Source organism: Nicotiana tabacum, chromosome 6 (genome assembly GCF_000715075.1).
Source record: "Nicotiana tabacum cultivar K326 chromosome 6, ASM71507v2, whole genome shotgun sequence".
Classification (NCBI taxonomy): Eukaryota; Viridiplantae; Streptophyta; class Magnoliopsida; order Solanales; family Solanaceae; genus Nicotiana; species Nicotiana tabacum.
Window position 1 is genome coordinate 142,907,226 of NC_134085.1, and position 72,089 is coordinate 142,979,314.

At 38.2% G+C, this 72,089-nt stretch overlaps 2 protein-coding genes across 3 annotated transcripts; one reads left to right on the forward strand and one right to left on the reverse strand.

Moving 5' to 3' along the window:
- The first annotated feature begins 14,620 nt into the window (after positions 1-14,620).
- Positions 14,621-26,174, forward strand: LOC107796993 (splicing factor SF3a60 homolog). Of its 2 annotated transcripts, XM_016619823.2 has the most exons (13): positions 14,621-14,958; positions 15,044-15,157; positions 15,255-15,362; positions 16,099-16,241; positions 16,513-16,609; positions 17,232-17,396; positions 20,141-20,212; positions 20,366-20,524; positions 20,754-20,831; positions 21,594-21,722; positions 22,413-22,559; positions 25,618-25,797; positions 25,878-26,174. In XM_016619823.2, the coding sequence occupies exons 1-12, from the start codon at positions 14,785-14,787 to the stop codon at positions 25,762-25,764; spliced, it is 1,533 nt and encodes a 510-aa protein (XP_016475309.2). In that variant the 5' UTR covers positions 14,621-14,784; the 3' UTR covers positions 25,765-25,797; positions 25,878-26,174. The 2 variants fall into 2 exon arrangements, with proteins under 2 accessions (XP_016475309.2, XP_016475308.2); XM_016619822.2 differs by having other exon boundaries at positions 25,618-26,174.
- A 21,013-nt stretch (positions 26,175-47,187) lies between these two features.
- LOC107820134 (putative plastid-lipid-associated protein 14, chloroplastic) lies at positions 47,188-54,914 on the reverse strand. The gene is made up of 14 exons (XM_016646345.2): positions 54,707-54,914; positions 54,172-54,502; positions 54,012-54,055; positions 53,578-53,656; positions 53,365-53,481; positions 52,875-53,057; positions 52,698-52,784; positions 51,817-51,923; positions 51,606-51,693; positions 51,451-51,531; positions 50,640-50,716; positions 49,699-49,834; positions 48,265-48,327; positions 47,188-47,886 (listed from the first exon to the last, which is right to left on the reverse strand). Exons 2-14 carry the CDS (start codon positions 54,487-54,489, stop codon positions 47,245-47,247), a joined length of 2,022 nt encoding a protein of 673 aa, XP_016501831.2. The 5' UTR covers positions 54,490-54,502; positions 54,707-54,914; the 3' UTR covers positions 47,188-47,244.
- Positions 54,915-72,089: the final 17,175 nt, after the last annotated feature.

Here is a 72,089-nt window from a genome sequence, read left to right on the forward strand (position 1 = left end):
GGAAAACTTCATTGTTTTTGTTCTTCAAGTCTAATGCACCAAAAAAAGTCACACCAACAATTTCAAAAGGACCACTCCACTTGGATTTAGCTTCCCGGGAAACATCCGCAACCTTGAGTTGAACAACAGTACAAGATCGCCCATCTTGAACTCTTTGTTCCAAATGTGTTTGTCATGAAGATATTTCATCTTTTCTTTGTACAAGGACGAACTCGCATAAGCATGGTACCGGAACTCATTCAATTCATTCAAATGTGCAACCCTCAAGTTAGCGGTTGCATCCCAATCAAAATTCAACTTCTTTAGAGCCTACATTGCCTTGTGCTCTAGTTCCACCAGAAGATGACAAGTTTTTTTTAACACCAGCCGGTATGGCGATAGGTGTTTTGTAAGCTGTCCGATAAGCCCATAATACATCGTCAAGCTTCTTGGACCAATCCGTCCGATTAGCATTCACTGTTTTGGACAAGATACTCTTTATCTCCCGGTAAGAGACATCCACTTGCCCACTATCTTGTGGGCGATAGGGAGTCGTGACCTTGTGAGTAACACCATACTTGCTAAGTAAAGTGTCAAAAGCCTTGTTGCAAAAATGTGACCCCCTATCACTTATGATTGCACGTGGAGTACCACACCTTGTGAAAATATTCTTCTTCAAGAAAGCCACTATACTTCTCGCCTCATTGTTGGGTAAAGCAACAACCTCAACCCATTTGGAAACATAATCCACCACGACCAAGATGTAGGTGTTTCCATAAGAACTCATAAAAGGGTCCATGAAGTCAATTCCCCACACATTGAAAATATCAATCTCCAAAATGGTTGTGAGAGGCATTTCATTTTTCTATGAGATTCCACCGACCAGTTAACATTTATCACATATTTTCACTAATATACTAGTATATTTGTAATAAGTAGGCCAATAGAAACCACAACTAAGCACTTTGGCTGTCGTTCTCGCTCCACCATGATAACCACCATATGGCGAATAATGATAAGCCCCAAGAATATCACATTGATCTTCTTCCGGTACACACCACCTAATCACCCCATCCGTACAAATTTGAAAAAGGTATGGTTCATCCCAATAATAATCTTGATAATCTCTTTTGAGCTTATTCCTTTGGCTTGAAGAAAACTCATTCGGAATGATTCCACACACAAGAAAATTAGCTAAGTCTGTGAACCATGGCACCCCTTTCATTGAAATTGCCAAGAGCTGCTCATCGGGAAAGGAGTCATTGATTTCAAGTCCATCACGTGGCTTCCCCTCCTCCTCCAAATGAGACAAGTGGTCTGCCACTTGGTTTTCACTTCCTTTTCTATCTTGGGTGTCAATATCAAATTCTTGTAACAAGAGCACCCATCTCATCAACCTAGATTTGGAGTCCTTTTTGCTCATAAGATAAAGAAGCGTCGCATGATCCGTGTGGGCAATAACTTTTGCACCTATCAAGTACGAGCGGAACTTCTCAATTGCAAACATAATAGCAAGGAGCTCTTTCTCCATAACGGTATAGTTGACTTGGGCACTATTCATGGTCTTACTAGCATAGTAGACCGGATGGAAAATCTTGTTGATGTGTTGCCCCAAAATAGCCCCAACCGCTATGTCACTTGCATCACGCATGAGTTCAAAAGGCACATTCCAATTTGGAGCGGTGATGATGGGAGTAGTTGTCAACTTGAGCTTCAATAATTCAAAAGCTCTCATACAATCATCATTGAAATTAAATTTGTCATCCTTCTCAAGAATCTTGCACAATGGGTTCACCACCTTAGATAAATCTTTAATGAAGCGCTGGTAAAAACCCACATGGCCTAGGAAACTCCGCACACCCTTCACCGAAGTTGGGATAGAAGCTTAGAAATCACCTCAATCTTTCCTTGTCGACTTCAACTCCATTCCTTGAGATTTTGTGGCCAAGGACAATATTTTCCTCGACCATGAAATGGCATTTCTTCCAATTGAGCACCAAATTTATTTCTTCACATTTAGCCAACACTTTTTCCAAATTTGCTAGACAATCATCAAAAGAATCTCCAACCACCGAGAAGTCATCCATGAAAACATCAAGGTAGTCCTCCACCATGTCTGTAAAAATGGCCATCATATACCTTTGAAAAGTCGTTGGTGCATTGCACAAATAAAATGACATCCGCTTGAAAGCAAAAGTACCATAGGGACATGTAAAGGTTGTCTTCTCATGATCCTACGAAGCAATGAGAATTTGGTTGTATCCCGAGTACCCATCAAGAAAACAATAGAAAGCATGACCGACCAATCTATCGAGCATTTGATCTAAGAAAGGAAGTGGAAAGTGATCCTTCCTTATGACTTTTTTGAGCTTGTGATAGTCCATACACACCCTCCAACCGATCACCGTTCTTGTAGGAATAAACTCGTTCTTGTCATTGGTGACCACCGTCATGCCCCCTTCTTTGGGACACCTTGAACCGGAGAAGTCCATGAACTATCAGAGATGGGGTAGACAACCCCGACATCCAACCACTTGATAATCTCCTTCTTGAAAACTTCTTGCATAGCCTCATTGATTCTTCTTTGATGTTCAATAGATGGTTTTGTGCCATCCTCTAACTTGATCTTATGCATACAAAAGACGGGGCTTATACCCCGAATATCTGCCAAGATCCACCCAATAACCTTCTTCCTCTTTTGTAGCACTGCCAATATGGAATCTACCTACATGTTAGTCAAACAAGAGGAAAGAATAACCGGTAAAGTAGAACAAGGGACAAGAAATTCATATCGAAGATGTGGAGGCAATGGCTTTAACTCCAAGGTAGGTGGCTCTTCAATAGAAGGTTTTATAGGAGGAGGAGTCCTATTTTCAAGATCCAAGGACAATTATTGGAGTGCATATTTTGTACGACCTCATTCCTTGCAAAAAGTTCTCACATTCCATGAAGCCATCCATCTTGTCATTATCAAAGTTGAGCAAGACGGCTTCCAACATATCACCAACATTAATTATAGCACTTGTTTTATCAACAATAACATCGGTCACCAAATCGACAAAAGAACACACCTCATTGCTATTTGTTTTCCGCATGGATTTATACACATGGAATACCACTTTTTTATCACTAATTCGCAAAGTGAGTTCTCCGGCTTCAACATCACAAAGAGCCTTACCCGTAGCAAGGAAATGTCTCCCAAGAATAATTGGCACTTCATAATCAACCTCACAATCTAGAATGACAAAATCCCCGGAAGAATGAATTTATCAACTCGGACAAAACATCTTCAATCACACCCAACAGTCTTTTCATTGTACGATCGACCATCTACAATCTCATAGAGGTGGGTCTTGTTTGCCCAATTCCCAAAGTCTTGAAAACCAAATAGGGCATCAAATTTATAATTGACCCAAGATCACAAAGAGCTTTAGCAAACTCGACACTTCTAATTGTACAAGGAATCGTGGAAGCAATGGGATCCTCCAACTTATGAGCCATTGAATAAAAAATTGCACTCATTTGATGAGTGACTTTGATGGTCTCAAAATTCATTAACCGCTTCTTTTTCACAAGATCCTTCATAAACTTTGTATAACCGGGCATTTGTTCCAAAGCTTCGACCAACAGCATATTGATTGAAAGACTCTTCATAATTTGAATGAACTTTTTGAGTTGATTCTCACCATTTTGCTTGGCAAGTATTTGAGGGTATGAAGGTGGAGGTTTAAGCAATGGTGCCTTAGACTTTTACACTACCAACCCCGGTATGTCAATAATGTGTTCCCTAGATGGGTTCACCTCCTCTTGTGTCTCTTCCACACTGTCATCAATATCAATCCAAAATTCCTCATTAGGTTGCACAACATTGTTTGGGATCTCTTATTCTTGCATTACTTGATCATCATCAACAAGTTGCCTTCCACTTGAGGTGGGTGCATTCCTGCCTCTTCCAATTCTTGTGATAACTACCATGGCATGCCCCGTATTGTTACCACCCTTTGGGTTTACCACCGTGTCACTTGGTAGTGCCGCCTTAGGAAGAGAATTTAGAGCTTGAGAGATTTGCCCCTTTGAACTTCTAAGTTGCGGATTGATGTGTTGTGTGAGGCAAGTTAGTCATCTGAATCGGCATTCTTTTCCATCATTTGCTTGAACATACTTTCAATACGTCACATCTCATTGTTTGAAGAACTTGAACCATGAGAAGGATAAGGAGGTGGGTTGCTCGATTGTTGGTACATTAGGGGACTTTGAAAACCCGACCCCCGATTGCCTTGATTGTTACTCCATCCACCTTGATTGTTGCCTCCCCAATTTCCTTGGTTTTTTCTACTCCAATTTCCTTGATTGTTGTTGTTATGCAATTCTTTTGATTGTTAGAATTCCAATTGCCATGATTGTTTTGTGGTCGCCATTGTTGTTGGTTTGGGCCTTGGAAGTTGTTTCTTTTTCCTTGAAAATTGTTCACATATTTCACTTCCTCTTCTTGTTCATTACAGGAATCATCTTGCTAAAAACCAACATCATCTTGCACATAGTTCTCCACTCGAGCACTTGTGGACTCTTGGTCCTCCTCTAGTTCACCATCATGTTCATTTCCTCCATAGCATTGACTTCCTTAGGGGCTAACATTTGATTTAGTTATGCCTTTGGTAGTTGAGTCATGATAATGGTCAATTCGGCAATGGCTTGCCCATGGTCTTTCCATTCTTTGGATAGATGGATCATATTCGGATCACCTTGTGGAACATTGGCCCGGAATTGCCAAGTCGGTGATGTTTCCGCCATCCCATCTAAGATTTCACTCCCATATTTCGTGTAGTGGTTCATTAGGCTCTTGCTTGAATGCCAAGATCTCATCTCGAAGTGTAGTCATGTGCCTGGGAGAGAAAAACTTAGCAATGAACTTTTCCGCTAACTCATCCTAAGTGTGAATTGAATGGTTTGGCACTCGTTCCAACCGATCTAAAGTTTTCCCCAGTAGAGAGAAGAGAAAAAGCCTTAGCCTTAATGCATCCTCGAAAATATTAGTTTGTTTGCTCCCCCAACATATATCCACAAAGCCCTTCAAATGTTTGTAAGCATTTTGAGTTGTATCACCGTGAAGAAACCCCGTTTCTCAAGCAGAGTGAGCATCACATTGATTATTTGAAAGTTTCTCGCCCTAATACGGGGAGGGACTAATCCACTAGCATAATCTTCATTGGGCAATATCCGTTGTGGAGCTGGCTGTGGTAGAGGCAGGGGTTGAACGGGCGCATTGTCATGAGGTACTCGTCCTCTCCGGTTGGCTTGAGGCTCAAGAGGTACCTCTTCTACTTTCTCCTCCTCGCCGTCCAATTCCCCCAAGGGAAAATTTCTGAGATCATTGTTCGCCATGTTTGTACCTATAATTTCTCACACAAGTTAGTAACATGGAAGGGAAAGAAGATATTCCAAAAACAAGATCAAATATATAGCTAACATTGTTTTAATTCCCCAGCAACGACGCCAAAAATTGGTCCACGTCTAACTCAATAGTGAGTGAAAACGATTGTTGGAAGAAAAGTGCCCAACAAGAGTCAGGGTCGATTTCCATAGGGAGTTTAATATGGGTGATGGGATATACACTTGATGAAAGCAAAATCAAACAACTAGATTGCACTTCCAAACAAGGGGTTTTGATTTCTACTTCTAATTTTACTCTAACCACTATAAGCTAAAAGAAGAAACTAGAAAGCGAATGATTGTTTTTGTTGTTTTTCCAAATAGTTAAAAAGCTTAGGTATGTGACCTTAACCTAGATGTTCGCCTAATGGGTTAAATGTGTTAACACTTATTTTTGTTGATCGGGGTGTATCATATTTCTCAACTCTAAGTTACCCACTCAATACCTCTCGGTCATAGAGTGATTTTGCCCAATTTGGCTTTCTCAAGCCCAAATGGGTATCAAGCTAAATAATTGATATGAGCTCAAGTCAGATTCTTACTAACTCTAGTTTAAACCCTTTAATTAGGCTAATCAAACTCTTAATTATCCCAATTCCTTGTTAACCAAGTTATCATAGACTAGGTCCTTCTTTCTCAAGTAAAGACCAAGTCAAAAAGGCAAGAATCAATGTTTGCAACCATTAATTCTAAAATTAAGGCATAAACTAGGCTAAATAATCAACACCTAATCATAAACAAGCATTAGATTAAGTACCCATAAGGTTTACACACTAGGGTTGGGTGACAACACTAGTAAGAATTTAGCTACTCATAGTAAAAAAAATAAAGAAAATAAAGAAGAAGTACTAATTAAACTCATAATCTAAGATTAAAATAATAAAATGTGATGTTTAAATCATAAAATATTCACAAATTTCCTAAAATAGCAAAATACAACGGCTACAACAACTCAAACTTCGAAACTTGACCTAAAAATATGATTCTCGTCTATTTATAATGGCCCAAAATTCGGTGACAAAAATGCCCCTCGGGAGGTTCTGCGGCCGCATAATTCCATGTGATGTCTGCAAATTGCTTCAGCTTGCAAGGACTTGGATTCTGCAGCCTCACAATTTTGGTCTGCGGCTACACAATTCTTGTGCGAACCGCTTTCAAGCAAGGCTTCAAGTCTTGGCTATTTGCACACTCTCTGAACTTTGAATCCTTTGTCAGTATAGATTTTGTTCTATGGTTAATCATGTGCAGTCCGCACGTCAGCTAAAACTCTGCTGGGCTTCTTCACTTGTTCTATGGCTGCAGAAGGAATTCTGCAGTCCGCTCTTTCTTCTGCGGACCGCAGAAATCCTTCTGCGTACCACGCTTCTTATGTCCTGCGCCCCTTCTTGCCTTGTGAGTCGAAACACTCCTTTTTTAGTCGGATTTCATCATAGGAGCCCAAACTTCCAACAATCCTGCAATTTGGACACTTTCAATAGTTTTGGGAACATAAATCAATACTTTCGGACTAAAATAAAAGCAAAAGGATGCTAATAAGTGGTCAAAATCCACACTTATCACTCTCCTCCGCTGGAAGTAAATACCTAATCTCTAAACCATGAACCGAGAAATCCTCCTCTTGGGACATTCACTTCTGCGACACATAAATGTATCCTACTATTCACACCAGCACTGTGCGATAACAACGGATGGACATCACAATACACTATGCATAACTTCGAAACTGTAGGTAATGCTAACACTAGGCTGAAATGACAGAACACCCCTCCACAAGATGTCGATAATAGTCCGCCTGAATATGCAGGAAAAAACATCCTACACCATATTTGTAGCACCACTACAGCTCTTTGATGCCTAATTGATAACAAGTGGTCAACATCATATAAGAATGAGTAGGAAGGAAATGAAGATATAAGCTTCAATGAAATCAAATCGCACGATGAGGAAATCAAGAAGGGAAGTTCTCCTAACAACCCTGTAGCCTCTTGAAGATAAGTGCAGATGTCTCTGTACCGAGCCACAAGACTCTACTCGACTTGCTCATGATTCGAGAGACCTAAGTGAACCTAGCGCTCTAATACCAAGCGGTCACGACCCAAAACCCACTATAGGTCGTGATGGCGCCCAACGTCGCCTTTAGGCAAGCTAACGGTGAACTACCAACTTAATTATTCATTTTATTATTTTTGAAATCATAAATATTATTAGATAGGGAAATCAATGCATTAAAAATCGTAGATACGTACAATTTAAATGAAATATAAAGTAAAAGTGTGTCAATGGTAAGCAAAACCATAAACAAATTTTAGAACATCCCAAAACTCGGTGTCACAAGTACATGAGCATCTACTAGGAAGTACAATAACAATACAACACCTGTCTGAAATACAAGATAGATAGGATAAAGTAAATAATTATGATGGAGACTCTGTGTGCTGCAATCGTAGCATGGAATGATGCAGTTTACCATAAAGTCCCCTCAGCACCTGTGCCTATGCCCCCAAATGGCCACCAAATGAACCTATCAGATCCTGCACATTTAGTGTAGAAGTATAATATGAGTGCGTAAATCAACGAGTACCTAATAAGTATCTAGCCTAACCCCGAAGAGGTAGTGACGAGGAGTTCACATTGACATTTACTAGTGGTCCAGTAAATTAAATATAGTAAGGTATACAAGTATGAAACATGCTAAGTAAAAAATGAGAACAAATATAGGCAAATAATACGGTCTACAACTGAAAAGTGAACACAAAGTTCTCAATTATAGGATACCTCCTCAAATGGAATACGTAATGGTCAATACCAAATCAAAGGTCACATCTCAAGTAAGGAAACTCATGAGTACGCGGACTCCGTATCAAGTATTTCGGACGATTCTGCCGAGGCGAGCGGCTCGATCCCATAAGAGTATTTTATAGAACTGTCGAGGCGAACGATCCGATCCCATAAGAGTGTGATACATAATCCTGTTGAGGCAAACGACCCGATCCCATAAAAATATGTTACTCTACCGAGGCGAACGGGCTGATCCCTTAAGAGTGTGTTACATAATATTACCGAGGCGAACGACCCGATCCCATAAGAGTGTATTACATGATACCGCCGAGACGATTGGCCCGATCCCATTAGAATATGACACTTTGACGGGTCATTGACCCCACTCACGAATATATGTGTGAGTAATAAAATTCAAGAAAAAACTATCGGATGAATACGCACAATGCGGAAGAAATCCGTAATAGAAAGTACAATTTCAATGGCTAATTAAGTAGCTCGTCAAGTATCTAGAATAACAAGTCCGATACTCTACGCGAATCTAGTCTCAGGCTAAATGGAAATTAAAGCATTTAAGTATGCAAGATAACTCAAATAGTACAATTAAAGTATGGCGTGAGTCTAAGTCTACCCGGACATAATCAGGAATTCTAACATACGCATGGAAACTCGTCACCTCATACGTGCGTAGCTCCCACAACATGTAGCACATAATAAATATAACACCTACGAGGTAAATTTCCCCTCAAAAGGTTAGATAGGAGACTTACCTCGCTCTGAAATCCGATAACTGGCTCCAACGCCTCTCTAACTCCTCAAACCGATGGCAAACAATCCGAAACTAATCAAATAATGTGCAAACCAATCAAAATATACTCCAATACTCGTAATTTAATAATTTGTAACACTTCCCAACTCCGCTCGAAAAGTCAACAAGGTCAACGCACGGACCCACGTGCCCGGATTCCAAATAATATAAAAATAAGTATTACTCTTAACTTATATAGTATATATCTAGAAAATCATCCAATTTCATCCACGAATTCTCCCTCAAATCAAGGATTTACCATTTTTCAACTTTGGGGCGCAAAACCCCAATTTCTACAATCTAAAGATGGATAAAAATAATAATCAAAGAAAATAATCATGAAAAAATATCAAAATAAAAGGTCATATATTTATCCCCTTGTTTATACGAGAACAACTCCGCAAAAATCGCCTCAAACAGAGCTCTAGAACTCAAGATAAGCTCAAAATACTAAAATTCTCGGTTTAAAACACCGCCCAGGTGATATTTGCTCATCGCCTTCCCGGGAGACCTTCACGTTCGCGAATAGCAATTTTTCGTATTGACCAGTCAACCTGGAATTCCTTCTTCGCATTTGCGAAGAACAAAAGCTCGCACCAGAAACCATCAATCTTTCTCGACATGGGAATGTGCATAACTCTCTCATACGATCTCAGAATTCGACGATTCTTATTGCTATGGTTCCGTAATTATAATATGGATCTAATGATTTAATCTAATTACAAATAAAAGGTCGTTTGATGAATATGATAAGCTTTATTCCCAAAGAAACGATGCTAAAACATCAAATAAGAGCGTGACACAACCCAAACACTTCTGAAACACACTCGAGGCCTGATAACTAGGGATTATGATGCATTTTACACTCCTTCTTACTTAAATTTTGATTAGAAATGTGTATAAAATAGTCCCAAAGGCTCACAAATTATGCTTGATTGCAGGTTTAATCAACAAGTGACAAGGTGTCAAAAAAAACAGCTCAAAAAAGGAGTGAAACTTGCATAAGTACCAAGACAAGACCAAGCTCAGTCAAACAGGGCCAGTGCAGCCGCACACCATTCTGTGCGGTTGCAAAGATGAAGTTCAGAGAGTATGCTTTCAGGCCACCAGGCAATACGGCCGCAAAGGGTTTTGTGCGGTCCGCATTGGGTTCATTGCAGTCGCACTCGATTTCGTGCGGTCCGCAGAGCTCAGGTTCAAAGAGGTGACAATTTGGAGGAACTGGCCAATGCGGTCCGCGGTCCTTTTTGTGCGGACCGCAGTAGAAGCCACCGCGGCCGCGGTGCATTTTGTGCAGTCCGCGGTGGCCAACTTCAGAGAGCAGAATAGTCAAGCCAAGAGACTAAGTGCGGCCACACTCGATTTTGTGCGGTCTGCACTAACCTCGCAGGGGTATTTTTGTCCAAAATTTTTAGCCTAGTATAAATAGTTTTTTTTCATTTTTAGGTCATCACATAGTTTTGGACGTAGAGCTGCGCTCGTGAATTTATTCATTTTACTATTTTGAGTAATTTTAGCTTAGATTCAACATTGACTCTTCAAGTTTTGTTTAGCAATTAATTATTATGGGCTTTTCTTCATCTATTGCTTTGTTTTCTTCTCTAATTATGAGTAGCTAGACCCATTAGCGAGGGTTGTGGATTAAGCCTAGTGTGGGTAATTGATGGGTCTTGTGTTTTGATGCTTGATTGTCTATGGTGTTTGCTATTTGGGCTAATTTAGGGTTTTAATGTGGAATTAGTGGTTGCAAACACTAGTTTATGCCTAGTAGACTTTGGCCCTTCTTGAGAAAGAGAGCCTAAGTCCATGAAATTAGTCCAACAAGGAATTAGGGTGTATTCAAAAGATTGATAGCCCCAATTAAAGGGTTAAACCTAGAGATAGTAATACCCGACTTGAACCTTGATTGCTTGCACAAATTTGCATACCCAATTGGTCTTGAGAAAGTCAATTCGGGCAAAATCACTCGAACCACCGAGAGGTGTAGAGTGAGTAGAATCGTGCAATGGTTATATCATATTCCCCAAATGTGACAATATAGCCTTAGACTCAAGAATCCATCAATTAGCCACCTAGGAGAAAGTCACTACCCTAGTGCCTTTTATCTATTTGAACAACTTACAATAGTTTAATCTTAGTTTTACTTAGCCTAATTTAGAATTGTAGTATTATAAAATTAGGATTATATCAAACCCAAAAATATTTAGAAGTGCAATTAGGAACAAATACACAACTCCCCTTTAGATAGAAACTCAACTCCAATATCTAGCTCCCTAAGGAAATCGATCCCGACCTTCTCGAGTAAAAGCTGCTTCGACCTATCTTGCTACTCAATAGTAGTACAGGGTTGGCCTTGATCACTTTTTGGTGCCGTTGCCGGGGAACTAATGGTTTTGGCTATCTATCTAAATAGTTTTGTGTATTGTTCTTCTTTCCTTCTTTGTTACTAATTTGTGTGTGTCACAACTTCAGGTACTAAATGGCAACAAACTTAAAGAACATACCTCTTGGAGATCATTCGCCGGGGGAGGAAGTAGATGACAATGTTGAAGATGAGGTCACTATTGTACCTCAAGGACAAAGGAGAGGCCGCCAGGCCAGTGATAATATTTCAGACCCTCCCCCACTACCTCCAAGAGTGGCTCCTCGAATGCTTCCAAACCAAGGCTATGCAAGTGCAATTGTCCCGCCCCGGATTCGGGCGGGCAATTTTCAAATTACCAATGTGATGCTGACATTGTTGGAGCAGCGCGGGTATTTCACGGGTGCTGCCAATCAAAATGCTTACAAACATCTCAAGGGGTTCGTGGATACCTATTGGGGGAGCAAGCAAACTAATGTGTCCGAGGATGCACTTCGGTTGAGACTCTTCCCATTCTCACTTAGAAGGAAGGCATTGGATTGGCTTGAGCGACTTCCCAACCATTCCATCACTACTTGGGATGAGTTGGCGGACAAGTTTATTGCAAAAATTTTCTTCACCGGGGCATATGGCAGCATTGAGAGATGAGATCTTGGCTTTCAAGCCGGAACCCACTGAACCTTTGCATGAGATTTGGGAGCGCTATAGAACAATGGTAAAGGAATGCCCCAACAATGATGTGACTGAGGCGATGATCCAACAGACTTTCTACTGGGGCATTAACACAATAAACCAATGCATAGTGAACCAACTTGATGGGGGCAACTTCATGAAGCTGTCTTATAATGAGGCTTGTGACATTCTTGACGAGATGGCTGACACTTCTTCTGCTTGGCAAAGTAGAGCCAATGTGCCTCAGGGTGACCCCACGGTCACTCATTTGCACAAGAAGTTACATGATCATAGGCAGGCTATAGCTGAGCTGACAACTACTATGAACCAACTAGCAAAGGCACAGTTGCAACAAGTTCAAATTCCTCGCCAAGTGAATGTTATGGAGGGTGTCAACGCGCTAGTCAACAAAAGAAGACAAAGAGGTCAACAGAATAAAGAGAATTCAGAGCAATTTGACAATGATTGTAGTGGATTCCAAGATGATAGTTATGATGGGCAAAATAAAGAGGTACAATACGTGAACAATTATCAAGGCCAAAGGGGCAATTCTTCCAACTAACAACAATGGAGGCCCTAAGACAATTGGGGCAATCAACAACAAGACAATGGTAATTGGGGGAACAACAACCAAAACTCCAACTGGGGCAAACAGAATAATAATCAGAACAATCAGGGTAATTGGAATGGGAACAACAACAACTGGGGTAGTAACAACAATCAAGGTGGGTGGAATAATGGAAACTAAGGAAATCGGGGGCAAGGCTTTCAAAGGCCCCCAATGTACCAATAACCGAACAATCTGCCCCAATTTCCATCCCAAGGTCCTAGTTCTTCTAACCCTAATATGGGGAGAATTGAAATGATGTTTGAACAGATAATGAAGAAGAGTGCGGATTCCGATGTTTATCTTCCCACAATACTTCAATTAGAAATTTGGAGGCGCAACTAGGCCAAATCTCACAATCCTTGAATACTCTCCCTAAGAGTGCTCTACCAAGTGATACGGTAGTAAACCCGAAGGGTGGGAACAATCATGTTATGGCGGTAACTACAAGGAGTGGATGAGGCGGTTATGTGAATGCCTCCAAACAAAAGCAAATTTTGAGTGATGAAGTTAAGTTGCAAGAAGATGAAGTTCCTTTGATGGTTGAAAATGTGATTGATGAGAATGTGAATGAAGAAGTGAGGATTGATATTCAAGATGCTGAGGTGGAAACTCAAAATGACGTGAACCCGTCTATGGAACACGTAATAGACATGCCGGAGTCGGTTGTGCCTAAATCCAAGGCTCCTTTGCCAAGGCCACGTCCACCTTATCCTCAAAGGCTTGCAAAGCAGAAAAATGAGAATCAGTTTAAAAAGTTCATTGATATGATGAAGAGCTTATCCATTAATGTGCCCTTGGTGGAGGCTCTTGAACAAATGTCGGGCTATGCTAAATTCATAAAGGACTTGGTGACAAAGAAATGATCCATGAATTGTGAAACTATAAAGATGACCCACCAAGTTAGTGCAATAGTGCATTTAATGGCCCCGAAGCTTGAAGATCCCGGTGCTTTCACCATTCCTTGCACCATTGGGAGTGCGGACTTTGCTAAGGCTCTATGTGATTTGGGGGCAAGTATCAACTTAATGCCCTACTCAGTTTTCAAGACTTTGGGTATTGGGCAACCGAGGCCGACTTCCATGAGATTGCAAATGGCGAATAGAACGATGAAGAGACCATTGGATATTATTGATGATGTTCTTGTCCGGGTGGACAAATTTATCTTGCCAACTGATTTTGTGATCTTGGATTGTGAGGTGGATAATGAAGTTCCAATCATATTGGGGAGACATTTCCTTGCTACTGGGAATGCCTTAGTTGATGTGGAAGCAGGGGAACTCACCTTCCGGGTGGGTGATGAAAAAGTAGTCTTTCATATATGCAAGTCAATGAAGCAGCTTAACAGTTCCGAGGTGTGCTCTTTTGTGGACCTTGTCATGGCAGTGATAGTTGATGATACCAGTGCAATAATCAATGTGGAGGACCCTATGGAGGCCGTATTGTTTGGTTGTAAAGATGGTATTAACACTGGAGTCGTTTGGTAGGAGGTATTAGAAAAAATAATGCAAGCATTAGCTCTATGCATTACTAATACCTTGCTTGGTACATTTTTTCAACATGTGTATAACTAATCATAATTGGTATTATCCTACGCATTAGTAATGCATAGAAAACCATGACATTAGTAATACCAAGGTTATTAATGCATGCATTAGTATGTTTAAAGACAAAATTGTCCTTAAAGTCCTTTAAAGCTAGAGAATATGGAGGGCATTTTTGTAAACAACTATTTTTCTTAAAAATTATGCAATGCATTATAATTTTAATATACCACACCAAACAATAGATAAGAAATAATATATGCACAATTAATGCTTGCATTACTAACATATGCATTACTAATACACCTTATTCCGCATTATTATTATACGTCATACCAAACCACCCCTAATATATTAAACTTTATGGCGTAAATTGTTCTTTTTAATTATCTTACTAGTTTGTTTTATGAATATACGGATGTTTTAGGTTTTAAAAATACAGAGGATAGATGATTATTCTCCACATCGCAAATCAATCAACTCCAACCCGGCAAAACCGACCTCCCTGAACCGGCAACTTCTCTTGGTGAAAACTGAAAAAGAAAGAAACAGAACCCTAATCCTTTGCAGAACGTAACTTGCCAAAAGTGGAAGTCGAAGAACAATGTCGTCGACTCTACTGGAGGTGACTCGTGCATCGCACGAGGAAGTTGAGCGGCTCGAGCGTCTCGTCGTCAAGGATCTCCAGACCGAGCCGGCTACTAACAAGGACCGGCTCCACCAGAGCCACCGCGTTCGTAACATGATCGAGCAAATCATTGACACTACACATAAACTGGTAATTTCTCGTTCCTTTCTGCAATTGAATTTAATTTAGCAATTTGTCAAGTTATCATTAGTGTGTTTGCGTGTGTGTGTTATAGGTAGATATCTATGAAGACAAAGACGGTGCGAGGAAGGATGAAATTGCAGCTCTTGGAGGCCAGACAGCAACTGGAACAAACATATTTAGTGCGTTTTATGACAGATTAAAAGAGGTCAAAACAATCACGTTTTTTAAAAATGTCGTATACTATTCTATTGTTGCTTAGTTTGAAAAACTTGCTCTGTTTATTTGTGCTTGGTGATATTTAGATTCGGGAATACCATAGAAGGCATCCTGCTGCGCGTGTTGTTATTGATGCCAGCGATGATTACGAGCAGCTCCTCATAGAAGAACCACAAATCGAGTTTAGTGGCGAGGTTAGTGTCGCTCTTCATCTATTCCTTGTTGCTTTTTGGCAGGAAATTAGCTGCTTGTATTTAATTTTTTGATTATTGCTTCATTCAATGTGAGCTTTCTTGAGATATTCACAGATACTGCGGCTTTATATAGTACTCCTTTATGACATTGTTGACTACATATTTACAAGTCTTTATTTTTTGGGCATTAGCTACGTTATAAACATCCTTTATCGCTGCTGAATATATGCAGCTGCCAGCTGGCTAGACAGAATTTGTTTTTTATCAGTTAGTTCTTCCTTGACAGTGAGGATTTCTGTTATTTGATACAGCAGTTGTGTGTCAAAGACTAATGGCAATCTAACGTTCACCAATCTTATAAATTTGCGATGAGGCAATTCCATTGTATACAAACATATGCTCAGTCATTTGGTTTATTAACAGCTTGTCAGGGAAACTAGGTATGGTTTTGAAATTTGAATTAGGATTCCTTTGTCTACTCACTGCAAAAGAGACAATTAGACGTTCATATAATGTATAGGATGGCATTTGATGTGAATTTTTCATTCATAGTTGAATGATTTTGCAGTGGGTTTATGCTTCGCTGTAACTTTGTATAACTTTTGAAGCAGGAACTGTTTGGTTGATGTGCGCCCCCCTCCCAAGTGTTTATTGCATTCTTCATGTATGGTTCTTGGTAATTGCGTGATACTAGTTTGTCTTATATTCCATTCTGCTATTGTGACATATTTGACAGGAAGGTTCAGGGCGATACCTTGACTTGCATGAATTGTTTAACGAGTATTACAACTCCAAATTTGGTGCGCGAATTGAATACACAGCTTATCTTGATGTATTTTCCCAACCGCAGAAGATTCCCCGTAAAGCAAAGTCGACAAGGTAAAAATTGCTGTAGTTGGTGTAGAATGTTCAATCTTTCAAATCAGATAATATCATTTAGAGTCTGTTTCTTAGTACAGTTACATGAAGTATAGACTTTCAGGAAGCAATCTTTGAAATCACAGCTACTTCAGTAATTGCATGTTTGCTTGGGTGAAATCTTGTTGTTCCTATATAGTTCAAATCTAGATGTAGAAAACCCTTTACCCCTCCTCTTCATGATTCCTTTAATTTTATGATATTGCATTATTGTCTTTTTTCTCTTTTACAGGCCATACCGAGAATATTTGCAGAAACTATTGGAGTATCTAATCTATTTTTTCGAGCGGACAGAGCCCTTGCAGGATCTTGATAGGATATTCTCAAAGGTGCTATTTTCTTTTATCAACATTCTGTTTCTCAATCCGACTTTATTATTGAGTGATCATTGCTTCCTTGCTGCATGCTCCTCTCTTACATTGTCGGGAAGTGTAATACAGTCCTTTCTCCATTTAATATAATGTGAGAGTTTAGTGAACACATGATCAGAGAAGGTTTTGTATATCTGGTTGTAAAAATTAATGCAATTTGTGGGTTTTGTGACTTGTATATTGGCGTAAGTGGGACGCTCTTTCTCTGTGGAAGTCATTGCTGACCCATGTCTTCTCATAAGAGACATGATATAAACTTCTCTGAATTGTATTGTTTGCTGCTGAAAGAGTATAGTTTAAGGATTATAGCTTCTCGCTTAGAGGAGGTTATGCTGGCATACTTTGAATATGATTTTCACTCTGGCATTTAATGATTGATTTGGGAATATTTTCAAAGTAAGATGCAGTATTATTGAGTTCTATCTTTGAATTTGATTGATTTTTGTGCTGTTTATGATTAACTTTTATATGCGCTTTTGAAATGATACTTGGCTTATCCCCCACCCACCAATCCCCCTCTCCAAAAGAAAGAAAAAACACTTCTATATACGCTTTTATTCTAATAACTAATTTCTGACAGGTAACAAGTGAATTCGAAGAAGAGTGGACTATTGGCAAGGTAGAAGGATGGGAAAATAGCAGTCAGGAAAATGGTAGTGCTCCACAGAATCATACTGCGATTGATCTTAATTCTTATAGTACAGTTGAGGAGCTGATGATAGAGGGACCTGATAAGTTAAAGGAGGTATTGCTTTTTGAAAAAAATCGTTTCTCATCTATGTTTTCTTTGGTGGAACTTGAATGCCTGCCTTAAAATCGTTTCAGATCTATGGCTTTTTAATTGGAACTTGAATGCCGTCAAGTTTTGGAAGATGTTAACCTGAGGATACACTAGTGGTTCATAGGAAATAATGTTCTTCATGCACTTAATCTGAGCAGAGTAATGGGCTGATAATGGCCTGCTTATCTGATTTACTGGAAATAGAAGAAAATGGCTGTACTAAATTCCAAGCTTTTAGGTTCCATCAAAATGAACTGATGGGTCAACTTGAGTAGATAGTCTTATTGGCACTCAGCCTTCATTAGATTTCTTTTAACAGTTTGAAGTGAATCTTGAATTTTAATTACCTGCACCCTCATTTTTTAATAATTACCACACAGATTTTAGCCTTTAAATGGATGAGAGACAACTTAGTTTATCATATTAACTGGAAGAGGCAATTGGAAGTTTAAAATCATGGAATGGATCATCGAAATGAGGTAGGGATAGCAGTTGAAAATAATCAAAATTTTCCCTTTTTTGTTAATTCCATGGTTTCTCTGAATTTTAAAGTAATCACTTAGTAAGTTTCCATAGCGTCTGCAAATTCGCTCGTTGTGGTGTCATTCCTTTTTCTGTTTATGTCATTTATACTGGAACCATAGAATTTGTTAGATACTGATTCCCATCTCGAAAGCATGTTTTCTCCTATTTGATTTTGTTAAGTGTTAACTATCCTCTTTAGGAGACCTTTTCTTTTTGATTGTTAAAGGTAATTTATTGAGCATACAGTGGCAAGAAGATGCTGAAAAATAACTTACAAAGGTTTTTACAGCTGTAATTGTAAAGAGCTCAAAAAATCTGTCATGGAATCTATGTCAGTTGCAATAGCCATGTTACACCAAAAATAGAAGAGAGATGCATCTGTACTCAATACTAATTACAGAATCAGTTTTGCCTTAAAAAATTCTTGCATTCTTTCCAGATTGTCCACCAGATAGCTCAGGGGATTGAGTTTCAAGTTTTCACTTTTGTCGTTCCCATCCCTTTAATGCACCAGCCTGTAGCAATTCCATAGTTGTCTTTGGCGTTATCCAGTTAACTCCAATAATGCTGGAAAAGAGATCCCAGATTTGCTTGGTGAATGAGCAGTGAACGAAAAGACGGTTAATGTCCTCATTTTGCCTCTCACAAAGTGGACATTTGCTACACATAGTGACCCCCCATTTTTGAAGATTTTCATGAGTCAAACGTGCTCCATGAGCAACCAACCAAGTAAAGCATTCTGCCTTCAGAGGTGCCATATTCCTCCAAATGCACTTCCATGGCCAAAGTGGTATGCTGGCTGAGGGGTCTCTTTGAAGTTTATAGCACCTTTTAACAGTGAACTTCCCTTTTGCATCACCCTTCCAAATAAGAGAATCAGATATAGATGGTACAAGCACCATACTGTGAAACTGAATCAGTAGCATAGAAAAAAAAATGCTTTTTTGCTTCTATTTGTGGACTAATATCATTGACACAGCTCTTGGATACCCTACAAAAATTTGTACGCAAGGCATCTAAACATCAATATTCCTGGATGGCTTGATGTTTATAGCCTTCTGTTGGAATGTTTACCCTTTTTTTCTTTTTGCATTTAGTTTCTTCTTCTGACTATTTTAGGTCAAAATGTTTCAAAGTCAGTTGCTCTTGGACTGACTTGTGGCAGATGCTTAGGAGGTCAAGTAAAATTATGCTATTGAAATTGAACTCCCAGATTCAAGACCAGAACCCTAGTGTTTATTCAGTCTTCTCTATCTTGAGAATGATCCGGTCTCAAAAACCATTCTATGACGGGAAAATTCCCTCAAGTATGTGGTCTAATCATTCAAGATGCTTTTAGTTAATCATATCTCATGGTTTATAGATCTAAAGAACCTGGTGGTAGAACCACATAATTTTCCTAATCTTTTATCTTTTATCTTTTATTTTAAACTCTTAGTGTTTCTCTTTGTGATGACAATATTACTGCAAATTAGCTCTTTGGTTGTCCAATCTCCCACGGGGTGTAGCCTCCATCCTCATCAGCAGCATGGGTACTAGTGCTCTTTAAGTCTTAAAGATTTTGTTTTTGTCAACTGATTTGGTTAGCAAAATTACAAGCCCCTCCCCTCCCCACCCACCCACCTCCCCAAAGAAGAAAAAGAAAAAGAAGCCTTTCCTCTTCTTTTTCTATGGTTCATTTATCATTGGAGCTTTCTCTTCGTACTCATGCACATGTTTTTTGTATTAGCTTTATGATAAATGCACATTTAAAAGAGATTTGTGGATAGAGCTTTGACTATTACTTTGTACTGCATGGACTGTTTGATAGTTGGGGATACCCTTGGCCCCATCTATTTTGCAATTTGTGGATATGTGGGTTTCTGAACTTTGATTTTACCATTTTAAACTACTCATTGGGGTTTGTTTAAGACTTGCTTCTGTCAAGCTCAACTTGTATGCCAAAACAAAAGATCATTTTGCTGATTGATGTTAGAAAATTGCACCAGTTTCTCATTTTTCCTATTCCCACAGATATTTCTTTAATCCTCGTTCCCTGCCAACTATCATGTTCTATTTGTGTGTACTTCTCATATATGTCATTCCCATGACGTAGACTATATGCTGTGGTTTCTAAATATTATTGCACGACTTTAGGGTGCTTAATGTGGATATGTACTTCAATATTGTGGCATTTATTCTAGGCATTGGGTGCTCTAGGATTGAAGACTGGAGGTACTATTCAGCAACGTGCTGAGAGACTTTTCCTTACGAAGGTTAGTTGCTAGCATCTTTACCCAAGAATTAGCATTTTTACCCAAGAATAAAGTGTTCTCTCGTATGTGCTTGTGGATTTGATTGCTTCCTGTTTCAAATTATTTGCGAATTGGTTTCGACATGCATAAATTTGTTGTTTGAGGTTTTGACAGCATACACCGCTAGAAAAACTGGACAAAAAGCATTTTGCAAAAGGTTCCCGGAAACCAGAACAAAATGGTGTTATGCCAGCTCCTCAAGTGGGTGATGATGTAAAAGAGATTGCCCTGATGGAAGCAAAGATAAGAAAGCTATGTGATCTGTTGGATGAGGTGGGTGACAAAACACTTCTCTTATCTCCCAAAGGAAAAGATATCTAATGCAACATGCTCACATACAAATGAATGTGGAGTAAATTCATAAACAAATCTTTATGTGCTACTGTATTTTCAGTTTTTGAAGTCTTGTTTGAGTGGACAGCAATCATGGTGCTCATTTATATGATGTTAAACCTTTAGTTGGTGCGCTAATACTTTCTTCTTAATATTTATTTCCCTGCAGACAATTGTGCGGACAAAAGAGAATGTTGAGAAAAAACAGGCTTTGACATATGAAGAAATGGAGGCAGAACGTGAAGAGGTAAATTATAAGCAATCTGCAACCTCATATGGGAAAGAAAACACCAGCCATCATAAAAGAGATCAAGCTCTTAATTAAAATACAGGTTTAGTTAAACTAAACACACACGTACTCTCTTTTTGGCTCTAAAAATATGAACAAGAAAACATAAAGTACTTGAGGAGAAGATCATCCTCAATTAAGTTTCAAGTAGAAAGAACAAGTACCTCTTCTCTTTGCTCTGTGAAAGGCAGTAATTCTGTCTTACACAAGTATCTGCGGAGCAAGCCACTTCCCCTAATACACAAACTCATGGTAAAAAATTCTATACGAATGTTTGGTACATCTGCTATAGTCAAATGCCCTTAGAAGTTACAGAGATAACCCCCTGCTGACAGTTCTAAAATGTGATAAAAAGGACTTAGTACAATGTTCCATAAGTGTGGGCAGTCTTCTGGGCTGTTCCATGAGTGTAATAGTATTCAATTTTGGATCTACCGTGTAACATTTGGATCATAGCCTGTTGAAATGGTAGATATTGAGGAAAAGCCCCATGGAATTTAGTGCATTGACTAATAAGAAAGATTTACAACTGAACTTGCTTGAGCTTTCTAAAATCTGCGGCTGTCGGGAGTAGATGAATTTAACAGAACCATAAAACGTGCTCTTCAGAGACCTTTCGTCACACTAATTAATTGGTTTTAGTTTTTCTTTTAGCGTATCTTGACTTATGCATAAGCTGCTATCCTTTCTAATGATGCTGCTTTTTGATGTTTTCTACAGGATGATGTACAGGCTGAGTCTGAGAGTGATGAAGAAGATCAACAAATTTATAATCCTCTGAAGTTGCCTATGGGTTGGGATGGGAAGCCTATTCCTTACTGGCTGTATAAGCTTCACGGCCTTGGTCAGGTAATTTTTTTTGGGTGTGTATGGTAGGCTGCCTGCCCTTTTTTTTGATGTCTGTTATGGGTCGGTGATCACATTGTTAACTGCTATTTTTTTCCTGAGTGAATTTTTGTTGTACTTGCGATTTCCATTTGTGTTTTTGATGCTGACATGTGTTATCTCCTTGCATAGTTCCAAGGCATGACTTAATGATTGGAGTCTCAGTTTTTAGCTCTTGAATAGGTGTTTGACTTGTGTAATCTTTGCTTGGGCGCCTGAAATGGTCTTCTTTTTGTTCCAGAAGACCTATAGATTGTGCTGGTTTAAGCCTAACTCATCACAGATGTGTTGCTTTGGTACAGTTTGTACTGCTAATAACTTAAATTTGGAGACGAGACACCCATTCTCCCCCAAATCAAGGCCCCATAAAAATTTAGTCTTCAGAACTCCATTACCTGTCTCAGAAAGAATACTGAAAGAAAAAATAAAAAAAATAAAAATAAAGGGACGACAAAGGGGCCTGGAAGAGAATTAGAGGATGCATGCATGTAATAATACCCTTTCTTTACTGTAATATCTGAATGATTACAGCTAATTGCTTGTTGGATCAATAGGTGTTATCTGCTGCTGATGGTTGATCAGCTTTGTCATTCATCTCTATGACACTTTCTTAGACATATGAGCTCTTATGCACTTTTGTATGAATGCTTTCAGGAGTTCAAGTGTGAGATATGTGGGAACCATAGTTATTGGGGCCGTAGGGCTTATGAGCGGCATTTCAAGGAATGGAGACATCAACATGGGATGCGTTGCCTTGGTATCCCAAATACTAAGAACTTCAATGAGATCACATCAATCGAAGTATGTTTCTCTAAGCTGGAATCTCTGTTCATCATTGTTACGTATTTAATGCTATTTGTTTAGTTATCTAGATGTTAAACTAATTAAAACATCTGCTGCTCATTGAAATGAAATATTGATAGAGTTGCAGTTTAGTCACATTGACTTCTTGTATGCTATTCATCTGAAAGGCGTCTATATTTGTATACACATGATCATTAGACATAACTGTTACTTACCTTGGTTTGATGAGTGATCTTTCTTATGTAAATGGATGTTCTGGGAAGAAAAGGAGAGGGGTGGAATTTCACTTCTGCTCTTGCCTTAATTTCTAGGGAGAGAAAGACTTGTAAAAAGGCTTCTAGTTTTGTTCGGAGAGAAGCAGAGGAAAAGACATCTTTCAAATGGAACATTTTGAATTTATAAATGCCAAAAAGACCATAGATTTGTGAAAAATAAAATCTACGTCGGGTATGCTATGTTGTATGTGATATTCCTTTCTCTTCTTTTACTCATTCTGAAACAAAAAATTAACAATCCCTCTCATATCTTTTTGTCCTGGTCTCTATTCTTTGTCCTTACCCTCTGAGACATCCCTTCCAATGTCTTTATTTTGACTTCTAACTATTTTAGATGCCAAGTGTTTGATTAATAGCTGAAGCATAAGTTCTTGCATGAAGTTTGTGATGGTTGCAATAGAGGCTGCAAAAAATTGTACAGCTGATAAGTGCGTAGGTATAAGCCCATTCATAGTATGCGCCTGGATTATAGTATAACCATTTTCCCATATTGTATTACGTTTGGAGAAACTTCCTTCTCTCTTCGCATTGTGTACTACCTTTATGTTAGCAGTGTTTTCAAAGGTGCCCTTAAAGCGCGCTCAAGCCCTGAAGTGAGGCTCAAAACATGTTGAGCGCTTCGCCTTGCTTAGCGGGCGCTTCTGTCGTCATCAAGGCTATAATGCATACTTTTCCTTGCCAATGAGCGTAATTCTTTAACCTTTACCGTATCCAAAAAAAAAAATCCTGAAGAGGCGACACTAAACAATTGATATTTCACTTTGTCGTAATTCTTTTTCATTTTATTTGTCCATATATTTGTTATTCACACTTATAATTGTTAGTCTTGGACTACACATAACTATTTGTATTTCTTCTCCATTTGCCCCTTTCTTCGTTAAAGTGCATGCTTTATTTGCACTTTACGCTTAAAGCCCCAATGGACCTTAGAGTTTTTTTTGCGCTTTTCGCCTTTGATAACACTGTATGTTAGTTGCCGTCTCAAGTGCGGTATTTTTTGTGAACCGTGCTATTGAGACACCATGTGCAGTGTCACAGGGGTAAACTTCTTCAACCTGAGGTTGCCTCCGTGCAGCAATCTCCAACTTGACTCAGCCTTTCAACACTTAGCCAAATTTTCGTGTCTTTGGCCTTGGTTTAATTTTGGGCAGCGAAAGTAAAGAACAACATATACGGGAAAATTCCCAACCTTAGTATTAATCACAAAACACAGAGAGGACACCTCATTTGCTACGAACACAAGTCGTCACAGCCCACTTAACTTGACAAAGAACACAAGTCGTTTGATGCCAAACTAAAACCTGCCCATGCCCAGCCTTAGGCCCTTAGGAACACTCCTTACCAATCCTCACGTTTCTTTCTAGCTTCCATTCTTATGAAACTGCACACGAATTTCGCACTTCCAATTTGACTAAGTCCAAAGGCACATATTTATAACACATGTGACAACCTTTGGTACTTGACAGCACAAGGACACTTGTCGTCGCCTTCGACACTTGTCAGACTCAAGGCAAATTAGTTCCTAACATGTAGTTGACATCCCCAACTACTTAGGCCATCATCATTTTGTGTAGAAATGCTACAAAAATAATGCAACATGGTTACAACCAAAAGAAACCGCCCAACTGCTCCCATGTGCACTGCATGGGCGTGTTTGGCCTTGCATGCTCCGCCCCCAAGGCTTGCTTTTGGTGTCTTGACACTGCCTCCCGCCAATGCCAATCGGGCATGCCTGCCGTCCATGACTTAGCTACAGACGCCCATCGCTAATGCCTCTCGCACATGCGTTGGCCGAGTTTCAGTCTTGTCCGTGACAACTCTTGTTTCACCTGCGCCATTGCTTATCTTTTGCCTTAGCTAGCCCTGCCTTAGTTTACCTTAGCCTTTGTCATCAACCCGCCTTGATTTGCCATAGCTTAGCCCGACCTTGGCACCTCCCATACGCTTAAGTGCCCATGTCGATGCTGCCCGGTGCCCATGCCATGCTATGACTCCTTCACTGGCTCACACAGCTTTGTCAAGACCTTGCCAACCTTGTCTTGCCTCCCTCAAGCCCTTTGCCTTTATTTTGCACGTAACCAACCTCATGCCTTGGTGTCATCCGGCATGCTTTGGCCTTGCAACAATTTGTTGCCACTAACAATGCCGCACCCACTGTCCCACATGTTGTTTTCCATCTGCACATAGGCAAATGACAATGCCATCATGCCAAATCCTTGCCATGACCATGCCACGCCTGATTTCAAAGATCCAGACCCCTAACAGGTAGCTCTTGAGTAGTAATTATGGTAACTTTTAACATTCGTTTGTTGATCCGTCGTGATTTAATGATTAAAATTGTGATTTCAGTAGCTTAATAACCATATGAACCTCTTTACATGTCTGGACAGACGATAATCCGTTTCTTCGGGGCGTCATTCTTGCTTCCGTTCTTCCTATAAATATAGTTAGGATACAAAGAGCAGGCGTAGTTTGGTAATTAAGTGGATGAAATTTTCTGCTTCTGCCAACTAAGCTTCAAAGAGCCCTGCTCTCTTCCTCTCTTCCCTCTGAAATCACCTCTTAGCTTATTTTTACCGTCTTGGTTATATTAGTACCTAGATCCACAGATGCAAATCAAATTAGTATGACAGCTTCTAGCTTTTGTTTTGGCATTATTTTAATCCTGAAACACAGCAATGTCGAATATAGATGTTGCAACTGGTAAGTTGCATGCAGCTAGCTGTTCCTTTTTCCTTTGTTACTGCAGCTTCTGATGCACATTTTTTGTTGTGTCACAGGAAGCCAAGCAACTTTGGGAAAGAATCCAAGAAAAACAAGGGCTGAATAAGTGGCGCCCAGATCTTGAAGAGGAATATGAAGATCAAGAGGGCAACATCTACAACAAAAAGACATACACGGATCTACAACGCCAGGGATTGATCTAGATTTGTTTCTGTAGCGCTTTTCAATCTTTGGTGGTATGTTGTTTTTGTTGGTTTTAGTTAATCTGGGTGGAAATGTTTCTGCTCCTTTTGCTTATGCATTTTCTTTATCCTAGATATTGGACAGACCAGACGTCTTGATTTTGGTTGAGCAAGCACTTGTTATTCAGTAAGCGATTGTTGGTGTATTCACCTGCCCCTAAAGTGCAATTTGAATGTCAGAATTCACTAAGCGGGAGAGGGACAAGAGACAGAAGCCTCTATTTGAAATGTATTTGTATTAGCGAGGTTGTCTTTAGATAAGCTATTGCTGATAAAGCCGATGTCTTTGGCTAATAGAAGCTCATCACCAAAGTAACGGTTATCTAGTAATTACTAATCCGTATAATCTATATACATATTAAAGCAAGAAAGCTACCATATATAATTGATATTATGGTTAAGCCAAGTGGCAAGCTAATAAATATCAATAGTATATGGTAATTTTATTCTATATTTGAATATTTTAGTTAAATACAAATTATATATATATATATATATATATATATACACACACACACACACGAAATTTGAATTTAAATTAAAAATAAAATTTATCTTTTTTATCATGTTATCATACTTAATTCGGTTAATGATCATATGCAATCATGTTAGAAATTTTTGTTATTTTTTCTAATTATTTAAATACTATTTCGTCTCTACCAACAAAAAAAACTAATCCATATAACTATAAAACTCTTTCACATTTAAAATCTTATAAGTATAGTTCTTTGAAACACTGTAGCTAGAGTTGAGTAAAACGAAATTCTTAAAATAAATGTAATATATAGGGTACACGTTTATGTTTATCCAAATAACAAAAAAGAGTTTACAAAACCAAATAAAAGTTTACTTACATATATAATAAAGTAAATATACATGCTGCTGGAGAAAGAAATATCACAAAATCAGTCAATATTAAAAAAAATTGTTTCTTTTTTCTTCTTGAAGAATATTTGTTTGAAGAGTCAATTTGCATAAATGGACATCAAACAAATAACAAAACTTTGGCTATACAATTGTTTATCATTAATTTCAATTTAGCACATTCAAGGAATTGAAGGGTATAAGCTGAAACCCCTTCATTTAGCTATAGTCAAGCCAATATTGCAAGGGTATAATATTTTTTTCGTTGAAGAATATTAGTTTTGAATCATTAGATTATATGAAAGGTTTTTTTTTTTCAAACTCAACAAGAGAGAAATTCGTGTCTAATTGATAGTTTCTATAGCGACTTTTAAGTGTAACAAAGAGTATATATAAAGAAAAAATTGGTATGACGTGATATTTTTTTAAAAAAAATGTAAACAAATTATGTCGAAAAAACTCTTTACTTTTTTTAATTCAAAGATAATAAAAAGATAAGATATTTTTGAACATTTGTAGAGAGTTTTAAAATTATTACTATAATAGAAGTTATATCATGGATAAACTCAAAAAATCAAAATCTTATGGAATATTTACATATCGGCCATATTTATTGTTTACTTTTTATAACTGATATAAATAGATGATTTACCGATAACACACGATTATACACATATTATATATAAATTATATATAAATTACACATCATTTAATTTTTAAATTTAAGTGGTCGGGTGAGCACATATTTAGGCTGATTAGATAAAACCAAAAGAAAATATGAAATAATTTCAACCAAAGACTAAAAATATAATTAAAGTTCATATGTAGGCAATTTTTATTAAAACTCATTCTTTTATAGTGAAATAAATTAATTTTTTGTAACAAAAGAAATAATGACATAAAAATTAAGATAAAAGAAAATAAATATTGAAAAAAATGTTAGAAAGATCTAAAAACGAGAAATAAAATAGGACAACAAATTTCTTCTTATGTTTCATCTTTGCTGGGTATAAAAAATTTGAAAGTTAATCTCATCGATTTCAAATATTTTTTCAACTCAAATACATTGATTATAAGATAAGGATATCTTAGAATGTTTTTTTTATTTACATTATGTATCGTTTTTAAAAAAATCACTATTACTAACAAACTGATATGATTTTCAAATTTGAATTGGAATACAATTTGAGTAGTTTGTATTAAGGTTAAGCCAAGTATGATGTCGAAAAATAAACTACTTGATAATTTTAAGATAATATATGTAATATTTTATAATAATAATCAACCAATATAACATTTAATGATTCAAAGAACAAATTTTTTGTATATATAGGGTATTAAAAATTCAAATTCTGGGGCTAGAGATATCGATAAACTTAAAGTGGAGTCATACTGAAATAAATCCGGCCAAAGAATCATTTAAATTTTTAGATAGCCGATTAAAGTGAATTTTAAATTAAGGATAATATCTTCACTTGTATCATTATAAAGATAATCATTATTATAATATATATAAAGTTTTAGAAATTGAAATTTCAAAATAGAAATATTTTTTGAAAGATAAAATCATACCAAATAAGAGTTCAAGTCGTAGTATAAGAGTCACGTCGTAATCAAAGAATCGTTTATATCGTGTCAACCTTTGTGCTTTGCCATAAATATGAGTTATTATTTCACTTTGTGGCTATTTTTAGGTTCCAATGACACCTATGAGAATAGTGCAAAAATAAATTATCACTACGAGAATTGAAAAAATATTAGTCTTTTTTCATGTAGTGTTTCTTAATTAATATCTGACGACTATCTATAATTATTTAGAAGGTTTAAATGTTAAAGTTATTTACATATAATTCAAATAACTCAGATATTTAACATGGTTAATGTCAAATATCAAAATGGAGTAAAAAAAATTCACTAGCTAAAGAATTTTTTATATTTTTAGATAACCAACTAAAATGAGTTTTGAATTGAGAATAATATATTCAATTACGTTATTATAAAATAATTATTATTGAAAAATAATGTTTTAGAAACTGAAATTTTATGAAAGAAATATTTTTTAAGATATCAACACACCAAATAAGAGTTCAAGTAGTAGTAAAACAGTTGTTATCCAAAGAGTCATTCATTGTCTCAACATTGATTGTTTTGCCATAAATATGAGTTAGATCCAATAACACCGGCAAGAATGGTATCGAAAAAGAAAAATAGAAGAAATGGTTAATTTTTTCATGTAATTAATATCCAATGATTATCTATATTTACTGAGAAAGTGTAAATTTTAAGATTATTTACATACAATCCAAATAACTTAAATATTTGACATGATTAGTGTTCGCGCATCCGCTCGGGTACTAATACTAGTAAACAATTATAGGCATGAACTTTTCAGCTTTCACCTTTCAAGCTGTTATCTTTTGTGCATTAAACAATACTAATCAAATTTCTATCACCAACAATCTTTTCATCCTTATAAATTCACAACCCCTAACCTTAATCATTCTCATCTAAATTTTCTTCATTTCTATAGTTATATGTAGGTGGTAGACTCATCGCCGGTCATTATTATTCTGGCAAATTAGTGATGGTTCAAAAGCAATCTAACATTCTCAAGGCAATCTTGATTAATACCGGTGTTGTCGTTATACTTCGGCTCAGAAAAAGGCGTCTCATTTGTTTGTTTGGAATTCTAGGAGCTCCTTTGCTATGATTGAATATGTAATTAAAATTTATTATTCCTTTTGCAATATATATTTTTATGGTACTGTAAAAAGTTATCAATATTGAAAGTAATCAGATCCTCCTCTTCTATTTGTCTAATGCACTTTCATCATCCTATATGTAAATATAGCTGTGACGTTATATTTTTCATTCTTTTCTTTCTTTGTGCCTTTTATCTTATAGTTTTATTATAATTTTTATTCGAGAAAAGTTCAAAAATTGACAACCTTATGAAACAAAAGTGTGAACCATCTCATGTTTACATCCCTCATAGTTTTACATTATTATTTACTTTCTCTTTTTCATTATTTTTTTTATTTTCTCTTTTCTTATTCAAGTTTATGTATACTAATTCAAATGATTGATCATATTTAGTTTGGAATGTTGAAAATATTTTATCAAGGAATTTCACGTAGGAAGCATGTTCAAGATTGATTTTTCTTTATAAAGAACTTTGACATTATTATATAAATCTATTCTGATATTTTTTTTAATCGCGCGAAGCGCGAACAGTAGTTAAATAATAAATCATTTGACGAGCTATTATCTTATTCCTAAAAGGTTCCAAGGTTGATTCTCAAACAGACCCTTGACCTTCTTCTGTATTTTCTCAGGCTTAACAAAAATTGTAAGAAAAAAATTCTAAAAAAGGTGTTTGCTGCTTTTAAAGAAAAACAAATATCATATAAGACACTTATTTTAAGGGAAAACCCAGAAAAATAAAAGAATTTTTTATACAAATAGAAGGAATCTTTATATAATAGCCGACCGAATTTACTGATTACCTTTTCTAATCGATATACATAAATTTTATATTAATTATATACGATTTTATATATATACATCTACCGAATAATTATAATTTAAGCATTGGTGGGCGGCTATTAATTCTTAAAAAAAGAGAGGATAAAGTTATTGTGAAACACGTTGCGCCTCATCTTTTGTATTGGGCCACTATATATCAGTCTAGTTTTTGGTACGGCCCAGTTTGATCCAAATCAAATCCTTGTTTGGTAAATATTGTACGGGCTAGCCAGTTTTCGGACTGGTCATTCAAAAATAGTCTGCTTTTGCAAAGTCATTAAAAAATAGTCACTATTTTGCTGCAACACGGAAAATTACAGTATAGTATACTAGAGATGGTGCACCTGTCCAACATATTATGCTGAAACTCCAACATGCAGAAAGTTCTAGTATAATATACTGCTCCAATCTACAGTATATTATGTTGGACCAGTATATTTATGCTGGAATATTTTTGTAGATTTTGAACAGTATTTTTGTTTATTTTACTAAAAAGTGGTTAAATTTCAATTACTCTTTTAAATTGCGGTTATTTTTGTATTACCACTGTTAATCTGACTATTTTTTAATTTCTCCCCCTTGTTTTGTTCGGGTATAATCTGCTGGCGGTAGAATTTATTATAATCCGTTTCTTCTTTTCGAAAATATCATTCTCTGTTAGAATTCGTGGGATTGCTGAATCAGTCTGAAGCTTTGATTCTCCTGTAATTGAGCGAATTCCTACGACCCCTAAGGATTTGTGGCTAAAGATCAATTTTTTTTCATGGATCCCAAATATGCAGGAGAAACCTTTAAGTAATTTATATTTTTGAGTTACTTTCCTCTTTCTTCATAATGTTCTGCTTGTATGAAAGATGTTTTCTTTTCTTGGTTTTATGTGGGTGACTGGGTGTTTATTTTGGTCTCTGAATAATGTTTTTGGTACAGGCATCTGGAGAAAGAAAGTGAACTACTCTTGAATGCCTATAAATCAATGTCAGATGAATTGCACAGACTTCAGGTATTCACTTTAACCTAAAGGTGTTAAACGGGTGGGCCGGGCCACTATTTTTTGGACCCGTACGGGTTACGGTCCGGTCTGGTTCCAGGTTGGTTCTTAACGGGTTTAACGGGTTCGGGTTCATCCGGGTAAAAATTGAACCGTAAGGGTTACATGTTGAGGGGGCCGGGCCGGGCCGGGTTTAGTGTATTTTTTTTTTTTTTTGGTATTTTGTATAACTATTGTAGGTTATATTAGTACAAAGTATTAACATAAAGAATACAAGGAAGATGGGAAAAAAATGCACTTGTTGCAAGTGCTACATTTATTTCATAATTCAAACTTACAAATTGAAAGATTTACATTTTTAACAACAAGTAAATTCAAAGGTTTTGCATTGCCTTAGTAAGTTCTTCATAATCAATATGAACTGATTGACCTTCTTCTAGAGTGTTAAATTCGGATGGGTTACCATGTGTTAATATATCTCCAAGTTCCTCGTCTTCTGGGCTATCAACATCTTCACGTCCTTGATTTCTTCGTTCCGATCTAATCCAATCTCTGAAACATACTAAAACTTCCAAAGCATTGCTTCCCAATAAGTGACGGGTGTCTCTAAGTTGTTGTCTTGCTTGGCTAAATGCACTCTCCGATGCAACAGTAGAAATTGGCACATTCAGCACGTCCCAAGCCATAGCGAAAAGAACAGGAAATTGTTTTCCATTCTCATGCCACCATCCCAATGGTGAAAATTCCTTTGTGCGAGGCTCTTTTTGCTTCTGCAAGTAGAATTGAAGTTCATCAATGTTCATGCTACTGGTTTGAGTGTTAGAAAATATAGAAAAAATATTAAAACTATCAAGGCCTTATTCATCATCCACAGTAGCAGAAGTGGTACAGTGCATAGTGGGATTAACATTGCCTACAACACGAGCAACATCATCAATTACATTTGCATAATAATTATATAATTGTTGTAAATAATCATTTAGCTTGTTCATAGAGACATAAATCTGGGGTTTCAGTTGGTCCAATCTCCATATAAGTATATAAAACATTCATTAATTGGTGACAATCAGACATCTTAATAGAAGGATTTAAAACTGCACCAATTAAGTAAACCGGAGGAATTGGAAAGAAATATTTTTTGAATTTTGCTTGCATTTTTTCAACATCCTTATATTTTTCTTTCTTCTTAAATTCAGAGAGTAGAAAAGAAATTTCAGCTATATGTACTAAAGCCATAGTAACAGTAGGTAATATGCTCCAGAAAACTCAACAGTAGCTGTATAAAATTTATGTAAAAATTTAACAACATCACTAATGACCTCCCAATTACTAGTTGTTAACATACGGTTTGGATCAGTACAATGCGCATTAGCAACTTCAGTTATTGAGAATCTATATTTGTAGCAACATTTTAAAAATATATATGTATAATTCCATCTAGTAACAATTTCGTCTGGCATGAATCTAGGTTTAAGGTTATACTGGACACACTTATTCTTAAATTCCTTTATTCTAGATTGTCTATTATTTCCTTGAATAACACCAACTGCTCTTCTAACATGAGTAATCTCAGTTGAAAATAAATCAAGGCCACTTTTAACAATTAAATTATAAACATGACATGCACACCTAACATGAAAAATTTTATCAAGAGGTGGTTGCAAATGCAGTTTTAATATTTAAATTGCGGCATTATTGTTAGAAGCATTATCAAAAGACATACACAATACTTTTTGCTTTAGATTATAAAATTCAACAACTTCACAAATAGTACTACTTATAAACTCAGCAGTATGACTCTGATCTTCATCATATCTAAAATCGATAATACGTTTTTGCATACAAGTAGTATCATCTATCCAATGACATGTAATTGTCAAATAATCATTTCTATTAACAGCATGACCAATATCAGAAGTTAGAGAAACTCTACAAGGAAGGTGGCTAAACAAATAACGTAGGTATGTTTGATATTGTCCATGAAGTCTAAAGATATCAGCTCTACAAGTACTTCTAGGGATACCTTTAAATAAAGGATTGTAAATCCTTTGAATATACATAATAAGATATGATGAAGAAGCAAAAGAAAAAAGGTAGACAACCCAAATCAATCATTTTTGCTAACTCCTCACGATCCTTCATTTTATCATATTTCACTAGACCTCCAGTAGTAGGGTTAATAGTTGTTTGATTTCCATCACCATCAGCGCCATATTCTATGGAATGCTCAATTCTCATATGTCTACTAAGCGTCCCAGTCCCCCCTAAATTTCCTCCAGTCAAATGTTTAAAATCACATTTACAAATTTTGCATTTAACTCTATCAGTACCTTCTATTATTTCAAAAAAATTCCAAACCCTACTTATTTTTCTACGATTAGTAGTCGGAGTCACAGATGGTCTACTACTAGTGGCACGACCACCACTCCTTGTAGCAACTCCAACACTACCAGCTCCAGCACTAGTAGGTGTAGCTGGTATCTCATCTTCCATTCCTATTTCATTATCTTCTATTCCAAAATCTTCTTGTAATTGTTCATAATCTATATCTATATTATCATTAGGCGATGTTTCGGAACATGTGAAAATGATAATGGGTTATTACTATTACTACCAGATGCTGAAGGACTACCTCTTTTTTTATTTCCCCTACCAGTAACTCTTTTACACGCTCTTTTAGCAGCATTAAACATATTGTAAAAATTAAAGTATAAGCTAAAATTAAATATGCAATTAAAATAGTAAATAAGAGAAAGAGTTGGAGGGAGTGCACCGAATTCGACAATAAATTGAGCACTTGATTACGCAATTCCGATGTTACCACGAACAAACGTCAAGCAAGTATTTCAATTTTGAACTTCAATTGTTCAAACTTCAAATTCCGAATGATAAAACACGATAAATTAAATTCAAGAAAAGAGAGCCAAATAAAATTAGAAGATGAATTGAAGACTTGAAGTCTTGCAAATTGGAGAATGAGAGAATGAGAGAAATTGAGATTGAGAAATGAGTATTGAGTGAAGAAATGAAGAAGAGGGGGTGAGGGAGGTATTTATAGTTTTAGAGAAGGTTAGTTTTGTAAATTGAAAAAGGGTTAAAAATAAAAAAAAAGGCTATTTGTGCAATTTTTCCGTTGGCCAACGGACCAATTCAAGGTCTGACCGTTGCCAACGGTCAGTGGGGCCCACCTATTTCGAAAATTAAAAAAAAAAACAAAAAAAAACAAATTCTAGCCGTTGTACCGGGTCGGTTAACCCGGTAAGGGTAACTGTTCATGGGACCGGGTTCATCCGGTCCGATTACCCGTTTTAAAATTCTAAACGGACCAACCCCCTCTACCCTTCCTACCCAGCTCAGCCCAACCCCCTTTAACCGGTCCGGGCCGGTTCCGGGTTTAACCGGTCTGGGCCGGTCCGGAACCGGGTCAACCCGGCCCGTTTAACACCTATACTTTAACCTCTTACTCCTCTTTTACCAAATTACTAAAAAAAAAAAGAACCTTTCTACTTGAACAGTAATCATATATTGATAGGAAAAATAGATGTACAAACTCTAGCTATTAACTTGCAAGATAAGAGAATCTCTTAATTTTTTTCTTTTGATAACTGACAAATCCTCGCGGTCCAATCAGTGGCATAGCCACATAGAGTGAGTGTATTCGGTTGAACACCCTTCATCCGAAAATTATACTGAGAAATATATACTACTATGTATATAGGTCAAAAGTTACTTTTTATAAATATATATTAAACTTTGAACATCTTTACAAATTTTCTGGCTTCGCTACTAGGGCCATGGTGCACGGTTTGAAACTCGATGGATGATGGGTCCGTCCATCTATCCTCCTCCACTTAAATATATGAGGTTTTTGCCAGGGTCGGATGGAGCTTATAAGTATCGAGTTCATGTAGTATTATTGACATGGAACATAAATTTATGTGTAATTCACTAAAGGTGCAATAAATGGCTGCTGTGAACCCATAATTTTAAATTTAAATGGGTTCAAGACTAAAAAACTTAAAGGTTGGACTTCATAGAGCTTAAATCCTGAATGTGCCTCTGTTATTTTCTGTAGCTTGTGACGTGCGCCTAACAAAAACATCAAACATCACGGGTTGCACTCTAGACCAAAGCCCTGAGGCGAGAATCTCTGAAGTATTTCCAAGTAAAGTTGCTAAGATATTGAGACTCTAGCTAAACATCTTAGACTACTTCGAAATGTATAAATGGATGGACAAAATATTATTTTGTTTATCCTACTTTGATGTCTTGGTTTGGTTTTGCACATGTATTGAGAGCTTAATATATATTGACAAAACATGTGGCGCTGACAATAAAATTGGACCTTTTTTTGGGTACATAAGCAATATTACTACCAACTGAGAAAATTACAGCTCAAGAAAAAAAGAAGATAGCAAACTGGACTACCACAGTTTTGCACTCCAACACTACTCAGTTCATCATGTCAAATAGCCTACAATCCTTACAAAGCAGGATAAAAGTGCATAGTATTTAATGTACTGTTAAGCTTGCTGCACATGCTGCCTCTCACAAAGACATCATGAATGATCATCTTGATAATTTCTGCAGGTTGTCTTCTCTTGCTCTGAACACCACCATATCCCTTTCTTGCCAAATGAAATACACAGTTGCTGCCAAGGTTGTTCTATATATGGTGGCTGCTGCACGCTTCTCTCTGCAACTACTTTCAAGCCATTGCATTTCTTCAGTCCACTCCATAGCATTCCTAGATATACCTTGCCATTCCAGTAGCTGTCCCCAAATAGAAGCAGATACAACACATCTGAAGAATAGATGTTCAGTGCTTTCCAATTCTACCTGACATAAAGGACATGTCTGATCCACCACAATTCCCCAGTGAGCTAGTCGATCCTTTGTATATAACCTTCCATGAGCTACCATATTCCCTATGAACAGCCATTTAGGGGATCCTGGGTCGTTGCATATTAATCTTCTCTAAGTAACCTTTGTCTACTCTCCAAGCATCTTCAGATACATCTGTTTGACCTGTTATTACTTTGTGTATATAGTAATTTGTATTAAAGGACATTACTTTGGGATGGACATAGAATGAAAGAACACAATAAAACACTAGCATTGGATATATGACACTCATAAAGAAAGAAAAAAATGTAATGTACACTTGTAGTTGAATAGTAGTGCCAGATGTTATGTGTTATGAGCTTTCTGCAGTCACGTAAACATTTTTCAAACGATATATTTTTTCAGGTGGTGGAAGTTGGGTTGGGGGAGGAAAGGGAAGGGAGAGACTCAACCCTTAATAGCAGTGGCCTTAGTTAGGGGCACATTCAATCTAGTTATGTGCACCACTGCTTTCAGCTCATTCGTTGTTTTATATGCCACATCAATAATTTCGAAAGGCCTATTGATATTCTGGCTTCTGTGAGAGCAAAGCCCTTCTTATTAGCTGTTTCTTTTCATTTCCGTTCCATTTTTCCATTTCTTGCCATTTGCATTTCCGCTTGTGGGATAGGGGTGTTCATGGTTCGGTTTGGGTCGGTTTTTCCCTAAAAAGAAACCAAACCAAGTAAGTCGGTTTTTCAAATATTAGAACCAAACCAAACCAAACCAATTAAGTCGGTTTTTTATCGATTCGGTTTTTGTCGGTTTTTCGGTTTTTCCGGTTATTTATCGGTTTTTTTCTTAAATATGAGACATACGCTACCAAACGCATATTCCGGCGACTACATTTTCAACGTAACACTATCAAATCAATTGCTTTTTGAGAAATCTATCATTTACCAAGATATATTGATGATAATTGAATCAAATAGTGATGAATAATTTAAGTACTCAATTAAAAATCGATTATTTTTAACATGAAATAAATTCTTGTACTTAGCAAAAGAAAACTTCCAATCAAACTAGAATGTGAAGGCAAATAATTAGATGATTATAATAGCAAAGAACTAGACTAAAAATACAAATGACTAATATGTACCATTAAATTTTAGAAAATATATATATATATATACATATATATATATATATATATATATATATATATATATATATATATATATATATATATATATATAGGTGTTATAATAATTAATTTAAATAGCTACTTTTATAGTCGGCTTGGTTCGGTTTTTTTCGCTTATTTTTTGATTAAAACCAAAACTAAACCAATTTTGATCGGTTTTTAAAATTCAAAACCAAAACCAAACCAAACCTAAAAAGTATCGTTTTTTTTTGGTCGGTTTGGTTCGGTTTTTCGGGTTTTTTATGAACACCCCTATGTGGGATTATATTGGGTGGTGGTTGTTGTTTGTTTAATGTATCAATTTTGCATGTCGACTGCTTGTAGGTTGAGGAAGAAATGCTGATGCGCAAGTTCTATGAACTTATGACTGCTCATGGTCTAAATAAAAAGGTATATTCATCACACTTGTAGAAAAGCTTTGTGGTCTAAGTCTCTTTGTCATCTTAGTTCCTATATCTGCTTTGTAGTTGTTTCAATGTGAAGGACCTTTTCAACCCCTAGTATTGGAGTTTTTGAATCTCTAGTAAAGGGAATACTCTTATTTCTTGTCTTTCCGACTCTCCCCTTCATCTTTACAGCACACAAAGGAATGACTTAACTTGTCCGAGTTCTGAGAATTCACGTTAAGCATGACATTTTTAATCTCGTAACTTTCTGTTTGCTTCCAATGCGTATAGATAACTTGCTAAATTTGATGCCACTGCTAAGGTTGTTTTGTGAGATACTGTGTACTTATTGGGAAGTACAACTTTGACTTAGCAATCTACTCGACTCCTGGTCCCGAGTTGTTGAAAAGTTTTTAGGTGCAGGTGTTAAATATGTAATGCGTGTCAAAATGGATACTTGGTACCATTTAGTTTAGAGCCCAAACAGAAGAGGCATGGTTGAAACTGAGCTCAGTCATTTTGACCAGATAAGTTGAAGATATCTGTGGTCTTTATGCAGTGAGTGTTTTAATTTCAAATCAGTGCTGAAAATTGGAACCCAAAAGCTCCTTGCAAGAATGCTCAACCGATGTGTATAGAGCTCTCTAGCACATATGTCAGAACATGAAAGAACCTCTAATTAAGACAATCTGTGCTAAGAAGTTTATAGATGCGGATACCTTGATAAAAACATAATAGCTTAAAAGAGATAACTATGCAATTGAAACCTTGGAACTGGTGAATTTTTGCGATTCACAGAGTAGCTTTTTCCTTAGTATCCCTCCTGCTATTTTCCCTGCTTCTTTAGTCTTTGGTTCTAATACACTAACCAACCCTCATCTTTTGCAGAAAGGTTTCAATGATAATGCTGATGAAAGGCAGAATGGCCTGCAAGGAGCAGCGGCTGACGTGACTAATGGTGCTGATGAAAGGCAGAATGAACAGGAAGGAGCTATCATCTATATGACGAATGGTGATCACTAATGTATAAGTGAGTTAGATAGATATTCAGTTCCTAAATTATCTGTATAAAAATCCATTGTTAGCATTCTACACTTACAATATGTCATTTGGGTGGTAAAACTGCACCATTCTGGCCCATCTTGATTTTCACCTCTTCACTACTCGGCATATGTTTTCTTTTCTGTTTGGCCTTTTTTTAGGCTCGCATTGTTCCAGAGGCTTTTTGATTACTTCTCACATAGATCTCTCAGCTCCATAGACAGCAATATGCCTTTTAATAACATAGTAGATGACACAAGCCATTTTCCATGTCTCTGTGTACAGTTTTATACTTGCTTAGTACCTTTGTCAGCACAGCTTATTATAACACCCTGTCCCACATTGGACAAAAGGGAGGCTTGGATAGCATATAAGTAGTTCGCGACCCTTTACCTCATGAGCTAGCTTTTGGGGTTGAAGTTAGGCGGTGATCACGCCCAACTATGCATTATAAAAAGGACTAAGCGGTCGTTGCAAATATACTCCGGTTTACAAGTCCGGAGTCGAATCCCACAGAGAACTAAGACTTAGCTACAGCTGTTCAATATCACCAAGAAGACAAGCTTGAACAATTCCTAACTTATAGATATTAAGATTTTTGTGTTTAACTAATTAACTAACAAATTAAAATAGTAAATTAACAACTAAAGATACTAAGGGTTAGAGACAAGATTCAGGAGGTTTTAGAGTTATGATTTCCCCTATTGTCGGAGTCCTTCCCGCTACGTTTTCTATAAATTCGCCTAAGTATTCTCTACCGATCATGAGCGCTCTGACTGTCGTAACTCTCTTCCGAGTAATTACCACAATTTACTAGACATATTCTCCCGAATTACGCTAGTTGGCATTAAGTACGACTCACTCGGATCGCACCCAAGGTTTCGTTATCCCTAATCCCACCTTTAAACCCTCCGTATTGATCCCTCATACACGCTAGGAGTGATGTTGTTCAACAACTACCTAAATATGCACTCTCTCCCGAGTAATACACACTAAATAAGCACAGTCGAGTGAAAGCTCTTCAACCAACTACAAAATAATATAGTTGAACAAATAGAGAAAATACTATGGCAAATCTATATTAACGTAATAAGAAAATCATCCTTCCATTGGTTCTATCAAAACCCTAGATAACAAATTAGCTATTCATAATAGTATGCATAACTACAATACTAGAATTCTTAACCAATAATGAAAATAGGAAGAAGGAAGTGAAAAACTCGTAGAAGAATTCTCCTCCTTGCTCCTAGTGTGTTCTTGCCTCCTTAAGTCGAATCCTTGGTCTCCTTAGCCTCCTTAGGTCTAAATTATGTCAAAAGTCCTCAAAATGCCGTTTTCCATGTATATATACCAAGTAGGGTTGGGCCCAAACAATTACACCTTTTCCTACGCGAAAAAGGACACTTTTTCCGGACAGGACGTGCGCGGCCGCGAATCAACCGCGAATTGGCCGCGGATTTTAACCAGTGTTCCGCCCCATTTGCGCGGCCAATGCGCGGCCACCCACTTGCCGCGCACTTTTCACCCTGTTCTATTAGGAATTTGAAAAAACGTAAGACATAAAAGTTGTATCCCTTTGAGTTAGCTTTCCAACAATATATTGTGGAGCCCAAATGGAGTTCTAAGCAAAAAGTTATGTGCATTTTACTAGACAGCTCGATTCTTCGTTTCGTTGCTCTATCATCCGTTGATCCCCGAACACGATCCCGGCTTGATTCATTGGGCTTTTACTCATACTTCAAAGCTCCAAATCACTTGAATTCATTCCATAACATCTACATAGCTCGGAATCACTCCTACAAAGCATAAAACACACAATTAGTGCAAAACACTAGCGATTAAAGCTCAAACTCAATTAAAGTGCAATACATTAGAGTGTAATAAGCGACTAAAACACGTAATTATAGCCTATTATCAGGCGGGTTCATAACAACGTGAGATTAAAGCAAGCCTCACCTCTCACCCTCCACACAAACGAGAGAGAAAAATGAATGTTGAAGGAGCCATCATCAACATGATGAATGGTGATCACTATGTATAAATGAGTTTGTTAGATATTTAATTTCTAAGCTATCTGGATAGAAGTCCATTATTAACATTCTACTCAAACAATATGTCATTTTGCAGGGTCAACTTCGTCATTTTGGCCCATCTTGATTTTTTCCCCCTTCATCACTAGGCGCATGTTGCCTTTTTTTGTTTGGCTATTTCTTTTAGGCTTGCAATCTTCTAGATGGTTTTTGATTACTCCTCACAGAGTTCTAAGCTTCTTAGGAAGCAATAACTGCACATAGGCAAATGGCAAGGCCATCATGCCAAATCCTTGCCATGACCATGCCACACCTGATTTCAAAGAGCTAGACCCCTAACATGTAGCTCTTGAGTAGTAATTTTGGTATTTTTTAACATGTTGCTGTTGATCCGTCATGAATTAATGATTAAAATTGTGATTTCAGTAGACTTAATAACCATATGAACTGAAAAGTGTTGGTTTATATTTAGTCAACAATGGCATGCCAATTGGAAGAGTTGGTGGAAAGAGTTGGTGTGGATGCTAGGAGGAAGCTTCCTCCTTTGATGTCATGGGAGTTTGACATCAAGAGGAGGTAGTTTGATGTCACCAATGACATCAAGACGAGGTCTTTACCTCTATAAATAGATGCACTCCTTCATTTGTAGAAACCATCCCAAAAATAATACAATACATTGTAGTGAGTAGAGAGTTAAGAGAGAAATTCTCTTAAGTGTAATTGGGAACTCTCCCCTTATTTTGTTAATAATAAAAAGGCAACTATTCTTTGGTGGACGTAGGATTATTTTGATCCGAACCACGTTAAATCTTGTGTTCTTTCTTTTACGTTTCCGCTAACAATTGGTATCAGAGCAACAGGATTCGTTAACGATCCAAGGAGGAAGAACAAGCAAAGATGAGTTCCATGAAGTTTGAAATTGATAGATTCAGTGGACGCAACAACTTCAATATCTGGAAGATCCAGATGATGGCGTTACTGCGTAAGGAAGGTTCAATCCATGCTATTGACAGAAAGTATCATAAGGATATATCAGCTCCCGACAAGGAGAAGATTGAAGGGGATGCATTGAGTGCAATCCAACTATCCCTTGCACCTAACGTGCTTTGTGAAGTGAGTACGGGTACCGAAAAGACGGCCAAACAGTTATGGGAAAAGCTAGAAGGGCTATACCAAGATCGATCAGTGACAACAAGGATGTTGTTACAACGATGTCTTCACACATTTAAGATGGGGTCAGGTACTTTGTTACAAAATCATTTAGATGCGTTCAATAAACTTATCATGAACTTGCAGATTGCAGGAATTAAAAAGGAGGAGGAGACGCTTGCATGTGCTTTGCTATTTTCATTGTCTTCAGGATATCGTGATATTAAGAATTCAATGATGTATAGCAAGGAGCCTATCAAGCTTGAGCAAGTGCGGCAGACACTTAACTCTAGTGATGTGCGGAGGCACATTGAAGGAGATAGAGATGACCAGGCAAGTGGGCTCTTTGTGAGAGGCCGGACTAGCCAACAGGGAAAGAGCAAATCAAAGCACAAATCAAAGTCTCGTGTGAACAAGAAGAATACAGAGTGTTGGGGTTGTGGCAAGAAGGGGCACTTTGAACGAGATTGCCCAATGTCAAAGTCCAAGGAAAGGCGAGTGCATCTACAGTTGAACAGGTACATGATTTTGATAATGATTATGTACTAACAACAACGTGTAATAATAATAGTAATTATGAAAACAAATGGGTGTTAGACTCTGCTTGTACTCTGCATATGACGTTCCGAAAAGACTGGTTTAGCAGCTATGAGAAAAGTGGAGGAACCGTAGTAATGGGCAATAATGCAACTTTTGCAATAGTTGGCATTGGCTCAGTTCGGGTTCGCTGCCATGATGGAGTCGTGAGAACTATTACACAAGTCCGTCATGTTCCTGATCCGAAGAAGAATTTGATCTCCCTGAGTACTCTGGATGAACAAGGCTACAGGTACATGAGCGAAACAGGAACTATAAAGGTGACTAAAGGTTCTTTAGTCATGCTGAAAGGCAAGCTGGAGAATGACCTTTACACATTGGCCAAAAGCACCATTGTTGGCTCTGCAAATGCATCTACAATGCAGTTATCTAATGATGACAAGGCAAGACTATGGCACATGAGACTAGGTCATATGAGCGCACGTGGACTGGAGATGTTGAGCAATCGTAACCTTTTGGAAGGTGAGAAGATCAGCACACTTGACTTCTGTGAGCACTGCGTTCTAGGGAAGCAGAAGAAGGTCAGCTTCAGCACTGGCAAACACAAGACAAGAGGAGTGCTAGACTACATCTATTCAGATTTATGGGGTCCCTCTAAACTTTCATCGAAGGGCAGAAAGAGGTATCTTCTCACTTTTATTGATGATTTCTCACGAAAGGTTTGGGTGCATTTTTTGAAGGCAAAAAGTGATGCTTTTGAAGCATTTAAAGAGTGGAAGATTTTGGTTGAAAATCAAATGGAGCGGAAAATCAAGTATCTTCGCACAGACAATGGCTTGGAGTTTTGCAATGAAGAGTTTAATGAATTCTGCAAGGTTCATGGGATCTCAAAACATAGGACTGTCAGGCATACCCCACAGCAGAATGGAGTTGCCGAGAGAATGAACAGAACTCTTCTTGAAAAGGCTCGGTGTATGCTCCTACAAGCCAAAATGTCCAAAGTATTTTGGGCTGAAGCAGTTCACACTGCTGCTCATATTGTCAATCGATCTCCAGCATCGGCAATTGACTTTAAGACTCCGAATGAGGTATGGTCAGGTGAACCCTCTAACTATTCATACTTACGAGTATTTAGGTGTCCAGCTTATTATCACATTAATGAAGGAAAGCTTGAACCAAGGGCTAAGAAGGCCATATTCGTAGGGTATGTGGATGGAGTAAAAGGGTACAAACTTTGGTGTTTGTCTTTACTCAAATTTATAGTTAGTAGAGATATCACCTTCGATGAATCCTCTATACTTGATCCCCGTAAAATTTCCGTGGAGTTTTCAGAAAACAAGAACAACGAGCAGGTGGAGCTTCCGGTGGAGCTTGCCAAGGAAAAGGATCAAGAGACTCAGGTTAAAGATGAGTCAGAAGATGTAGACCTTGAAGAACTTGCTGTCAATGAACCATACATAATTGCGAAGGGGAGGGAGAAGAGGCAGACACGAGAATCGGAACGCCTTATAGATCAAGCAAACTTGATTGCATATGCGTTCATAGCTGCACAAGAAGAGATTAAGGATCTGGAGCCCTCCTCGTATATTGAAACAACTTCTTGCAAGGATGCTGTACAATGGCAGTTAGCCATGACTGAAGAGATGGAGTCTCTTCACAAGAATCAGACATGGGTCTTAGTGAAAAGACAAAAGGGGAAGAGGACAGTCGGATGCAAGTGGGTCTACCGACAGAAAGAGGGAATTCTTGAAGTGGAAGATGTTAGGTTCAAGGCAAGATTGGTTGCAAAAGGTTTCAGTCAGAAGGAGGGAATTGACTACAGTGGGATTTTCTCTCCAGTCGTGAAGCATAGCTCAATTCGCATGCTACTAGCATTGGTTGCCCAATTTGACTTGGAGCTTCAACAGCTTGATGTCAAAACTGCTTTCTTACACGGTGATCTAGAAGAGACAATCTATATGGATTAACCTGAAGGTTTCCTAGCTGAGGGAAAAGAAGATCACGTAGGCCAACTAAAGAAGTCTTTGTATGGTTTGAAGCAATCCCCTAGACAATGGTACAAAAGGTTTGATGCATTCATGACTACACATGAATTATCAAGGAGTGCATTTGATAGCTGTGTGTATCACAAGAAGATGTTTGGTAACTCAATGATTTATTTACTGTTGTATGTTGATGATATGCTTATTGCTACTAACAACATTACAGAGATAAATGCTTTGAAGAAACTGTTGAGTAAGGAGTTTGACATGAAGGATTTAGGAGCTGCAAAGAAAATCCTTGGTATGGAGATTTCAAGAGAAGACAGTGTTGTACATCTTTCTCAGAAGAGGTATATTGAAAGGGTTCTCGAGAGATTCAATATGCATACGTGCAAGCCTGTAAGTACACCATTAGTTCCTCATTTTAAACTTTCAGAGTTACAAATGCCTCAGTCCGAGGATGAGGTGGAGCATATGTCAAAGATTCCTTATGCCAGTGTAGTTGGTAGCATTATGTATGCTATGGTATGCACACGTCCAGATATTGCTCAATCTGTAAGTGTGGTAGGTAGATACATGTCCAACCCAGGAAAGAGGCATTGAGAAGCTGTCAAGTGGATATTGAGATATCTCAAAGGAGCTTCTGGTGTTGGTCTGACCTTTCAAAAAAGTGGTGGAGGTATTTCAATTCTCGGTTATGTAGATTCTGACTATGCAGGAGATCTTGATAGAAGAAGGTCCACAACTGGATACATTTTTACCCTCGTTGGCAGTGTCGTTAGTTGGAAGTCGACTCTGCAGCCGATTGTCGCTTTGTCTACGACAGAAGCAGAATACATGGCAGCAGCGGATGCGGTGAAGGAAGCTATCTGGTTGAAAGGTTTAGTAGCGGAATTGAGTTTGGTTCAGCTGGAATAAACTCTTAGACGTGATAGTCATGCTATTCATCTAATGAAAAATCAGAGATTTCATGAGCGCATTAAACACATTGATGTCAGATTTCATTTTATTCGATATGTTGTTGAAGAGGGAACTATCAAGGTCGTGAAGGTTATCACAGACGATAATGCTGCAGACATGTTGACCAAGATAGTCCCACTCGCTAAGTTTGCACACTGCAAGGACTTGGCGGGGGTGTGCATCAACTGATGCAACTCCGAAGAGAACAGTTGTTAGGTGGAGGTAGTATGTTCAACAATGGTTTGATTCTTCTTGTTTCTTACTATGGGGTTACCCAGTAAGCTTAGAAGTTTTGGCCAGAGTTGTTCACACGCACGCTCGAAACGCAAACCAAGGTAGAGATTGAAAGTGTTGGTTTATGTTTAGTCAACAATTGCATGCCAATTGGAAGAGTTGGTGGAAAGAGTTGGTGTGGATGCTAGGAGGAAGCTTCCTCCTTTGATGTCACCCATGACATCAAGAGGAGGTAGTTTGATGTCACTAATGACATCAGGAGGAGGTCTTTACCTCTATAAATAGATGCACTCCTTCATCTGTAGAAACCATCCCAAAAATAATACAATACATTGTAGTGAGTAGAGAGTTAAGATAAAAATTCTCTTAAGTGTAATTGGGAACTCTCCCCTTCCTTTGTTAATAATAAAAAGGCAACTGTTCTCTGGTGGACGTAGGATTATTTTGATCCGAACCACGTTAGATCTTGTGTTCTTTCTTTTATGTTTCTGCTAACATGAACCTCTTTACATGTCTGGACAGACGATGATGCGTTTCTTCGGGGCGTCATTCGTGCTGCCGTTCTTCCTATAAATATAGTTAGGATACAAAGTGCAGCTGTAGTATATGAAGATCAAGAGGGCAACATCTACAACAAAAAGACATATACGGATCTACAGCGCCAGGGATTGATCCAGATTTGTTTCTGTGGAGCTTTTCAATCTCTTTGGCGGTATGTTGGTTTATTGGTTTTAGTTCACCTGGGTGGAAATGTTTCTGCTCCTTTTGCTTATGCATTTTCTTTATCCTAGATATTGGACAGACCAGATGTCTTGATTTTGGTTGAGCAAGCACTTGTTATTCAGTAAGCGATTATTGGTGTATTCACCTGCCCCTCTGAAGTGCAATTTGAATGTTTAGAATTCACTAAGCGGGAGAGGGACAAGAGACAGAAGCCTCTATTTGAAATGTATGAAATGTATTTGTATTAGCAAGGATGTCTTTAGATAGGCTATTGTTGTTATTAGGTTAGATTTATTTTCAGAACAGAGTCGTGGTCTTTGGTCGTGATGTTTTCACGGGCCGTCTGGGGTTCTGACGGAGACAGCCAAATATTTCTGACTGCATTGCTTTTATCTTTTGTTTAGTGCCATACAATTGCCGAGTTCTTTCAAGTTCTCGCCAAATTCTATACTTGGTCTCCCATGAATGTTTACTGAAATTTCCATAGCTTGCCTGCAACTTTTTTGGGATTACAAGTGCTTGTAACGAGTATTTGTTGCCTGGTTAAGGACTATTGTAGAGATAAATTTTACATTTCTAAAGAATACTAGAACTTCAATGTGTTTTAAAAAGGTAACTTATTTCCTGTTAAAATGGAATTAATTTAGATGCAGCGGAATAATTATAATTAATGAATTCTATTGGTTTTAACTAGTTTGGGATTAGTTGATGTGTAAATTTTCCTCCGAGTGCCCAGGGGCGCAGGATTTTCCTTCCGCACTGGTAACATGGTAACAAGGGACATGTATCTTTTGCTGGAAAATTGGTAACATGGTAAAAAAGAATCTCTGTGACCTTAAATACACGAATTAAGCTTCTATTCGTTTGTACAGATATTCGAATTAAGAATCTCTGTGATCTCTACCAATCTTTTGCTCCCTCTGACCAAAAATACGGAACGATAAAAATATGATCCTATTTACCAAAAGTAAATCAACAAAGTTTTTTACTACAATCAACTATCATTTGTACATCTTGTTAAAACGAGTGCAGATCCATTTACACTTCGAAGGACAAGCAACCTTGAATCTAAATATGTTCCACAGACAATTTTTGACAGATCAAACATTTCTGGAGGTATTTGAGTGCGTACCTCTTGAAGTGCTTTCTGTGCGACTTCAATGTTACCACTCAGTGGTTTATCCAGACTCATTGTTACCTCAGTTTCAGTGGACGCAAGTTTAGCTACAGAAAGGCTTGAAGGAAATTCATTTACGGGGATGGCTTTCCTCCACGTTTTACTTGATAACCTTTTCACTGCAGAAGCTTGAGCATCTGGTGTAGCAGAGGGAAACTTCGAGGTGTCAGTTTCTTCCTTAAGATATAACCGTCTCCCAGCTCTCAATCTGAAATAGGTATTCACTTGCAACTTTCCATCTACACCAGACTTGTCATGAGGCCAGTCCCCACTAGGCATAACGGTGAAGCTTATATGTGAGGCAGCTGAAAATGTTGTTTTAGGTGTTGATGCTTTAGATATTGTTAGGTACACTTCCCCGATGAGGACTCTAACAGAAGGCTGTCTAAGGGTCAATCCTATATGTCTACCAGTACAGTATAACAGACGCCACTTTCCAGGAAACGCACCCAGCCAATGCTGCAGATCAGTAGATACTCATTCAGTTGCAAATGGTGAGCACATTGCTCAAGGCATAATGTATCATTTGAGGCAATTCCTCCCAATTGAAAAAAATGCAAGCATGCATCACTACTTATCCTAAATAACAACAAACGCAGTGCAACAAATATACAAAGACAGAGTACTGCATTTATAATATAATAAACAAAGCTTGAAACTGTAAAATAAACATTGTAGACAAGCATGAAATGCACAATGTGTGAATATTTAGGGGAGAAACTGTAAAATGAATATTGTCAAAGTGCTATAAATGAGAAGCAGATGATGAGAGATGCTCTTCACCAACCAAAGAGAATTAAAAAAATAACTCATAATAAAAGAAGAGAGATTCTTAACCTTTGGTTTTGGATAAGGATTTAGCATCTCCATTAATTCAATGAAATGAGCAAGCCTACTCCGCTGGAAAAAATAGAAGAGAAATAATATATTAGCAACTCTTTTAGTTTCTGATCCTGCTAACAGATTTCAGCAAGGTGCAGACAATTAATGAAAAAAATACAGTAGCGATGAGCTAAATAGAATTAAACTCACCGGAAAAAGAACTGAGTAGAATTATTATTTGATAATACTTGAAAGAATTTGAGGGAGGACACATCCAAGCAAGTCATGAGTCTTTATTTTTTGTAGAAGAATATGTTGCTTCCATTTTACCCCTTTTTGGGATAAACACCATGCGTTCCTTTTTAAAGTCTCACGTAAGGGTGTCATTTATCCAGATAAAAAAGCAATTGGTGTCTATGAATTGTGACCCATATTTTCATTAAGGACTAATGTGCAGATAGTGAAGCAAAGAGATCTACTTACTCTATCCAAATTGGGTGCTCTCTTAATATATTTTTTAGGAGATGCTTTTCTTTGTTTAGTGGTTTTCGCGATGACAAACACCGAATCTTAGATTAGTACGCATTTAAGTACTCTGCTAGTATTATTTCTGCATTTTTAGAAAATAAGGTAAAACAAAAATGCAAAAGAAAGGGGCCAACTTGACTAGAGAGACAAACAATGACAATATATTGAGATAAAAAGATAATTATAAACTCCCGAGTGAAAACATAAGAAGCATATATAAATATACTCGGCCAAAGAGGAAGGAAAACAAGAAAAGAAAGTCAGATGAACCAACCATTCTGAAAAGGAAAAGTTCGAAATTGAAAATAAATGGGGAGGCAAGCTATTTGTGCCACCGTAGATTTCTGGAGTAATAAGAACTACTACTTAAGAAGCAAGCAAGCTTAACAACAGACAAAAGCAGTGACGCACATTCAAACTTTTTAAATTTAAATTTTTAAGACACTTCAAAACTTATATAAATTTTTAAGATAAAAGTGTTAAGAATGGGGTAGAAGGGACACTTTAAGACCCCAAAAGTTTTCTTATTTACAAAAACGTCCCCTCCTCCTCCACCCCGATGGATGTTTGAAACATCTCCGGGACATTTGAAACATCTCCCGGGAGATGTTTCAAACGTCACGGGATATGTTTCAACATCACATAAGATATTCAAAATTACCCACAACTTTTGTTATTTTTAATTTGACCCTCGAACTTCTTGTGTCCTATATTCTTCCACAAGACTTGAGAAGTCTTTTTTACCTCTTTTTTCCTTCAAACTTCCAACTAAAATAAGGAGGTTTGTTTATCAAATGTACTGTTGGGAAACTAGGAGGGGGAAATAGGAAACATGAAATACTCAAACACTTCGTAGTATCAAATCAACCATAACTACCGAAGAAGAAGAAATACTTTTCATGATCAGCCAACAGTTATTACCTGCTGCTGCCCATAAATGTACTCCTCCGCAATTCGAACAGTAGTTGAGCCAAGACTCCATCTGATTACATCAATAGATGGGCTTACACGCCATTTTGGTCCACACAAGAAGGGATGCCTCAGAGCATTTAAGCAACTGTGAAATATTAGTAGAGATCTTCATTAATTATGATGTAATCATACATTGTCATCTTTGACTTGATTATCTATGAGACCGATTTAATTTACACATGATGTTTGAGTAACAACAATCAGCACTATGAAAGCTCAGTCCGTGAAGTATCTAAAACAATGTGCATGTAATTTATCTGTCTTGCTTTTAATTTTTCTTTTAAATGATGGTGCCCGTGCTATCTTGCTTCGCACCTCGATTATTGTACTAGGTACCTACTATCTCCCACCAGTACATGTATCGGGTAACTCTGCCCACCACCCAAACTTAGGTGGATAGGAGGAAATCACCTAGCATTTTTTTTGTCCTTGCTGGGAATTGAACCATGGTCTCCAAGATTTTTCACCCACTTCATTGAATGCTAGACACATGGGTCTTGCTTTTAACTTAATCTAAAGATTCTTACTAATAACTGCATTAGAGATCAGAAGCTCGCTCCTTTACCTAGAAGCTCATCAACATTAAAATCTGCTTCCCCGTGATCACTTCCCAAAAATAATTTTTGGAAGATCTGATAAAATGATACATGTTTCTCCAAAAGCCTTTTAAATACTTAAGTTGCTAGGGCTCCTACAGAAACGCATCAGAAGAGTTCCAAATTCAGTTAACCAATTAACTCATCTTCTAAAAAATCTCCTCAAGCCTCTAGGCTATAAGCTATCTAATAAGCTGGTTTTCATTAATCCTGCATAGCTTGTAAGAAAAATTAATATCTGATGCATGTAAGCAGTTTCCAAAAGGCATCAACAACCATAATGACTGAGTTTACCTTATCCTGTCCAAAGGTTTAGGTGCAAGGAGTAATGAGAGCAAATGCCAACCTGCACCCCAGTTTCTATCAAGTATCTGAAAGAAGAACATATTACTATATTACCAAAAATGGAAAGTAAACAGTGTGGAGCAATAGGAGAGAGAACTAGTTTTGAATTGAAATTAGAGTAGATTAAACTACATTTAATAAGGAAAGTTATTAAATAAGGAAAATTACCTAAATAACTGAATTACGTCCACCTTTAACAAGTAAATTACCTAAATAAGGCTACACATTGTAAATGTTTTACCATGTGTCACAATCTTCATGCTTCGTCGTAGCACGATGAAATATGTGATAAAAATTAATATTATGTACATCCACCTTCATCTCTAATATCTTTGAATCCACTCTATCAAAACTCAATTTTCAAACTCTATGAATTTTCTTGATTTAGAGCAAACAACAACGTTATATTCCATCTTGTTGGGCTATGACCCCCTTACTAATCCATCTTGACTTAAGAAAGTTTTGCACGAGCCGAGTCATGACTCATTTATGAAAGTTTTGCACGAGCCGAGTCATGAATCATTTATTAACTGAACCACTTTATCTTCATAACTGTCCATTTGCCGCCTTTTTGAGAAATGTGATAAGTGACACTACTTGGTAGTTGACTAGCATAAAAGAACCTTCATAGTTATGTTTATGGAAAGAAATAGATGAAGTTAATAAAAACATAGTCTACAAAAGAATTCATTAGTCATAATTGATTTATCACAACGGAACAACGGAACAGTCAAACATAAACAAGGGATAAGGTACTAACTTGTATACCAAAATTTCCAGCTGAAGATTTTCTTTTTACAGCATGTAGAAGAAACTCGCGCAAACAGGAGGGATCATTTCCCTGAAGATGACATGAATTAAGTTATTGCATGTGAAAGCATGTATTTTGCAGAACATCCAAAAACAGTGTACAACCTTGGTGAGGAATGCTTTGAACTTGGCAAAGATCGTTGGGTCCATGAGTTCCCTCAAAACCATTTTTGCCATGATGAATCCAACACATCTTTGCAACAGGTAAAAGCAGATAGAAAATCATAAATAACTTGCTTCATGCTAAACAAAAAACATAAATATTTTCTCGGTCATCAAAAAAAAACACATAAATATTTAAGCATGCATGTCATACCTCATGTCAAATGCAATCATCATTCTCCTCCTATCCATATTGTCATATGATGTGCCATCCACAGTATCAGCCTCATTAAAGTCAGCAGCATTTCCCAATATACCTACCTGATAAGAAATGATCAATTGAACAATCAAGACGAATCAAAATAAACTCTTCTTCCCAAAGAGGTATCGTTGAGTTGTTAAACTCCGAAAACACATAGATAGGTTCACAGTGATTCCAAACTGGACCATATTAGCAAAAAGTATCACAATTACCAACGTAGTCATCAGCGCCCCTTTTGGAAGAAAAACAAAATGTAGGGAGCTCTTCCTTTTGGAAAACCAGCGACTAGCCTGATCTAAAAAAGCACTCTTGTAATACCACAAAAAGTAGCATTTTGATGAACTCATAAAAGGATTTTGCATAACTAAGCAATATGGATGAAGCATTGTCAAATGTATGCATTATGCATGTATCTATATCTAATGATTAAGACATGTTTCATAGCTCTAGTTTCACCAAAGACATCGTGCTTTTCTGAGGAAGTTTAGCCAGGTTTATCTAATTGATTCTTAGGTGGAACTGCTGATAGTTCAAGAGGCTCCCACACTATCCGGTTTGGGTAGAGTTGGATTCACACAGCCTGAAACCCCAATATTGACATCACGTATCTCTTCCACTGGACAAGTTGGAACCTACAGAGAGTAAAGCCTATCTGTCTTCATGGTAATTGAACGTGTCCTTTACAACAGAAGGTGAAGGTCTTATGTTATATGCCTATCACCAAGGTTAAGCATGTTGAATAGTATTGTAACATTAGCAGCAGGTACTTTGTCCCCTAATGTACCGGTACCGTCCAATTCCTACTACAACAGGTAAGATGAAGGGGCACTCACTTTAATATGTTTATCCACTGGACTGATGTGCAAATTTTCAAGCCTCAACTCTGTATGTGCAAGACCATGACTGTGCACATAGTTCACCTGAGAGAGAGAATCAAGGATCAATCAGCAAACAGAGAACTTGCTATCTGGTACCTGATCAGATAAGAATGAAAGACACATAACACGTACTCCAATCAAGAGATCCCTCATTAAGATCCGGATTAGTCGCAGTTGTCGAGAAATAGCTGGCCCTCCTATTGTATCATCCCCCACCCTTCTAACAGACTCCTGATCTAGAGAAAGAGTAGCTTCTAGAGTTGGAAGCCAATCAGATCGTTGAAGCCAATGTCTCAGTGAAGAACTTCCATGATGCTGAGAGAACAAAACCAAGGTCCTCAAAGATGTCAGCTATTTTAAGGTCTAACATAGGAACACATAGATAGTTTATTTACTACTGCTAACTGTATGCAAAGAAAAAAAGCTTCTGATGTTCACTGAAACAGGTCCATAGTACTTGCATTAAGTTATTCCTCAAGCACCTAAGAGAACAAGCATGCAACTAAAAAGTACTCAAATGAAACTTATGCGCCGAAGCTAGTTATACTTATCATAATAATGTTATCAAGTCAGAATAGTCCCTTGAAAATAAAGGATCAGCTTAACATCAAAATCAGCATACCCCAAGGACTAGGGTGAATGAACTGTTCTCATCTGTCATGGATGAGCAGATATACCCATGAACTTGCATCGAGTATGAATGATACATGAGCTTACGACGTGCCAGTCTCTTCAATACCTAGCACCCAGAAATGCAATCATTAATATTGGACAAATCACGGACATGTCCAGAACTGATGCATGAGTTAAAAAATGATGGCTAGGTGCAACAAACCTCTATCGCACGACGTCCTCTCCGCTTTGCTCGAGCACTAATAAGTTGCCTAAGTACAACTCTGGTCTTATACAATGGACTGCATGTATTGTTGAAATCAGGATAAGTAAGTTTGTGTTAATTTGGTCTTCTGCTGAAAATTATGCTCCATGTACCAGTTATGTGACCCTATTTCCTTTTTAATTTGTTCCAAGAAGGACGCATTCCTAAATTTCGAAACAATTTAACTTAAACTTATCATTTTACCCTTAATGACAAACTTGTATAGCCACACAAATACTATAGCAAGCATGATAAACACAACGAGTTTCAAAAGTATGTTATAATATATTTAAGACCACAAGTTTCAAAAGTTTCATTTCTTTCTAAAAATCAGTTCCCAGTCAAACAGATTGATATAAATTGGAACGGAGGGAATACACGGAAATACTCACCTATGAGGATCATTCACCATAGCTTCAAACACTATCTCATCGCCCTGCCACAATTGCAAAATGCAAGCGAATATTAAACATCAAATAGCTATTACATCTTCATTTCAAGACGAAGACTCCCTTATTATTCCAACAGAATAATCAGAGAAAATTTAATTACCCTGCCACCAAGGTCAATGCTGACACGATTCCGTATCTTAAAATCGGACATTTTGAACTTCGTGACGTGGCTAAACTCATCTTCTAAGAAGTGACTGCTAGGTACAACACTTGCATCCTCCTCCGATCCTAATGGAGACAAAGTATTTGGCGATGAACAACTCACACCTAATTTTCTTTCTCTTCGAATTGGAGAGTTCGTTCTCCGAATCATAGGCCATAATTTTAGACTAGTCGACGAATTAATAAAACTGAAGCACCGTCCTTCAACATATTCCATTTTTGGACTTGAAATTGAATATACTTCCGTACACGCCATTTTACGTCGAATCCTAAACATCAAAGAGATATAGCAATAATTATATCACAAAGTGCAAAATAACAAATAAACAAAAGAATTTGAAGTGAAAATTAGGCAAAAACAGAAGAAAATAGAACAGAACTAAATTAGATTGAGCTGATGCAACAGTGTTGGATCATATTCGTACAGTAATTAAAAAATTCAACAAAAAAGGAAAAAGAAAGTTTTGACTTACCAGATAGAGAGAGGTGGAGAAAACTGTAGAGGAGGGAAGTAGAAATTGTGTGTATAAATAGTAGGAGAGAGTTGCAGGGAAGAAAAGGAAGCTTGTGAGAATGGCGTGTAAGACTAAGTTTGAGGCATTTCGACACGAGTCCACCGTGTGTCTACGTCCGCCTCCCCAAATATCTAGTACTACACTGCTAGTCTATTAACTAACCTTAATAACTATACTAGACTAGTACTACTAATAAACTCGTAAAATGAAAATGAAAATGAAAACAATCCCTTTTTTAGGAGATATCTTTTGTTTGGATTGGATTGAGGGAGGAAATGGGAACAATAATAACGTATCCAGTAAAATCTCACAAGTGGGGTCTGAGGAGGATAGTGTGTACGCAGACCTTACCCGTACCTAGCGAGATAAAGAGGCTGTTTCAATAAACCTTCAGCCCAATAAAAGATGAAAAGAGATAAAGGAAGAAGAGGAAGGAGAAAGAAAAAATAGAGGGACGAAGGACAATAAGGAAAAGGGAAGAAAGACAACTATAGTAACAAAAAAAAAAAAAAAACCAGTAACAGAAAATAGCATCAAATAATAGCAGACTGGAACATACGATATACAGAGCGAACGAAAAAACAAGTGAGATACTAATACTACTAAAAAGAACGAGGAACTCTCGACTACCTACTAGCCAACTACCCTAATCTTCGACCTCCACACCCTTCTATCCTGGATCATGTCCTCGGTGAGCTGAAGTAGCGCCATATTTTGCCTAATTACCTCTCCTCAATACTTCTTCGGCCTTCCTCTATCCCTTCTCAGACCCACCACGGCCAGCCTCTCACACCTCCTAACAGGAGCATCCGTACTCCTCCTCTGCACGTGCCCGAATGGAGTGGAAATGACGGTAGTGGATTTTAAGTATACTGCTTAAAATATATTTACAGTTTATAATATATTTAAAGATTAGTCAATTTCTTTCAAATTTCAGGACACGACATCCTAGAGTTCAAACCTCAAAATTCAAACTTCAAGACACCGTGTCCTAAAGTTCGAATCTTATATCCTAAATTTCAAAGTAGTAGTTCAGAATTTAGGATACTTAGTTCTGAATTTCAAATTAGCAGCTCAAAAATTCAGGATACTTAGTCCTGAAATTTGGGTGAATTGGTTAATCTTTAAATACATTATAAATTATGACAACAACAATATATCCAGTATTATTCCACATCGTGGGATATTGTAAAATGTGAACATATTTTAAATAGCAGGCTTAAAAGTGACTATTGTTGCACTCCGCTCGGGAATGGACTCGTCAAGCCGGAATGCCAATCAAACTCTTTACTTTCGACTTAAATATGTATATATTATAAATTATATTCACTTCAATTTAGATTGTATATGAAAATTTTGATTTGAATATTTGATTTTCCCATTGAAAAAAATTAGAATCCAAATTGTCACGACCCAAATCGATGGGCAGCGATGGGTGCCTGAGTCACATGTCAATCACCCCTAAACATACGTCTAAGATATGAATTTGAATAACATCTGCTGAATTACGACAATAACATATATGAAGGAAACCTGCCAACAAGGCATATGTACGTATACAGGCAGAATGCAGTGGGCGAGCCGGCAAGGCTGCTATAGAAAACTATACATCCAAAACTGAAAGCCGACAAGGCAACATACAACCCAACTAGATATACTATCTACAGACCTCTAATAGAAACATAACTGTACAAAGACGGGACTGAGCCACGTTATACCTATACATATATATACATATACAAACGTATCATACCAAAATCAAAAGCAGCTCCGGATCAAGTGGAGCACGTCAACTCTCGCTGATTAGGGATCCTAAGAAGGGGGACCGTTAGCTTGCCTACCTGCACCTGCGGGCATGAAACACAGGCCCTGTGAAGTAGGGTGTCAGTACGAAAAATGTACTGAGTATGTAAGACATGAAAATTAGCACGTAAAAGACATAGATAAAACATGGAATAAGGAAACACATTTTTAAATCTGAATAACTCGTAAATTCTGAAACGTTTATACTATCATGCGCGTGCGTATAAATGTTGTCCCATGCATAGGTATGAGTGTACATAATATCATCAAGCCACTAAGGGCATCCCATCATATCATCCCGGCCACTGTGGGCAATATCATCAACATATACCAGTTGATCAGGTGGTGGTGCGTATATAACGCTGTAACCTTTTCCCATATCCCATATACATATATTACATATATACGCATATATAACGCCATCTGGTCATGGGTCAATGCACATGTATAAATGAGTGAAATGTATGAAAAATACGTAAAAATCTTAATACTCCTTCCGGATAAACTTTTTCAACTGCATATTATTCTTAGACCCATGAACAGAAGATAATAATAATTCTCGTGGGGAATCAAGAATATAGACACCCCTACTATTTCTATGAATACAGTATTTTATAGGAACTGTGTATTTGCTCGTTTCTTCAGTATAATTTGGTCCATGTCAAAAGAAAGAAGGGAGGGTCTTAACATACCCGTTCCTTGAATTATTTGATCGAAGTGAAGCTTCTGCTTCCATGAAATATGTTGGAACGAGAAAATGAAGCTTCTGCTTCTAAAATTGGAACGAAACTTTGCTTGGATTTGTTGAAGTTGGACGAATTTTCTTCTAATGAAGCCTTTGTTTTGAAAATGGAATGTTTCTGCCTAACGTCCTTGGCTTCTAAACCAAAGGCAGCTTTTGGATTTTGAAGCCTTTACAAGGCATTCCTTCTAAATGTTATGGAGAAGATTAAAAATCTTATCAAGACTTAAGCTATGACTTGGTTATCACATATTAGCCATCTGGCAAAGTGACTACTTAGTCATTTCCAATTTTGTGGCTTCTTGCCACATGTGGGGTGGGGGTGGGATATTAATTTTTTTATCCACTTATTAGTTAATCGGGTAATGTTATGTTACACGGTAATTAATCAATTACCCGCATAATTTAAAAATTACTACAAATTACTTAAAATTCTATTTATTTTCAAAATACTTCATATATACTTTATATATTATACTACCGTGGTCATATGGTACCTTGAATAGTACTAGTTCATAATTATCGGTTATTATCGCTCGACCCGTATTTTATTCCAAATTGGCCACTTCCAACAAAACTCGTTTTCGTTAATTCGTGTACCCCTTTATCTTTCATAACACTTATTTATCGCTTGTTATAAATAACGTAAGTACGTTAACGTCAAGATGATCTCATCCCCGAGTCTATGTCGGTTAACTGAAAACAAAATTTTAACGTACGAAAACGCGAGATGTAACATTCTTCCCCCTTAGAAACATTTGTCCTCGAATGTTCAACTCCCCGTGATCTATATAACTTTGGCAAGGCCGCCTCTGTAACAACACCACTATCAACTCTCCCCGTAGAAGCTTAATAATCCAACGACACACGGGACCATGATTATGAATAACGACAATGGCCTCACATGACCAGCGATAATAACCAACACAAGAATTTATACTCGTACCTTATGATTATGACGTCTCAGTCGGACCCTTCTCTGGAGGAGGAAATAACTAGGGATATCTAGACATCATGTTTTCCTCGGCTTCCCAAGTCATTTCTTCCACATTGTTGTTTCTCCAAAGTACTTTCACGGAGGCTACCTCCTTATTCCACAGCTTGCGGATTTGTCGGTCTAGGATAGCAACCGGAACTTCCTCGTATGATAAGTCTTTTGTAATTTGTACATCATTCGTGGGCACCACTCGGGTAGGATCTCCAATGCACTTTCGTAACATACATACGTGAAAAAACGGATGAACAGACTCGAATTCCGAGGGAAATTCTAATTCATATGCTACTTGGCCCACTCTCCGAATCATCCTATAAGTCCCAATATACCGTGGGATATGTTTGCCTTTCTTGCCAAACCTCATCACACCCTTCATAGGTGACACTTTTAAGAATACCCAGTCATCAACCCTGAATTCTAAATCTCGACGCTGCACATCAAAATATGACTTCTGACGACTCTGAGCTGTCAATAATCGATCCCGAATCAACTTTACTTTTTCTATGGCTTGCTGAACCAGGTCTGGCCCATGTAATCCAGATTCTCTAACATCGAACCACCCTATAGGCAATCTACGTTTCCATTCTGTAAAGAGCTTCGTATGGAGCCATCCAAATACTGGAATGGTAACTATTATTATATGCGAACTCAATAAGCGGCAGATGATCATCCCAGCTACCTTTGAAGTTTATTACACAAGCTCGTAACATATCCTCCAGTGTTTGAATAGTACGCTCAGCCTGTCCGTCTGTCTGGGGATGAAATAATGTACTAAGACTTACTTGAGTCCCCAATCCCTTTTGGAAGGACCTCCAGAAGTTAGCTGTAAATTGAGCTCCTCTATCCGAGATAATAGATACAGGGACGTCATGCAGTCGTACTATCTCCTTAATATAAAGCCTCGCATAATTCTCTGAGGAATATGTAGTTCTAACGGGCAGAAAATGGGCTGACTTTGTAAGCCTATCAACAATCACCCATATCGAATCGAACTTACGCTGGGTACGGGGCAAGCCTACGATGAAGTCCATATTGATTATTTCCCATTTCCAAGTCGGAATCTCCATAGCCTGCAATAATCCACCGGGTTTTTTATGCTCAATCTTAACCTGCTGACAGTTAGGACACTGGGCAACAAATTCTGCTATATCCTTTTTCAATCCATCCCACCAATACACTTCCCTGATATCATGATACATCTTTGTTGCTCCTGGATGGATAGAATAACGAGAATAGTGAGTTTCTCTCATAACCTGCCGATGCAACCCTACAACATTAGGCACACATAATCATCCTCGATATCTTAGGACCCCATCTTATGTAATTTCAAATAGCGTCTTCTCCTTTTGAAGGGTGGTATCCCTATAATGAACTAACACGGGATCCTCGTACTGGCATTCCTTTACATCAGTTACTAAAGATGATGTTGTCGTATCCTGAAGAGTAATTCCAACATCACCTGAGTTTAGTAACCGAACTCCAAGACTAGCTAGCTGATGAACCTCATGGGCTATTCCCCTCTTTTCTGGCTACAAATACGACAGGCTACCCATAGATCTACGGCTGAGGGCGTCGGCTACTACATTCGCCTTCCCCAGATGGTATAAAATATCAACGTCATAGTCTTTAAGTAGCTTCAACCATCTCCTTTGACGTAGATTCAATTCCTTTTGCTTGAAGATGTACTGAAGGCTCTTATGATCCGTACATATATCAATATGAATGCCATACAAGTAGTGCCTCCACATCTTTAGTGCATGAATCACCGCAGCTAACTCTAAATCGTGGGTCGGGTAGTTTTTCTCGTGCTTTCTTAGTTGTCTAGAAGCATAAGCCACAACCTTACCACGCTGCATCAGCACACAACCCAACCCAATGCCTGAAGCGTCACAATAGATAATGTAACCATCGGTCCCTTCTGGAAGCGTTAGAACCGGTGCTGACGTTAATCTGTCCTTTAATGCCTGGAAACTCCATTTGCAACTAACAGTCTATTGAAACTTTGCTCCCTTCTGAGTCAACTTTGTCAAAGGTGTTGAAAGGGAAGAAAATCCCTCTACAAATCTCATGTAATAACCTCCCAAACCAAGAAAGCTACGAACCTCCGTCGGTGTTGTGGGCCTAGGCCAAGTCTTTACTGCCTCAATCTTTTGTGTATCCACCTGGATGCCTTCACCCGAAATGATATGCCCAAGGAAAGTTACAAAGTTCAACCAGAATTCACATTTAGAAAATTTTGCATACAACTTCCCTTCTTGTAGAACTCTGAGCACAGTACGCAGATGACCAACATGCTCATCCTTTGAACGAGAATACACCAATATATCGTCAATAAATACAATTACGAACAGATCTAAAAAAGGCCTGAACATACGGTTCATCAAATCCATGAATACTGCTGGGCATTGGTCAGACCATATGACATAACCCTAAACTCAAAGTGCCCATATCTAGTCTTAAATGCTGTCTTCGGGATATCTTCATCCCTAACCCTTACTTGATGGTACCCGGACCTCAAGTCTATCTTTAAAAAACACTTGGCACCTTACAACTGATCGAATAAATCATCAATTCTCGGGAGCGGGTACTTATTTTTAAAAGTCATCTTATTCTGCTGCCTATAATCAATACACATTCGTAAGGAACCATCTTTATTTCTCACAAACAAAACAGGTGCTCCCCACGGTGACGTACTAGGTCTGATAAAGCCTTTTTCAAGTAAGTCCTTTAATTGTTCTTTCAATTTTTCAGCTCTGCGAGGGCCATTCTATAGGTAAGAATGGATATTGGGTGAGTATCTGGTAGTAGGTCAATAGAAAACTCAATTTTTAGCTCTGGCGGGAGACCCGAAAGCTCCTCGGGAAAAACATCGGGAAACTCATTCACCACAAGGATGGACTGAATGGTTGGTGACTCCACTTCCACATCCTGAACCCGAACTAAGTGATAAATACAGCCCTTTCTAATCATCTTCCTTGCCTTGAGATAGGAAATGAATCTTCCTCTCGGCGATGCCATATTACCTTTCCACTCCAAAACAGGCTCCCCTAGAAATTGAAATCGGACTATCTTTAATCTACAATCAACGTTGGCATGACAAGAAGCCAGCCAATCCATACCCATTATAATATCAAATTCTACCATATCTAACTCGATTAAGTCTGCTACGGTAGTTCGATCATGAACTACTATTATACAACCTTTATATACTTGCTTAGCTATCATCGAGTCCCCAACAGGTGTAGATACCTCAAAAGGTTTAACCAATTCAGGTTTTATTCCAAACTTACCAGCAACTAGCGGGGTAACATATGATAAGGTGGAACCTAGGTCAATCAGTGCATATACATCATATGAAGAGACTGATAATATACCTGTAACAACATCAGGCGATGACTCCTGGTCCTGTCGTCCTGCCAATGCATAAATGCGGTTCTGAGGGTTGTTCGAGCTAGATGTTCTGCCTCTACCTCTATCACGACTCATTGGTGCTTGGGGACCTTGCCTAGGGGGGTGTACTGATGATGACAAACCAGCTACAGATCCCGCTGGCTGAGCTATGCTTGCATCACCTCTCATCGGGCAATCCCTCATAACGTGGCCTGGATAACCGCAAGTGTAACAAACACCTAACCCCATATGGCACTACCCCGTATGTTTCTTACCACGTTGAGTACATCGTGGCAAGGGTGGCATCATCTGATTTGACTTACCCCTATACTGAGAACCTGAGGCCTTGAAATTCTAATCAGACCCTAAATATGTAGGACGATCAAATCTCTTACTGCCAAATTGAGGAGGCGCGCTAGCCGAGGGCTAGGATGGATACCTCGAGTACTGCTGCCTCTGACTACCTCGAAACTCATCAGAAGGACCCAAAGACCTTGCTCTCTTATTTTGGTCCCTATCTTGCTCACGATCAGCCCTCTGTTTCTGTTTACGCTCCTCTACACCCTGAGCGTATGCTTGAATACGAGAAATATCCATGTCTGGCTGAAGTGAGACCGACATACAATCGTTAAGCAAGTGAGGCTCCAATCCTATCATGAATCGGTGAACTCGACTCTATCTTAGATACAATAGTGGGAGCATACCTAGACAACGAATTAAACTAAAGACTGTACTCCCTAACACTCATATTACCTTGACGAAGGGTCAAGAACCTATCAACTCTGGCTTGCCTAAGCTCTGGTGGCATATAATGATGAAGAAAAGCTTCTGTAAACTCCTGCCATACCGCTGGAGGGGCATCCTCAACTCTGGAAAATTCCCAAGACTCATACCAATTAACTGCAACATCTCGAAGTCTATAGGAAGCTAGCTCAACTGACTCGGTTGCAGTGACCTTCATTACCCGTAGCGTTTTCTGCACTCTATCAATAAATACTGAGGGTCCTTATTTGGATCTGCTTTAGTGAATACCGGAGGGTCTAAATTATTAAAGTCACAAACCCTCGCACTTACGGACCTATCTGCGTGACCAATACCTACTTCCTGACGTCGAACCTGTGAGGATACTAATCGGGTCAATAACTGAATAACATCTCTCATCTCCTGACCCGGTGCATTCGGCTAAGGTGCTGAATGAACAGGGGCGGGCGCTAGAGCTGGTGCCCCTCGGAGCTCTTCTGGAAAAGGCGAGGTATGTGAAGTCTGAGATGGAACCTCACCATGAGACTCTCCCCCAGCCCTGGTAACTCCTGGCGCTCGACTAGTAGTCTCACCAGCCACAGACTTTCCCTTTTGGACGACCGTACTCTTTGGAGGCATCCTAAAAATATAGCATATTGTTGTCACACCTCCTTTTTCCGCCCCCGCGGGGGTACAATGGAGTTTTTTCCAATTAAAGGACAGTCGAAACGGGATTTATTTATTTATTTCAGAGTCGCCACTTGGGAGATTTAGGGTGTCCCAAGTCACCAATTTTAATCCCGAATCGAGGAAAAGAATGACTCTGTATGACAGTCCGCGAACCAGAAATCCGGATAAGGAATTCTGTTAACCCGGGAGAAGGTATTAGGCATTCCCGAATTCCGTGGTTTTAGCACGGTCGCTCAATTGTCATATTTGGCTCATTTATTTGATTTTTAAACAATTAAGAACTTATATGCAAATTTAACTTTTAAAACCGCTTTTATCATTATTTATTTTATACAAAATTGCAACGTCGTGAAAACGCATCTCGAACCACGCCACAACCAGTGCACACGTGATTTGTTGACGCATTTTGACTTCGTCAAGATCGTGATTTGGGTTACATAAATGTACACCCGTATTTAAGAAAATAACCTTATTAAATATGCGCCAAAATACTACGCGTTATGATACTATTAGGTAGGATTGTGAATTTTACTAAATCGCCCATCTCGGAATTTAGGTATTTTCTTATATTAAAAGAAATAAATAAATAAGATTGAAGGACTGCAATTTTTTGTATTATTTATATTTATTTATTTTTTAGCGAGATCCTCCCTTATTTTATGAATACCCTTTAATGACTACATCTTTATTATTACTAAGTTTGTCTATAATTATGAAGTCAATCTCTACATACTTAAAAATAACATATTAATTACTAATTTAAAACAAATATTAATGGAAAGTAATATTACTAAAATTATAATTACAAACAACATGGAATTGTCAAAAAATAAAAATAAAAACTAATTGTGTCACACCTCCTTTTTCCGCACCCGCGGGGGGGCAAGGGAGTTTTTTCCAATTAAAGGACAATCGAAACGGGATTTATTTATTTATTTCAGAGTCGCCACTTGGGAGATTTAGGGTGTCCCAAGTCACCAATTTTAATCCCGAGTCGAGGAAAAGAATGACTCCATATTACAGTCTGCGCACCAGAAATCCGGATAAGGAATTCTGTTAACCTGGGAGAAGGTGTTAGGCATTCCCGAGTTCCGTGGTTCTAGCACGATCGCTCAACTGTTATATTCGGCTTGATTATCTGATTTTATACAAATATGAACTTATGTGCAAATTTTAACTCTTGACCGCTTTTATTATTATTTTTTACGAGAATTTCAACGTCGTGAAAATGTATCTCGAACCACGTTACATCAATGCACCCGTGGTTATTGACATATCTCGACTCGGTTGAGATTTGGATTTGGGTCACATAAATGTGCACCCGAATTAAGGAAAATAAATTATTAAGACGCGCCTAAAGCAACTAACGTATTGTTATTTTGGGGAAGGCCGCAAAATTTGCTAAACGGCCTGTCCCGAATTCTAAGTATTTTAACATATACATTTAGAGGGCCCCGCAGCTTGTGCACTTTTGTTTGTCGAGGCTCGTCTCATTTATTATTAAAAGGAATTTACAACGTCATGGAAATGCATCTCGGGCCACGCCACAATCAATGTGCCCGTGACTAGAGACATATTTCGACCCCGTTGAGATTTGGAAATGGGTCACATAAATGTGCACCCGAGTTTAGGGAGATAGCATTGTTAAAGGCGCGTCCTAAAGAGACTAACGTATTGTTATTTTAGGAAGAGGCCGTGAACGTTCATTAAACGGCCGAATCCAAAGTCTAGTAAATGGTTATGTATTTTATTGAGGGCCCCGGCGATGTGTGATTTATTTAGCGAGGCTCGTCTCATTTTTATTTTTAAAGGATATCCTATAGCGGCTATGTTTTCTTGTCACGTTTGTCTCTACTAATTGAAAATCAAATGATCCTACTCAATTATGCTTGCAGGTTATTTATAACGGAATTCCGAAGGCCTTGGCAGAATAAGAAAACATGGTCACGCACATGGGCAGTTAATCGAACGTTATGGGCCCGAACCCCGCTCATGCAGGATAGGCCAAGCTTGGGCCACGACTTTTCCGATGAAAGCCTACTTAGCGTTTCGGCTTGGGCCCGACCTTCATGAGGTTGAGACTGTAACTTTGTGTTCTTTGTTCTGAAGATGGGGTTTGTTCGTTGTAACGGGGCAGGCTATTAAAAGGGAAAAAAAATTAACTAACAATGGATAGTTTCACTTTTTGACATGCATTAAAGGACATGCTAATCACAAACATAGCTAACTATCAAAACATAGCCTACTACATTGTCAATCCTGTTATCTATCAGCCTATACACACAATATGACATTAAATTACCCCCACATTTACATTCACTGTGTGGGAAGGCTAATTCCAGTATCCAGGCAAAAAACGTAAACCATTATACATTGCATGATATTTAATGTAACAGACTATGTGTAAAATAACATCTTCAACTCTTCTCTTTTGCATTCATGCTCAACTTTCAAGTTACAGGACAGTATTAATTGTGTACCTAGTTGGGAAGACAAAAGAAGAAGGAAAATGATCAGCTGAGTAGTACACAGCACACACAGCAGCATCAGATAAACAGCAACAACCCGCAACAAACAACCAGCCACAATGATGAAGTTCACAAGTGGTCGAGCAACAAACAAATAATCCCAGAAACAGGGTAGTAAAACAGCCGAGAAAGAAACCAGAATGTTCTATGCAATAGCAACAGAAATTCAATAACCACCAAAGCTCAACAAATAACCAACACAGCTTCGACAATCAGTGAGACCAAAACTCAATCCACAACATACAGAAGCTCAGTATAGTAACAATCACAGCAGAAAACAAACAGATTTCTCCTAATGGAACAGTAACAGCCCCAGTTAGAATAACTGACTTGGCCAGAACAGCTTAACCAACTTAATTCCTTGTGCAGTTTTGGACAGTTTTTAGTTAAAGTGTTCTGAAAATTTCTTTCTGTTACTTTCTTTTTTCTGAAGACTCAAAAGTCCAACCCCTTTTATGTTCTAAAACAGCTTATTTATAAGCCAAACCCCAGGTCAGTCCAACTGTCTTGATTCCTGCAAGTCGCAGTCTGCCCATACCCCTTAAATCCCCATGCCTAAAGGCATCTTTCTCGGAATCCTTAATCAGCCCCCCATGCTCTATCTTATTACTCTAATCAAGGTTATGGGCTTAGTTAAGTATTCATTTTACTCCCATGCTCCTATGTTTTGTCCCCACTAATACTAGTTTAATGGTATTTCTGATTAAACAACTGATAGCCCCCACCTTAATCCTGAACATTTACACAGTCTTTTGCCCAACCAAAGTTACCCCACAGACCCTCGGTCATTACTGTCCTGCCCCACCCTTTCACTTTATTGAATCTGCTGGTTATAATCTTTTGAGAACAAGTTCGAAACCCCCCCTCCCACAACTAACAAACAACCATTCAACAAAATCAACCAATAGGAGTTACATCGTTTGTTATTCTAATATTGTGAAACTAAACGACAACAGGTGTCGAGTCGACTTCGCGAGTTATAACGTATACTAATTAGTCGCTAATCAACTAAACTCAAAACAGAATCAACTGAGCGATTCAGGCATTTTTCGGACAATAATGGAAAACTTTACGACCCTGAATTCTTGACGACGTTACTCAAATCGACTATACAAACTATTATACGTAACAATTGATCGTCAAACAACACAGACTAAACAAGACACCAATTTATTTCAACACTCAGGGCATTTAACACGAAGTTTATGAAACTTAACTGGTCGACGACATCAGTCGAAGCGAACAAACATCTTATAACACTCATTTAACATTTAAGAAAAGAAATCAACCAAACAAAAAAGGTCTTTTGAAGATGGGGAGATCTGACAGAAAATAATCAAAAGATTCAGAACAAATATACGAACATATGCACAAACAAAAGGAAAGAAAAGAAGATTACACCGGGAACTTACCTCAACACGAGACAGGTTTGGTTTTTTAGGGTTCATGAACTCGGATTTGGGATTCGACAAGTTCTGCTTGCATTCGACCGGAACCAAAGCTAATTAAGGCCTGAGGGACGTTAGGGGAGCGACTAGGGTGAATATGGGGTGGTTTGGTGTAGATCTAGGTTTGGTCTCGGATCTTCGAATGAAGATTCGAGACGTTCAGGGAAGATTCGAGGTAACCTGAGTGTGGATTTGGAGAGGGGGGTCATGGTGGTTCAGGGGTGTTAGACTCACGGCCAATGGAACCGTTGCCGCCGACTTTCAGGCGAAGGGGTGGGGTGGCGGCTAGGGTTTGGGTGTTAGGGTTGGTCAGGGAGACGATGAAGCCGGGGGGGGGGGGGGGGGGGGTGTTTTGGATAGGGGGCGGGGTAACCAAGTTGGGGCTTTATATATGATTTTGAAGTTTAGATCCTGGCCGTCGGATCATGTGAGATCAAGGGCCAGGATCTACTCATTGAAGAGAGACGACGTCGTTCAGGGGCTGATAGTGGGTTGAGACCGGGTAGGGGATTGGATCGGGTCAAATTTGACGGGCCTAGGGGAAGGCCTGGATCCGTTGGATCAAGGGGTTGGACGGCTCAGATCAATTGCCTAAGACGGCGTCGTTTGGGTTAAATGAGTGGCCTGATCGGGACCGTTCATTCAAATCAAATCAACGGCTCAGCACATGGACGCTGATACGACGTCATTTGGGACGTACCCGGGCAGCCTATGTTTGGACTGGACCTGTGTCCTGGTTTTGGGCCTGATTTTGATTCATTTTTTGGCCCAAACCAATTTCATTACTCTTTTCTTTTTGTTTTCTAATTTTAAAGAAAAATAAAAAATGAAATTAAAAACCATCATTAGTTTAATCACTTAAACCAATTATCACACACATATGAAAATATTTAAGTAGGTTAAATCACAACCTAGAATAAAAGATGCATGTATATTTTTTGAATTTTCTTTTAATGACCGAATTATGGTTTAATTACACATGACATACATATTTTGTATTTTGTTTGGTAAGATTAAACGAAAAATGGACAGAACCACAAATGACTGCCAACACGTGTCACGCAAAAATCGAAAAATTGTATAGCGAGGCCATTTGCCATTATTTTTGATTTCTTTTTGGAGTGATTGTCCGCGAAGCAAAAATCACGTGCTTACAGTTGCCCCTCTTTGCCCGAAGACACGAAGAGTTTTCGCGCAAAGATAAAGCGAGCGATTTTTGCTCGTCCGAGTACTCCGTGTGAAGCATTTTTTGAAAAAGATTTGACCGAACCTTTGCTTCAGAGGTTTCCTACATATCCTGGGCTGAACTGGAATCAGGTCAATGTAGTTCGGGAAATTTTGGTAGTTGGGACTACCGTGTGACTGTAGTGTTTGCCGCTGTTGTGTGCTGCTTACATGCTGCTGTAGGATGTTACCGTTTACCGATCTCCTTGTTACATTGTTCTGAAAGGAAAAACAAGAAGCTAAGCTAGACTGTGGATCATAAGATCTCATCTATCTTCAACTTGTTCTTGTCGCCTTGCTTTCTTGTCGGCTTGCGTTTTCCTCCGTGCTTTTATTTTGTGAACTTGAGGGATGGTACTAGCCTTTTTGCTCTTCTGAGTACCAGTTTTCATCATTTTTCTTGGTCCGCTGGGGACATGGCCTTCTTCATTAAGCTTTTCAATGATTCCTTCGGTGGTACGACTTTCTTCATTAGATTTGTTATGTTGGGCATGGTCTAATGTTCACAAGCCGCTTCTTTCAAAACGCGTCCTTTTGACTCGTGCGCCTGAGTTTGCAACCTTCTGCTTCCCGGTGCTGGGGATTTTTGTTGTTTCCTGCTGGATATTCCTGCTGTAACCTTCGGCCTTCCGGTGGGGTTACTGCTCTCAAAATCTGAAATATTTAAACTAAAACATGAAAAGTATTCCTCTCGTTATACAGGTGGGCGCCTATTTAAACTAAGACTGAAAATTATTCCTCTCGTTATACAGGTGGGCGCCTATTTAAACTAAGACTGAAAATTATTCCTCTCGTTATACAGGTGGGCGCCTATTTAAACTAAGACATGAAAATATTCCTCTCGTTATACAGGTGGGCGCCTATTTAAACTAAGACATGAAAATTATTCCTCTCGTTATACAGGTGGGCGCCTATTTAAACTAAGACTGAAAATTATTCCTCTCGTTATACAGGTGGGCGCCTATTTAAACTAAGACTGAAAATTATTCCTCTCGTTATACAGGTGGGCGCCTATTTAAACTAAGACTGAAAATTATTCCTCTCGTTATACAGGTGGGCGCCTATTTAAACTAAGACATGAAAATATTCCTCTCGTTATACAGGTGGGCGCCTATTTAAACTAAGACATGAAAATTATTCCTCTCGTTATACAGGTGGGCGCCTATTTAAACTAAGACTGAAAAGTATTCCTCTCGTTATACAGGTGGGCGCCTATTTAAACTAAGACTGAAAAGTATTCCTCTCGTTATACAGGTGGGCGCCTATTTAAACTAAGACTGAAAATTATTCCTCTCGTTATACAGGTGGGCGCCTATTTAAACTAAGACTGAAAATATTCCTCTCGTTATACAGGTGGGCGCCTATTTAAACTAAGACATGAAAATTATTCCTCTCGTTATACAGGTGGGCGCCTATTTAAACTAAGACTGAAAAGTATTCCTCTCGTTATACAGGTGGGCGCCTATTTAAACTAAGACTGAAAAGTATTCCTCTCGTTATACAGGTGGGCGCCTATTTAAACTAAGACTGAAAATTATTCCTCTCGTTATACAGGTGGGCGCCTATTTAAACTAAGACTGAAAAGTATTCCTCTCGTTATACAGGTGGGCGCCTATTTAAACTAAGACATATTTGATTTTGTTTTCTCGTTCCTCCGAGAAAATATTTGGCCACAGCAGAAAATTTTCTGCCCCGGTTTTGGTGGCCTTTCTGGTATCGCGTCCGTCTGCCATCATCAACCTTTATTTTCCTGCAGCAGACAAAAGGATTTAGTTAGTTTTAATCATGGTGGGGCAACGTGACCTTTCCGATGGGAGATGATTTTTCCCTTTTCTTTTCCTTGCTCTATGCTCCAACAACTGGTTGGTGGACGACGCTGCTTGCTGGGGGTGGTTTTCCCTTTATCCCCCTTTCTGCTTTCTCTTTTCAGGACATGCTGTGGGAGTCTGCTTTTAATCCCGAAACTACTCCCTTCAGGAGTTTACTTCCTCCCGGAACTGCAAGGCATAGAATTGCATTGCCCGGGGATATCTTGCACCAGATTGATTTCCCTTTCTTGTGGCGTCTTACCACTTCGGATTCGGGTCCGGGATTTATCAACATTCTGCGGGGAAACCTTTTCGGAACTTGGTCCACAAGTCCTTCACCCGTCATTTTCCGCTCTCTTTACGTCACCTTTCTTTCTACACAATTCGTCCTTTGGTTTCACAGCCGATGCCTTTTGTCTTATTGCCTCGGCTCTTGGCCTACCCTTTTCGTATTTTGCTTTCATACCCCTTCGGCCTTTGGTAGTAAACTTTGAAAAATCTTTTCCAAAACGAATTCTTAGAAAGAAAAATGAAAAAGATAGAAAAGGAGGAAAATCTTTCTGAACCAATACTTGGTGGAAAAAGGAAAAGAGAAGAACTTATCTGGATAACATGACTGGTCCTTGTGATCATGACGTGCACCATAGATTCCCGACCCAGTCTATTTGTATCAATCAACTTGTCAGATGACCTTACTTGCTGGGGATAAATGGGCGTCCATTTCTTTGTGAACGTGGATCCTTTTGTTGATCTGTCTTGTCGCCTCATAGTGCCCTTCGAGGGGTTTTCACTAATGAGACTCTCTCTTTTCTCTCAGCTCCCGGCGCCTTATGGTGCCTGTGAAGGTTTTCACCAATAATACTCTCTCGTTTTATATCCCTCATCTTTCGTCGCCTTGTGGTGCCTGCGAAGGCTTTCACTGCCAAGACTCTCCCATTTTATTTTTTCAACGGAGGATTGGAGTGTTATCGATATGACCCTCTCTTCTGGAGATTCCTTTGGAATATAAATTCATTTCCCGTTTTATTGCTCCTCTTCTTTGCCGGGGATCAGTGTATTACTCTCGGCTTTATTTGCCTGACTTGGCACCTCTTGGATATTGATCGGGAGGTCTTTTGGACGTCGATGTTGGTTTCGGTGTGGGGCTAAAAGAAAGGCTATCAAAATGAAATAACTTGATGGGTGATACGCTACAACTTTTAGAATCAAACCTTTGTTGGAACCTTAAAACATAACCTCTGCCCCAGTTTTCTTGCTTGAGGGTTTTTATTTTTACACTATGTTGAGCTACGTGTGTTATGCACACTATGCCTATTATGCACACTTATGGATATTATGCACACTATGACCGAGCCGTGAGACGCCTACGTATCCTCTTTGAGGAATCAGGTCAAACGTAGTTCCCAGAGTTTGTGATTTTTATCTTCTTCTTCTTTTTTCTTTTTTTTTCTTTTTTTTTTCATTTTCTCTTAAAAATTTTCTTTTTTCTTCTTTCTCTTTTCATATCTTTTCTGTTAGTGATTCTAAAAGAGGGATATGAAAGAATAACTTAAGGCTCAAAAGGGGGAAACAAGGGTAAAAAGTGTTTGGATAGAAGAAAGAATTACCTCTGTCATTTCATTATCCAATAAGTACCAAGTACGAACAAACGAACCAATAATTGCCATAATCAAAGAAATTACGCATATTATCTCTTGACTGCATCCGAATTGATAGCCATGTCAACACATCTTCCCTCGATATCCATCAAACACAAAGCTCCAATGGACAATACTCTGGTCACGATATAAGGCCCTTGCCAATTTGGGGCGAACTTGCCTTTTGCCTCGACCTGATGTGGGAAGATCTTCTTCAATACCTGCTGCCCTACTTCAAACTTCCTGGGGCGTACCTTCTTATTATATGTCCTTGTCATTCTCTTCTGATACAGCTGACCATGGCATACTGTTGCCAATCTTTTCTCGCTATCAAGC

What these genes read in the sequence shown, in the direction of transcription:
- LOC107796993 (XM_016619822.2), top strand. Translation starts at nt 14,785, where the DNA reads ATGTCGTCGACTCTACTGGAGGTGACTCGTGCATCGCACGAGGAAGTT. An exon ending in AAATCGAGTTTAGTGGCGAG is followed by an intron (nt 15,363 to 16,098) that starts GTTAGTGTCGCT and finishes CATATTTGACAG; the next exon opens with GAAGGTTCAGGGCGATACCT. An exon ending in TATGTGATCTGTTGGATGAG is followed by an intron (nt 20,525 to 20,753) that starts GTGGGTGACAAA and finishes ATTTCCCTGCAG; the next exon opens with ACAATTGTGCGGACAAAAGA.
- LOC107820134 (XM_016646345.2), bottom strand. Translation starts at nt 54,489, where the DNA reads ATGGCGTGTACGGAAGTATATTCAATTTCAAGTCCAAAAATGGAATAT. An exon ending in TCAAAGCATTCCTCACCAAG is followed by an intron (nt 51,532 to 51,605) that starts GTTGTACACTGT and finishes TGTCATCTTCAG; the next exon opens with GGAAATGATCCCTCCTGTTT. An exon ending in ACATTTATGGGCAGCAGCAG is followed by an intron (nt 48,328 to 49,698) that starts GTAATAACTGTT and finishes TATTTTTTCCAG; the next exon opens with CGGAGTAGGCTTGCTCATTT.